The following is a 72,089-nucleotide window of genomic DNA, read 5'->3' as shown; positions in this document are numbered from 1 at the left end:
GTCACACAGTAGTACTCTAAAGTTAATATAGTCGTTAAAGTATATATATCAAGGGATGAATCACAAATCGCATTCCCATTTTCTGCAGGCATATGGCGACTTAGAGACCACTTTATTAAGTACACACAAATAATGCAGTTAGCATTATGCATACCATTAATACAGACATTCAGCAATTCGGCGAAGAAAATGACGTACGTGCATTTCTCTTCCGCGCTATTTTCCGTGTTGATTTCTTTAATTATGGGTTTCTGCTCTGGGTTCCTCACAGCCTCTGAATAGCAGTGACGTGCGTGCGGGACAAGATATGACATAAATAATAAACAATTAAAGCAGCAATATTAAAACTTATAATTGTTTAGAGACGAGGTATTCAAACATCAGAAATAATAAAAAAACATACACAACAGGTAAATTCCTGGTGCAGATATTCAGAGCACCCAAAATAAAGGGCAGCAGTAGAGTAGAGTGTCAATTAAAACACATCACGGTTCACTTTAACACACCGTTAAATGTCATCCAGTAACAAGAACACACAGAAAAACAAAAGACACTAAGACTTTTTTTAATGTTGAGGAACCTTCAAGGGTTAATTCATTTGGTACATATTATCATCATCGATATTAACAGTTTCAGGAGTGTTAAAAAGATTGTCATGTCCTAATGATGCACGAGGTTGATATCTGGCCTGGATACAGGCACACACAAAAATCAAAGCTCTGCAGTTCAGCTCATCTGCTCAGCAAAGGCAACAGTGGCTAGGTGGCCAGGCACAGGTGACTTATTGTTCACTTAATAACCTATGTTACTGCTACCCAATCTAGTCTTAGATGTTTTAACCAATTTAGATGACATACACTGTTCTCAATTGATTCAATGAATCTCGATTGTTTTAGGTAGGTCACAGATATATTTTTTCTTCCGCGGGAAACGCCACGAACGAGCAGCAGTCAGCCACTTCTACTGAAAGCACAATATCAAGGGCTGTGTCAAATATACACTCTTTTATGTGTGCAGGTGCAGCAGCCACGTCAGCAGTTATTATTGGCCTGCATATGAGGATGCAAGTGTTGGCTACGTTCAAGGGAAGAATATTTTAAATGCGTTTGTAGCTGGCACTGTGTGTCCTAATGAAGGTGGTGACGACCGGGATGGCTTCTTTTATGCAGTGCTATAGTACACCTGCCTTGCCTGAAAAATCGCTCACACTCAACAGCTACTGATGCAGTGACACCGCAGTGATGGTGAACAGCATCTTGCTTCTGAGAGCTCGAAGCAATACTCCGGCCCCTTCACAGGAGGCACAATCTATGTACATGCCTGGCATTCTGCACACGGGAATAGGCAATCATTTTGCTGCATAGGTGTTTTTTTGTGCAGGCAGCCGGATGGTGTCGGTCAGTTTCTGTAGCTGTTGATTCATCAATATTTCTCTACAATTTCCTGTTGAAAGCCACTTGCGGCTGAAACCTGCCGGACAATTTTTCGATTCCCAGTGTCGTCCAAGGTTCGAGCACAATTGGCAAGGCGAAGTAGAGCATGAACGTTGAATATCAGGAAGGCAATGCCATAGAGGCGCCTGCTCTAAACAAGAAAGTTCTGCAGAAGCAACTCTGAAAATAAAAACAAAGATAGTCGGAAAAGTTCCAAGCTGAAAGACTGCACCAACGCAGTTTGCTTGCCATTTTCTGTAAGTTCTTTGTTGAAAACAGTACGTATTTCACTGTATGAAGCGCTTTTTATTCAAGTAGAGTGATATTTTAAACGGTATAACAAATTAACGGCAACATAAAAGACATATTATTATATGACATAGAATTTCCAACTCACAACGACAGTGAAGCATAGCTTAATTGAGCCAATGGGAAGAAGTCTAGGGAAAGCGTAGGAGCACAATAGCACACAAAATTTATTAATCAACGGGTAAAGTTAAAAAAGCAGTGACACTTAAATGGAGTGGAAGAGGACTAAGAAATAAGTGGCTCAGCTTTCACGCTATCTGAGTGGATGCCAGTTCGTACTGCGCACTACATTCAATTAAGAGGTCACTTCATGAAGACATTCCCCCGACATCGGAAGCGGTGTGAAATAATGAAAAAATTTTGTGTGCACGGTAATATAGAGAAGAATAAAGAGCCACAACAAAAGATGAGGAATTTCCCATCGAACCCCACCCAAGAAAAACTAATCAATTTTAAAAAGGGCGAGTGCCAAAGCTCAACGTTTCGTCGTAATGCTCAAAAATCTTCATGGAAAGCTTAGGTATCTTCCATAAACAGTTCCTGTACATGGAAAATTATGTGGCAGCAAATTCACAAACTTGGTGACGATTTCTTCCTTTTTTAAGCTCGTTTCCTGACACCCCTTGATGCAGAAACGAATATTCAAGAAAAGACCGACATACTTAAGAGAATTCCAACGAGCGGTTACACTAACCAACCCTACGATAGTTTGATTATAATCCATGAACTTCATAGGGGGCTAACTAACGGTAAATAGACTGGAACCGGTCCTGACAAGGTACGATCGGGGACAAAAGTTGTATACACCATACGACGGAAGCCGGACCAACAGAAAACTGCGTTGCAACGACATTTAGAGGCGGCATCAAGGATCGAGACAGCAATGCGTACGTAACCTTTATTATCAGCAGGCATGTCGCTTGGGTTGTTTCAATGTTTCGTGCTTTAGCTCGCCAAAATGCCGAAGATGCATGAGGCTTAGAAAAAGGCCGTTATCGTAGCATTCCTGAAACCTGGAAAACTCCCAACTTCTCGTAAGGTTGATGCATTGCTTAGGGTAATAATTTTTGAACTGGACACTTGGCAGAAGTCAATCGCTCTGTTTCCCCAAGAAAAACTTATTATTTTTTCTGTCAATGACCGGTTCCTTGTAAGAAATGCAGAAGAAGTTGTTAATGCTGTGAAATCCTTTTGCGACAAAAGCTTTCGCGGCTTCTTTAATTATGTTAAATACTTATACTACTTCTTGCCTCATGTTAACCTACTTTCCATAGTTGAAGACTCGATCGATCATTACGGTGCGGTGGCATTTCAAAATGACTGAGGGCTGTCTGTTTATAGTTTTCCAGAATTGCTTCTGTTTTATCTGCGCTCCACTTACACAAATGGAGAAGACGCTCCATACGTTCAAAGGCAGGTAATATGCATTGGGTCCTGCCTGGCCCCCGCCCTTAGTAAACTCTAGCTTGCACACCTTGACAGGATCTTCCAAGAGCTGCTTGCAAACTCTTGAGTGGGTACAATCTTCAAATTTGATAACGATTTTCTCTTCTTTGTTAACTGCACACCGTCGAACCTCGAGGCCGTTACATAAAACATTTTGACCATTGTACAAGGGTGTTTTCACCCGCTACTATTGACTAGCGAAATAAGAGATAAGATTTCTTGATATTCGGCCTAAATTCAAGGTCAACCACATTTGCTGGTGTTATTCACCTCGCGCCAGCAACCTGCTTGTACCTTACAGATACGCTCGTTCTAAACTCGTAAAACGAGGAATTATTAACCTCCGTATGAAAAACGACTTTGAAAAGGCACGCCCCCCCCCCAATGCACATCTAGATTTCATGAACAACTCGCAGGGTTCCTGAGAGCAGGTTACCCTGATGATTTCGTGGGTTCAGTCGCCGAAACTTTCCTCGGAAAGAAACTCCGGTTAAAACGTGACACCACAGAAGGAACGAAGAGCAAGGTGGCTGTCATTACTCACATCCATTGTCTCGCGCTCAATCTCAAGAAAATAGGAAATAGGGCAAACGTTCGCGTGGTGTTTTCAGCTCCAGAGAAACTCCGCAGATCGCTCCCAAAGGATGCAGTGTTCTATCCGCGACGGAAAAAGATTTGTTAAATGCACTGAGGGCATTGTGTACAATATTCCGCTCTCTTGTGGCAAACAGTATATTGGAAAATATGGTAGGTGCCTGAACGATAGGCTTTGGGTGCACAATAACAACATGAAGACATATACCGCAGCAATCTAGCTTTGCATTGCGAAGATTGCAAGTGCGTACCCTTTTACGATACATGCTCTTTCGTTGCCACGATTAAAGATAAGCTGGCTCGCGAAATTGCGGCAGCTGCCCACATTCCTGCCTTACAAAATAACTTTGCTAATACACCGCCCGTTTCTTTGTCTAAACGATAGCTGGCCTTCTTGGGTTCAAAACATCCGAGATCTCACATTTTTATCGCATATTTTTTCGATTTAATTTTTTTCTCTCAGGTTAGCGCATGCTCTACTTTTCATCAGGTTTCGTTCGCTTGGTTAATTATCGCTTTCGTCGTCAGGCGGAAGTTAGCGCCTGTGTTGTGGGTGTGTGTTCTCTTCCCTTTTGTCCGTCGTCCTGGTTTTGCGCTACTCTTATATTATGGATCAGTACCGACTTGCCCAACTTTCCACCCTGGTGACTCTTGTACTAGTTGCAGGCTAATAGCTTTTAAATGTTTCCTTGCCAAATTCTTCGTAAGAATAGGAAATGTTAGTTTTATGTTTATACTTCTATCTCGAGAACAGCTTGACCTCCACCAGTGCGGCTTCAGATAAGCTTGTTCAACAGCGCACCTTCCTGTGCAGCTTGGAAGCAATGTTCCAGAAGCATTCATACATACGCAACACTGTCTGACAGTCTTCTTTGATACGGAAGATGCTTATGATACCACCTAGAGCTCTGGGATTAACCGCGACCTGGCAGATCTCGGCATCTGCGGCAGAATGTTAAACTGCCCGAAAGATTTTTTGCCGAACCTGACATTTCATGTACGCCTTGGTTCAACTCTCTCCGGAACATCAATAAGAAGAACGCTGTACCTCAGGGATGCATATTAAGCAGTACACTTGTCATCGTAAGAATGAATTACAAAGACAAAGCACCCCAAAGTCTATTATGTACTTAGTTGGTATCCATTACTTCCAAGTTGCATCCACATGATCCAGTTTATCAACATGTGAAAAACAGGTGCAACTCACATTACACACACCTGGTAATTTCGCAGCGAAACATAAATTCAGGTTTTCGCCACAAAAACAGCGGCCGTCCTTTTTTGTCTTGTTTTGAGCCTCACTAGCTCTAAACATACTTAAAATGCTCTCACGAAGAAAGTAGGACTATGATGGAATACGCCTTCTCCACATATATCGTGCACTAGTCGGCTCCTGCCTAGTTTATTGGTCTGTAGTCTATGGGTTAGCAAGCCCATCACACCTTAAACGACTGGATCCACTATATAATCTAGCTTTCCGACTTTTGATCGGGGCATAGAGGACCTCATCCGTGACCAGTCTCTCTGCAGAGACCAAATAACCGCCACTACCTGGCAGAATAACCGTGCTAACATGTTCATCGGTTCACTATTCGTATATATATATCTATAAGGGATGGGGAATTTCGGGTCTCGTTATAATTATTAAAGAAGCCAACAGCTACAGAAACCAAGGGACACAGGGGATTTATTATTTATATATTTATTTTGTGGTGTTGATCAATTTAGAATATTACTGAATATGATATCGCTTAAAGCTAATTGATTATAAAAGCGGAAGAAAAAACAACCACATGCCGCCGGTGGGATCCGAACCCACGAACTCGGAATTAAGTGTCCAGGGCTCTACCTCTGAGCTACGGCGACGGCTGTCAGATTTTCTGCTTTCGGGGGTATTTATGTTTAAAAGTAACCTAACCTTGAGAGTTCATTAGCGCCACCCACGTTCAAAAGTAGCGGATGTAGTACGTCCTGAGTTACCGCAGGTCAGACGTGGAACGTCTTGGAACGGCGAGGGTGGAAGCTGTGTGAGAACCCTCTTATCCTTCCTGTGGCGCCAAGGCTGACAGAACCGAGGCCCTCGCTAAGCAATTAAGGAAACAAGGGAAGGGGAATGAAGGGGTCGTTATAAATATGAGGCTTCTGTCCTATCATATCCTATCATAGTCCCACTTTCTTCGTGAGAGCATTTTAAGCATTTTTAGAGCTAGTGAGGCTAAAGACACGCTTAAAGAAGGACGGCCGCTGTTTTTGTGGCGAAAAAGGCAAGCTAAAAGGACAACGCCTGAAAGAAACTTTCGGTGAAGCCAAACCAGTGGTGATAACGTATATGCACAAGGTGTACCACAATTTAAAACGAGTTGGCAACAAGTACGGAGTCCCCATGGTCTTCTCCACCCCCTCAAAATTGGCCAAGATGTGTCCCAAGGTTAGCAGCTGTACTAAAGCATCATCTATTTGTGGGAAGAAGCACTCGAAGCCCTATGTAAGGTGTGCCACGGAAAGGGTCTACGAGATCTCCCTTACACGTGGCAAGGTGTGCGTCGGTGAGACTGGACGCTGCTCCAACGAGGGTGATTTGGAACATAGAAAGTCGTTCGGGAACGCATCAGATTCGTTCGAAAACCTGCCCGCCAATGCCGCTCTTGCATGAATGAAAATAAAAGAACTGTGTACCATGACTTGACGAGATTAAAATTCTAGCTAGAAGTAAAGATAGATTGGTTCGTGAACTGGCAGAAGCCTTTTTTATCAAAGAGAGGGCTGGCATGTGCGTCAGCACCACTTCTATCTCCCTACGAGAGAGTAAACATAGATTGCTAAAAAAACGCATGAGAAGTTTTCGTCCGTGTGTGTGTGCGTGTGTGCGTGCGTGCGTGCGCGAGTGTTTGTGTGTGTGTGTGTGTGTCTGTGTGTGTGATTGCGTGCGTGCGTGCGTGTGTGTGTGTGTCATGTAAGAACTGCGCACGCGTTCACCTTCTTCGGGCTGTATATATATATATATATATATATATATATATATATATATATATATATATATATGTATGTATATATGTATATATATATATATATATATATATATATATATATATATATATATATATATATATATATATATATATATATATATATGGGTTGCGCAAGCGTGAAGTACTTGACTGCTTATAAGAATATATAGCGAAGTATACGCTTCGTTAAAGGAAACACATTTATTCAACTCGACGTTTCGATCGGAAGACCGATCTTCTTCAGGAGTGATTTTACATTCTTAATGCATCCCCTTTTATAGGGGCGGGCACAGAACAGTTAAGTGGGAAACACAAAGCACATAGCAGAAAAATACGCGCATATACGCGTAATGCGTATTTTTCTGCGATGTGCTTTGTGTTTCCCACTTACCTGTTCTGTGCCCGCCCCTATAAAAGGGGATGCATTAACAATGTAAAATCACTCCTGAAGAAGATCGGTCTTCCGATCGAAACGTCGAGTTGAATAATTATGTTTCCTTTAACGAAGCGTATACTTCGCTATATATATATATATTGTAAGGCTAAAGAAGATGCGTCTGATGGTTTTGCAAAGACGAAGACGAGGTGACAGTGCTCTCGAGAGTCTTTGGCCAGCGCTACGCTTGTGTGCCTTTCGCCGACCTGATCCCGGACTGCTGCCGTTGCCATTCCCGTCGCCCCAGTACCTCATACTAAACCCCCCGTTACATTTGGTGGAGGAGTCGGGGTAAAAACATCGGCCCTGGAGCTCCGTAGTCGTGCTCTCCCGACGCGCAAGATGCCTGAGGACGTCCAACACCAGGCCGTACAAGTGGGCCAGGCTGTCATCTGTGCCGGCTCCCTTCGTCAACGGGACCCGACCATTTTCAGCGGCACCGACGAGAACGATGTTGAAGATTGGCTCACATCGTACGAGCGGGTGAGCGTATACAACAAATGGGACGATGTGACGAAGCTAAACAACGTCATCTTTTACCTCGCCGGTGTGGCTAACCTCTGGTATCGCAACCATGAGGCAGATATTCAAACCTGGTCCACCTTTAAGACTAAATTTTCCGAAGTATTTGGTCAGCCGGCTGTCAGGCAACTCCGAGCCGAACAGCGATTGCGCGAACGATCTCAGCAGGCTAGTGAAAGCTTCACTAGCTACATTGAGGATGTCGTCGACTTGTGCAAGCGGGTCAACGCTCGTATGTCGGAAGCCGACAAGATCCAACACATCTTGAAAGGCATCGATGACGACGCTTTTCAGATGCTTCTAGCGCGCGACTTGCGTACCGTTGCTGAAGTTGTCACGCTGTGTCAAAGCTTTGAGCAGTTGCGCAAGCAGAGGATTCTGACACGCCAGCGGCCACAGCAGGTTGAGTCGCTTGCTGGGCTCACGCCTGCTCCTGACCCATCGCTGCTACAGCAGATTAAAGACTTCGTGCGGGAAGAAGTGGCACGTCAACTTTCCTTTCTGCCGAGCGCTCACGACCGACCATCATATCTGGCTCCAGCCCTCCGACATACAATTCAAGAACAAATTGCTGATGCTCTTCCACCGGCCCATCCGTCACCACCTGTCACGGTTCCGCTGACATATGCTGACGTTGTCGCCAGACCACAACCTGTGGCGGCTCCGCTCACATATGCCGAAGCCGTCGCGAGACCGCCTCCTGTCGCGGCTCCAGTGACGTATGCCGATGTCGTCGCAAGACCGCAGCCGCAAATCTATAATGCGCCTCCGGCGCATTTGCGAGGGCCAGTGGCTTACCGTCGACCTACTCCAATGGTCAGCGATTATTGGCGCACAACGGACAATCGGCCGATTTGCTTCTTTTGTGGTCTCCCAGGTCATGTATCTCGGCATTGCCGCCGTCGTCTCGCGGACGCGGAAATTCCTCCCCAAGCTCCTGGGTACTGGCCTCCACCGAGTCAGTACTCTGTGCCAGCTGCGCCGCCGCAAAGTCGTACTTTCTCGCCGGACCGTTCTACCCTCTCCAGCCGCCGGCCCTCTTCTCCACGACGCCGGTCTATCTCGCCTATGCGACGTCGCCCCACCGCTAACCAGGAGGAAAACTAGGCGCCGCAGTTCCTGAGGCGAGAACTGCGTCCACAACGAACTTCGAAAGGCCTCATCCGTCAGCCGCTAACCTCATTGAAATTTCCGTCGACGGCGTTTCTGTCACGGCGCTTGTCGACACTGGTGCTGCGGTTTCCGTCATGGACGCAAAGCTGTGTAGTTCTTTAAGAAAAGTAAGGACGCCAATTGCTGGACTCTCACTGCGCACTGCCAGCGCTCAGAACATCCAGCCGTCAGCAGCGTGTACCGCTCGCGTTGTCATCCAGGGGACCATCTATGCCGTCGAATTCGTCGTATTGCCCTGCTGTTCTCATGCTGTTATCCTGGGCTGGGATTTCCTATCGCGCCATGCTGCAATCATCGATTGTGCTCGAGCCGAGGTCGAGTTCTCTCACCTGCCCGAAGCTGTCTTGGACGCTGCCCCTCCTGGTGCCTGTGTTAAGGCCCTCGTTGCCGAAGACATTGACCTGCCTCCCTGCTCTTCTGTCCTCGTACCCCTTTCTTGCGGCCCTCTTCGCGACGACACTGTCCTCTTCACTCCGTCCTCTATCTTTCTGCACCGCAAGTGCCTGCCTCTGCCATACGCCGTACTGACTATATCCGCTGGCCTCTCCGTACTGTTCGTGTCTAACCCATTCTCGTTCCCCAACGCCTTGCGCCTAGGTGAATGTCTCGGCACTGTACAGCCATTCGCGTCTCTGCTCATCCGCGAAGAGGCGGACGGCGCGCCGCACCTCTCAATAGCCGCACTCAGCCCACCTACTGCTGCGCCCGATCCCTCCTCAACCGAAGCATTCCTTCGCTCCATCGACGACAACCTTCCAGCGCCGCAAAGGGCACAGCTTCTCACTTTACTTGATCAGTTTCGCTCCTCATTTGACTCACATCTAAGTTCCTTGGGCCAAACTTCCACTGTCACCCATGCCATCGACACAGGTGACCACGCACCGCTGCGACAACCTCCCTATCGTGTGTCTGTCGCCGAGCGCCAAGTTATTGAAGACCAAGTCGACAAGATGCTCCAGAGCGGCGTCATTCAGCCCTCAAGCAGCCCATGGGCGTCGCCTGTGGTGCTCGTCAAAAAGAAGGATGGCTCCATACGCTTCTGTGTAGATTACCGCCGCCTTAATAAGATTACGCGCAAAGATGTCTATCCCCTCCCGCGCATAGACGACGCTCTGGACTGTTTGCAAGGGGCCGAACTCTTTTCCTCCCTCGATTTGCGTTCCGGGTACTGGCAAGTTCCTATGAAAGAAGCCGATCGCCCCAAAACCGCCTTTGTGACACCGGATGGCTTGTATGAATTTACGGTGATGCCCTTCGGGCTTTGTAACGCCCCCGCGACTTTTGAGAGGATGATGGACATCATTTTGCGCGGACTTGAGTGGAAGACATGCCTTTGCTACCTCGACGACATTGTGGTCTTTTCCCCGGACTTTGACACCCACCTCTCCCGTTTGAAGCACGTCTTGACCTGCCTCTCTGACGCCGGCCTGCAGCTGAACTTAAAAAAATGCCGTTTTGCCGCCCGTCAATTAACCATCTTAGGTCATGTTGTCTCTAAGCAGGGTGTCAGTCCCGACCCAACGAAACTTCGTGCTGTGGTTGACTTTCCCAAACCCACCTCCATCAAAGACCTGCGCAGCTTCCTGGGTTTGTGCTCGTATTTCCGCCGATTTATTCGCAACTTTGCGTCCATTGCTGCGCCTTTGACTCAACTGCTGTCTGGAAGTGCGGATTTATCACTGTGGTCTCCAGCGTGCGACGACGCATACAACACCTTGCGCCGTCTCCTCACGGCGCCGCCCATTCTGCGCCATTTCGACTCGGCCGCTCCTACCGAAGTGCACACGGACGCCAGCGGTGTTGGCCTCGGCGCTGTCCTCGCCCAACAAAAACCTGGCTTTGACGAATACGTCGTTGCTTATGCTAGACGCACACTCACACCAGCAGAACGCAATAACTCCGTAACTGAAAAGGAGTGTTTGGCGATTGTATGGGCCCTCGCGAAGTTTCGACCGTACATCTATGGGCGCCCTTTTGACGTTGTGACCGACCACCATGCGCTCTGTTGGCTTTGCAACCTGAAAGACCCCTCCGGCCGCCTCGCTAGGTGGGTCCTTCGCTTGCAAGAATATGATATCCGCGTCGTGTATCGCACCGGCCGCAAGCATCAAGACGCCGATGCACTGTCACGCTGCCCCCTTCCAGCCGAGATCGCCAGCCTTTCCACCTTTTCCACCTCTGGCGCTTCTCTGCCCTTGCTTCGTCTCAGCGACATGCCTTCAGCGCAACGCATGGATCCGTGGATCGCTTCCCTACTCGACTTTCTCGCCAACCCGACGGCTGCTTTCCCGTCACGTGCGCTCCGCCGCCAAGCTGCCCATTTTGCGATTCGTGACAACCTACTTTATCGCCGTAACTACAGCTCCGAAGGTCGCAAGTGGCTGCTCGTTATTCCACGCCACTTACGCTCGGAGATATGCGCATATTTCCATGCTGCCCCCCACAGTGGTCACGCGGGCGTTTTCAAGACCTATACCCGCATACGGCTGCGCTACTACTGGCGCGGAATGTACACCTTCATCATGAAGTACGTACGCTCATTCATTCCCTGCCAACGTCGCAAGACACCTCCCCATCGTTTTGCTGCTGAGCTGCAGCCGTTACCATGCCCTCCACGCCCATTCGACCGCGTTGGCATTGATTTATACGGTCCGCTTCCCTACACTGCAGCCGGCAACCGTTGGGCTATTGTAGCGGTGGATCACCTTACACGATATGCCGAAACTGCTGCCCTTCCGGCTGCCACAGCGACGGACGTTGCCTCCTTCATTTTGCACCGATTCATCCTTCGTCACGGTGCACCTCGTGAACTGCTCAGTGACCGAGGCCGCGTGTTCTTATCTGAGGTGGTGAAGGCGCTTCTCAAAAAGTGCAACACGATTCACCGAACGACCACCGCCTATCATCCGCAGACCAATGGCCTCACTGAACGATTTAACCGAACCCTCGGAGACATGCTCTCCAAGTACGTCGCTTCTGATCACACGAATTTGGATCTAGTTCTTCCGTACGTTACTTATGCGTACAATACCGCTACGCAGTCCACCACCGGCTTCTCTCCTTTCTTCCTACTTTACGGCCGCCAACCCTCTGCTACTATCGACACAATTCTCCCTTACCACCCTGATGAATCTGAATATCGGCCTGTTTCCCAAGCCGCGCAACACGCCGAAGCCTGCCGCCAAATCGCCCGCTCACTCAGGACTGACACCCAGTATCGCCAGCGCTCCCGTATCGACCAAGAACAAACCTCACCGAACTATTCTTCTGGAGCACTTGTGTGGCTCTGGATCCCTTCAGGCACTCCCGGTCTCTCCTCAAAATTTCTGGCAAAGTACCATGGTCCCTACCGTGTACTGGAGCGCACCTCTCCGGTTAATTATGTCGTGGAACCCCTCACGCCGTCTCCTGATCTCCGCCGCCGAGGACGGGAGACCGTTCATGTCCAGCGCCTCAAGCCCTACTACGACCCCGCCGTCTTGCCATCATCCTAAGTCGCCAGGATGGCTCCTCTTGTCCCCGGGGCGATTGTAAGGCTAAAGAAGATGCGTCTGATGGTTTTGCAAAGACGAAGACGAGGTGACAGTGCTCTCGAGAGTCTTTGGCCAGCGCTATGCTTGTGTGCCTTTCGCCGACCTGATCCCGGACTGCTGCCGTTGCCATTCCCGCCGCCCCAGTACCTCGTACTAAACCCCCCGTTACAATATATATATATATATATATATATTGTGACGCCCATGAAAAGGCAATACCCATTCTGCGTGGTCGGCGCTGCTGGGTAAGCCGAAGATGAGGAGAACGAAGTTGGTGGCGTCTCGTGCTCGGCAAGCGGACCCAGCTGGTTTTTCGATCCTCCGTCCCAGTCTTAATAAACCACTGGGCGTAACATCTTGGTGGAGGTGCTGGGTAATCAGGTTCCTCCGAAGACGGATCCCCAGATTCACATTCACCGCAGTCGTCGCATTGTTGGTCTGCCGCCTTCTGTGCCAATGATGTCCCTGGACGGCGACGCTTCGAGGTCTGTGCCCAGCAGTTCGTGGCAGCATTACCGGGAGCCACGGTCATTCGCGGGTTCATCTAGCGACGACGTCGATGAATGGCTCACCCACTACCTACGGGTGAGTCGCTACAACAAGTGGAACTCCTCCGCCCGGCTCGCGAACGTCGTGTTTTCACTAACCGACACAGCCCTAACATGGTTTGACAACCACGAGGATTCCCTCACGACTTGGGACCGCTTTGTAGAGAAGCTGAAGAAGTGTTTCGGTGATTCAGTCGTAAAGAAGAAGCGGGCTGAACAAACACTTGCGCAAAGGGCTCAGCTCCCCGGTGAAACATGCACAAAGTATATTGAGGAAATCGTGAAGCTATGCAAGGTCGTCTCTCCTGCCATGACAGAGGAAGACAAAGTTGGCCATTTGCTCAAAGGATTCGCCGAAGACGTCTACAATTTTTTGATCGGAAAAGAAAGTCTCGAGTCCGTGTCTGACGTCATCAAGCACTGCCGGACGTTCGAGACGTTGAAAATGCGTCGCATCACACCGAAATTTGGACGTTTGGCCGGGGTGACGACGGTGGCAGCTGTAGACACACCATCGTCATGCGATCTGGCTTCCACAATCCGCCAGATCGTTCGCGAAGAGTTAACCAGGTCACTGGAACTCACTCGAAATTCATCAGAGCTCCCTCCTGTGTATCTCACGCGTCCTACTCCGCCATCCGACGTTAACACAGCGGACTTTGAGGATCACCGGATACCCCGAGGGCTGCGGCCGAACAACACACCGCGATTGCCCCCGGAGCAACGGTCCGGCTTTTACCAGCCTGTGCCGGCCACATACGACGACAACTTTCGGCCCAGTCCTTCGTATGGTGACTACTTGCCGGCGCAGCCTGCTCCCGTTCCCTCTCTTGTGTGTTACCGCTGTCGTCAACCCGGACACATCTCCCGATTTTGTCCCCGCCGACAACCATCCCGTTACGGCTCCTCGACCTATCCTCGGCGTCCGGATTACCAACGCGGTCCTTCTCGATACCCGTCCTGCCCGCCTGATTCCGGCAATTCATGGCCTGCACAAATGCGGAATAACTCGCCGGTATCTGATAGAAGTGTGACGCCGCCTCCAGCCTTCCGTAGACGTCGATCTCCATCACCCCGACGCCGCTCCTCCTCGCCTCCGCCGGAAAACTAGCCACCGCGACCGATGGGGGTGAGGTCGCTGGAAGTCTGCCGTAGGAAGTGATACCCCTGCCTGTAGTTATGTTAAAGAACAAAGTACATGTGCTAGTGGATGGTGTACCTGTGATGGCTTTAGTGGATACCGGTGCTACTGTTTCGGTTATGAGTGCTGCGTTTAAGTGTCTCCTAGGAAGGAAAGTTTTGTTTCGATGGGACAAAAATGTCCAGTTTTGTGGCGTGAGTCGTGAACCGTTGCCAGCAGTTGGAGTGTGTAATGTTAAGGTTTCTTTGAGTGGTGAAGTCTTCAGCACGGAAATGGTGGCGCTCAGCCGGTCGACGCACGACGTTATTCTTGGCCTAGACTTTTTGCAAATGTGTGGCGCTAAAGTCGACTGTCACACAGGTGAGCTCAACGTCGGCAAATGTTCCACCACTGATCTTCTAGAAGGCTCGTGCAGGGGAAAGTGAGTGTTTTGTGTTGCCCGAGATACTGTCGTGCCTCCTTCTTCGGCTGTGTGTGTACCGGTTTCCTGCCCCGATACCGCTCTCGACGTGTTTGATGCGGCTGTGAAACCGAACCACTTGAACTGCATGAAGAAGAACATCTTGGTTCCTCATGCCATGGTTTCCGTCATCAACGGAAGAACTGAACTGTGGACAGTGAACAGTTCGACGGAATCTGTTGTTCTGCCTGAAGGCCTGAAGCTTGCGTCATGCAGCCAATACACGCCGGTATCCGTTGCCTTGGTTACCGACGCCTTGGGCGCAGCAGCACCAGAGTTTTACGACGAGTCGCAGTTGCTCCGAATGATCAACAACTCGCTTTCCACGCATGAGCGCCGTGCACTGTTGACCATCCTCCAGCGATACTCCACTGTGTTTGACTTTTTGCAGCCCGGCGGCCCATCTTCCATCCCCTCGTCTCGAACCCTGCACAGGGTTGACACTGGTACGTCACATCCGATCCGCCAAAAGCCCTACCGAGTGTCACCGTCTGAACGCAAGGTAATCAATGACCAAGTGCAGGAGATGCTAACCAAAGGCGTTATACAAGAGTCCTGAAGTCCCTGTGCTGCTCCAGTAATTCTTGTTCGGAAGAAAGATGGATCATGGCGTTTTTGCGTGGATTACCGTCGTCTGAATGCCGTCACGAGAAAAGATGTATACCCCCTACCTCGAATCGACGATGCCATCGACTGTCTTTTTTCAGCGTCCTACTTCTCTTCTATTGATCTTCGGTCGGGTTATTGGCAAATCCCCATGCATCCCGCAGACAAAGAAAAAACAGCTTTTATTACGCCTGATGGCATTTATGAGTTTAATGTGATGCCATTTGGCCTTTGCAATGCGCCCGCCACCTTCGAGAGATTTATGGACACTATACTCCGCGGTTTGAAATGGGAAATCTGCATGTGCTACCTCGACGACGTTGTCATTTTCGGAAAGACGTTCAGTGAGCACAACGACCGTTTAGCTCTCGTCCTCGACTGTATGCGCCAAGCTGGCCTTGTGCTTAACTCTAAAAAGTGCCACTTTGGTGCACGTCAAGCGTTAGTGCTTGGACACCTCGTTGATAAAGACGGCGTCAGGCCTGATCCAGCCAAGACTACAGCTGTCGAGTCGTTCAAGCCACCACAGTCTGTTAAAGAGCTGCGAAGTTTCTTGGGCTTATGCTCTTACTTTCGCCGCTTTATTCATCGCTTTGCGGATGTAGCTTACCCTCTGACAGGTCTACTTCAGAAAGATGTGGCTTTCGAGTGGACACCTGAGTGCGACTCCGCCTTTCGCCAACTAAAATTCCTTTTGACGTCTCACCCTGTACTTCGTCATTTCGATCCCTCCGCTCCCACAGAGATTCACACCGACGCCAGCGGTGTTGGCCTCGGCGCTGTTCTCGTCCAGCGGTGCGACAACAAAGAGCACGTTGTTGCGTATGCGAGTCGCTCGCTCAGCAAGCCGGAGCGCAATTATACAGTCACTGAGCAAGAATGCTTAGCCGTCGTCTTCGCCACGCAGCGTTTCCGTTCCTATCTGTACGGAAGACCGTTCACCATCGTCACCGACCATCTTGCCCTCTGCTGGCTCGTTAACCTTCGCGACCCGTGCGGACGCCTTGCACGGTGGGCTCTCCGGCTACAAGAGTTCGACTACACAGTCCTCTACAAGAGTGGTCGCCGTCACGCTGACGCGGACTGTCTTTCGAGGCTGCCCCTTCCTGAGTCGGAGTCTAACATCGATACGTTGGACCACTGCGTCGCGTCAGTGTCACCTGTTTTTCCTGATGTCGCAACGTTCAAAGCGGAACAGCAGGAAGAATTAACCCTACAGTCTCTCCTTGCGGAGGCTGAAGACCCTTCCAACGTCAGCCACTTTTGTATCGTATGCGTGAGGGACAGCATGCGCAGTGCGGCCTCGAAATGTACAACTGATACGCAACAGCCGATACGCTGCTGTCCAAGCCATTTGTATAAATACGCGTTGCTCAAATAAAGCTGCGCTCTTTTCCCCCTGGCATTCGGTGTACCATGACGTCGATACATGGTGTCAGAAGTGGCTAACGCCGACGAGCAGACCGAAGGAATAAGCCACGAAATGGATTTCTTAAGGCCACCGGACGCACTTCACCTGAAAGGGGACATCGCAAAGAATTGGCAGCTGTTCAAGCAGAAGTTCCAGCTTTTCCTGACGGCGACAGAAACAGCAAAGCCTCGACCAGAGCCAACGAAAACAGCGCTACTGCTGACTACCGCAGGTGAAGAAGCAATTGAGGTATTTAACACCTTCACTTTTTTGGAAGATGAAAGCAGCAGTGACTACGCGACGGTAATCAAAAAGTTTGACGAGTATTGCGCAGCCCAGAGCAATGAAGTATATGAGCGCTACTTATTCAGGAGGCGAGTGCAGGAACCCGGCGAGCCATTCGAGCACTTTTTGAGGGATTTGAAGACTCAAGCACGACTTTGTAACTTTGCCGGGTCACTCGATTCAGTGATCAGAGACCAAATTGTTTTTGGTATAACTGACGACAAGATACGCGAGAAGTTATTGAGAGATAACAAGCTCACCCTCCAGAAAGCAGAACAGATCTGCAAGGCTGCCGAAGCAGCCGCGGCGCATCAGGAAATATGGGAACGAGACCATCGTCAGGTCGACCCAGTCCAGAAAACGAGCTCTACCCATCGTAAAAGGCAGCACGCCTATATCTGCCAAAGCTGCGCACGAACGCACGCACCGCGAAGCTGCCCTGCTTTTGGTCGTACTTGTTATAAATGCCAGCGGAAAAACCACTTTGCGGTCTGCTGTAAAGCAAAGCAGCAAATAAGTGAGCTCACTGGTTCCGAGGAAGAGTTCGATGTACTCAACGTGGCTGTCAGAAACACTGTTCGTGAGCGCGATTGGCTTGCTCAAGCACAAGTTGGCAACTTGTCGGTGTCCATGAAAGTTGACACCGGTTCACAAGCCAATATTCTTCCCCTCAGTGTCCTAAACAAGATGCTGCCAAAGCCACCGCTGAAGCCCAGTTGCGCGACATTGCGGTCCTTCGGCGGAAGCGAAATTCAACACTTTGGCACGATCACTACGGAAGTGAAGCTTAATGGTCACAACGCCGTTCTACAGTTTTTCATTGTGCGCAAAGGGCAAGCGATACTAGGCCTTCAAGCCTGCGAACGCCTTAGACTCCTTTCGCGGCAAGTGCACGCCAACTGTGCATTTGGTCGGGTTGAAAGTCAAGCCAGCTCGTTCTGCCGCTTCTAACGCTAGTCTCAGCCGGTCATCGTGCTCTTTCATCGATTTGCCCCAGACTAATACGTCGTCAACGTACACTCTAACACCTTGTAGTCCATCGAAGATTTCATTCAGAATCTTTTGGAAAACCTCTGAAGCAGATGAAATCCCAAAAGGTAACCTAAGAAAACGGTACCGCCCGAAAGGCGTTGCAAATGTGCACAGTTTTGACGTTTCCTCGTCCAGGGGTATCTGGTGGAACCCGGCGTTCGCATCGAGGCGCGAAAAAACAGTTGCCCCGGTCAGCTCCGCCTCTATGTCTTCTCGCGTTGGCATCTGGTAATGTTCTCTTTTAATACATTCATTAATCTTCCTGGGGTCCATGCATACCCGAAGTTTTCCATCCTTTTTTCGTACTATCACAAGAGGGCTTACCCAGTCAGTGGGCTCCGACACCTTGGAAATGATTCCACCCTGTTCCATGCGTTGCAGCTCTTCCCGTAGTGGCTCCCGCAAGGCTAGTGGCACTCGTCGCGCTTCCGGGCTTCACTCAATTGTGACAAGACCGACATCGACAGCCAAGATGCAGAAGTACACGCCGTGAGTGTAGTTTCGTCTCGCGTGAGCCATAGAACTTTAACTCGACTGGTCGCCGAGACAAACAAAGATGAATATCTGTGCAGTGTACGCAAAAGTCTGAGAGAAGGTGCACCGGTTGAAGGCCAACTGAAGCCATTTACTGGCGAGCTCTCGCAAGTTCAGGGCGTTTTGTTAAAGGGTTCCAAAGTGGTGATTCCCACTAGCATGAAGCACGAAATTCTGGAAAAAATTCACCAAGGCCACTTGGGTATAAGCAAATGCAAATCCAGAGCCCGGGAAGCGATATTCTGGCCAGGCATGAATAGTGACATTGAAGCCTTTGTCCAGAAATGCGCAGTCTGCCGGAAATATGCATACAGTATATGCATACAGCCACTTTTGTGTGCGAGATGGTCTTTTGTGGAAGAAAAACTATTCTCCTACGGGCCAGCGCTTTCTGCTGGTAGTTCCGAAGAGCCTGTACTCCTCTGTCTTGCAGGCCATGCACGATGACCCTACATCTGGACATCTTGGTTCGGCACGGACGCTGCATCGTACCCAGGCGCGCTTCTATTGGCCGAAAATGCGGGCCACGACTGAGCGGTACGTCGCCAGCTGCACTCAGTGTCAACGATACAAGCGACCTACTAGCCTTGCATCTGGTCAGCTTCACCCTGTGACACCGTCTGCAGCACCGTTTGAGCAAGTGGGCATAGATCTGCTGGGCCCGTTTCCAAAGTCCTATCATGGGAACCGCTGGATAGTGGTTTGCGTCGATTACCTTACCCGGTATTGTGAAACGGCAGATCTACCCTCGGCTACAGCGTATCATGTGTCCTCTTTTCTGCTCCGATTCATAGTTCTCCGTCATGGACCTCCAAAAGTTATCATTAGTGACCGTGGTCGGCAGTTCACCGCTGACGTCGTGGAGCAGCTTCTCCGTTCCTGCGCATCACATTTTCGCCATTCCTCGCCTTACCATCCCCAGACGAATGGGCTCACTGAGCGCACGAACCGCACGCTCACTAACACGCTGTCAATGTATGTTGATTCAAGGCACAAGAACTGGGATAGCGTCCTGCCGTTCATCACGTATGCGTTCAATACCGCGCGCCATGAGACTACTGGCTACAGCCCCTTCTTTTTACTGTATGCACGCCCCCCACGCTACACCCTGGACACCATACTACCATTTTCTGACGAGCTCCATGAAGATCCCTCTATCGCTGAGACACTCTGTCTCGCCGAAGAAGCCCGGCGCCTTGCTCGCCTTCGTGTTCTCGCCTCCCAAGATCGGCCAAAAGCGCGCTACGATGCCCACCGCCGTCGCATTACTTACAGTGCCGGTGATTTAGTCTTGTTGTGGCAGCCTATCAGAAAGCGAGGATTGTCTCAGAAGCTTCTGTGCCACTACGATGGACCCTACGTCATTATTGACCAAATTAGCGAACTCAATTACCGCATAGCTCGTCTCACGGCAAGCGGCCGTCGTTCAGCGCGAACCGAAGTCACTCACGTTGCCCGGCTGAAGCCCTACCATTCGCGCGGCGCTGCTTAACTCGCCCAGCGGGCTTCGGCTGCGTAGGGGGAAGTGTGACGCCCATGAAAAGGCAATACCCATTCTGCGTGGTCGGCGCTGCTGGATAAGCCGAAGATGAAGAGAACGAAGTTGGTGGCGTCTCGTGCTCGGCAAGCGGACCCAGCTGGTTTTTCGATCCTCCGTCCCAGTCTTAATAAACCACTGGGCGTAACAATATATATATATACATACATGGTCTGTTCTGAAAGTAGTAGGACTGGTTTTTTCCTGGGCGAACGGGCGGAAGAGAGCTGGTCTGCGCGTGCAGGATCGTTGAAGGGGGATATTGGGAATGCTGGGGAAAATCGGCAGTAGGCTCTCGGCCGCTGAAGAGAGGAGGTCGCTTGTACTCTGAACCCCTGTCGAAACGTCTCGTCACGCAGAATAGTCGAGCGTTTGTTCGATCAACGATACGCGATCAAATTTTGAGCAAATCTTAGTAAAACGGGCAAAGAGACTCACACGTAACAATCAAGTACTTCAATTAACAGTAAATGCTAAAACACTAGAAGCGAAGGACCTAGCGGACGAGTTTAACAAATACTTTACAAATCTTTCCTCGGGAACACTTATACAAGACAGCGCTGAAATTAAAAAAATATTTAGGTGCAGCCAATCCTAAATCTGCCTTTTTTGAACCGACTACTGATGAAGAAATTTACTCTACCTTTATGTCCTTAAAGAATAGTAAAGCCCGGGACATTGATGATCTTGAAATTAAACCCGTTAAATACGTCTTAGACCTGCTGACTCCAGCTCTTTGTCACATTTACAATACGTGTTTACATACTGGTACCTTTCCAGATATTATGCAGTGTGCAAGAGTAGGAGTGATATATAAATCAGGCGATCAAAATAACTTTTCAAATTATCGACCGATCTCAGTGTTACCCGTTTTTTCCAAAGGTGTAGAAAAAATAATATGCAAGCGAATCCTCGGTTTCTGTGATAAGCACAAGCTTTTATCTCCACAGCAATTCGGGTTCCGTCGAGGTATGTCCACTGAATTAGCTTTGTTGACGCAGAAGGAATTAATACTTAGAGGGTTTGAAAATAACAAAATGACCCTAGGTATTCTGATCGATTTCTCGAAAGCATTCGACAGAATTGACCACAAAATCTTATCTACAAAGTTAGAGCATTATGGATTTCGAGGAGTTTCTGGTAACCTTCTCAAGTCATATTTAAACCACCGTAAACAATGCGTCGTGATTAACAAAGCTCACTCTTCCCTATTAAATGTCACTTCAGGTGTGCCGCAAGGCAGTATACTCGGACCGGTTTTATTTAATATTTACATAAATGATATAGTAAACACCAGCACACTTGCATCTTACATCATTTATGCAGACGACACAAGCATTTTTTTCCAGTCAGCCAGTATTGAAGAACTCACTGATTTCGCAAATGTTACACTTGAAAAATTCTCTCAATGGACTCAAATAAACAGTTTACAAATTAACGTTGCTAAAACAAGAGCCATATTATTTACTCCTGTACAGAAGGTTATCAGTCGGGATATCGACATAAAACTCGGTTCCGAACAAATAAAAGTCGTTAAAGAAATAAAAACATTGGGTGTGACGTTCAATCAACATCTAAACTGGAATGCCCACGTGGAACGCGTGGCGGGAAACCTGGCAAGAGCTTGTGGCGTACTGTGTAAGTTTAGAACGATGCTTCCGATTAAAATTAAGTTAATCCTTTATAATTCAATTTTCGCTCCCCATATTAACTACTGCAGTCTTGTATCGACGGACACAACTCAATCCAACCTTACCAAATTGATGCTATTACAAAAGAAAGCAATTCGTCATGTAGCAAATGCCTCATATGACGCCCATACAAAAGAACTTTTTGCTTCGCTTAATGTACTCCCTATACACCACATACATAAACTGAACCTCGTTATGAAGTACAAACACAGTATTCAAACTAACAACGAAGGTTTCCTCAACTTATGTAATTTACATCGACCTTTGGAAGTGCCCTACATATTCAGAAACAGAGAACACTGGTCTATACCTTCTTCCCGCACTAATCAGGGTCGGCACATGCTGCAGTACCACATGCCTACATATTTGAATTTCCTACAAAATAAAAATATAGATATACATAACCTTAGCAAATACAAGTGGCAGAAATACCTTATTGTTGAAGACATATGAGTTTAATTATGTTTTTCCGACACAAACTGCTTTTGTACTGCGGATGTATTGTATCTTTTTATCATCGTCTATTTTCCTGCTTCTATTATGTGAACTTGTGTACGCCCGATTATATTTGACCCTTTGGAGCTGCTGACGCGATTTTTTTTTGTTTTCCTGCTAGATATGTTTCTTTCATTTTCTGTGCGTTGAATTGTAATCTTAATATGTATAAATAGTCTGCGACGAGTTAACACAGATACATGTTCATTTCTCACATCAAAACTATTTCAGATATAGCACCTGTCTTACTGCACATCCCATTGCCTACTTTTTTTCTCGCTGGTTGTAAGTCCTACATGTATATATATATATATATATATATATATATATATATATATATATATATATATATATATATATATATATATATATATATATATATATATGTGTGTGTGTGTGTGTGTGTGTGTGTGTGTGTGTGTGTGTGTGTGTGTGTGTGTGTGTGTGTGTGTGTATATGTATGTAATAACGTGACAGTCTGTTGGCCTTGTCAGTTAGGGGTGGGAGCCTCGTCAAGCTACTGAGTTTGTGGCTTTTTGCTCCTACCCCAGCATTTCTTTCCTGTTGTTCAGGACAAAATGCTGAATAAGGTTGATTGATTGATTGAAGGAGGTCTACGGTGACGCTTCAATGGGTAGATCAGGTGTTTTTTGAGTTGCACAAGCTGTTCCGAGAAGGTAAGGAAAGAGTGGAGGAAGACAACCGCTCCAGACGCCCTTCGACCAGCAAGACCAACGAAAATGTGTAGCGAGTGAAACATTTACTTAACAGTGATCGTAAAATGAGTATCAGAGATTTGCTGATGACTTCAGCATTCCTCAAACACAAGTTTTTGAGATCGTGACAGAAAACTTATCCATGAGGAAAGCGTGCGCGAAGTTGGTGCCGAGAGTGTTGTCAGAGGAGGAAAAGGCCAACCGGTAGGATCTTCTTCATCATGTTGATGAGGACCCCGATTTTTTGCCCAGCACAAGGTGGCAACGCTGCCTCAGCCTCCCTACAGCCTCGACTTGGCCCCGCCAGACTTTTTTCTATTCCCAAGAATAAAATCGACGCTCGAGGGGAAACATCAGGGATGGGTAGAGATGGTTCAACAGGCCGTGACGAGGGAGCTAAACAGCATTCCGGTCCAGGCGTTCCTGGAGGAGTACAAAAAATGTAAAACTCATAGGCAGCAGCGTGTAGGTGCGGAAGGGTGCTACCTTGAAAAATGGTAATCGTTTGTAGTATTAACATGAATAAATTTTGTTTAAAAAATCAGTCCTACTACTTTCAGAACAGACCATGTGTGTGTATATATATATATATATATATATATATATATATATAGCACAGTAAGGTAAACGTACTTGGTTGCTAGTTTAAAATAAGATGCGAAATTGAGAAACGCTTCGTTTATTGGGAGTCGACGTTTCGGACAGAGCCTGCCCTTTTGAAAAAGGACAGGCTCTGTCCGAAATGTCGACTCCCAATAAACGAAGCGTTTCTCAATTTCGCATCTTATATATATATATATATATATATATATATATATATATATATATATATATATATATATATATATATATGCGTGGACACCGGTCCACGCAGAATGTTCACCGCACTCCTGACGTTTCAGGCGCTGACGTACTGGTCACCTGCTGGTACGTGGTTCCTGCTGACATCCGACAACTGTACCGCACCGGCCCTGAACTTTGGACCCGAGAATGCCCATCCTCCCCTCGGAACGCCAGTCTCGGCGACAGTCAGCAATCCCATCTGGCAACTACCCCTGTTCGTTACGTCACCAACCACGAGACGTGACGCTGCCCTACTTAAACAGCGGACCCACTTGGCCGACACGGGGCACGACACCGGTCCACGCAGAATGTTCACCGCACTCCTGACGTTTCAGGCGCTGACGTACTGGTCACCTGCTGGTACGTGGTTCCTGCTGCCATCCGACAACTGTACCGCACCGGCCCTGAACTTTGGACCCGACAATGCCCATCCTCCCCTGTGAACGCCAGTCTCGGCGACAGTCAGCAATCCCATCTGGCAACTACCCCTGTTCGTTACGTCACCAACCACGAGACGTGACGCTGCCCTACTTAAACAGCGGACCCACTTGGCCGACACGGGGCACGACACCGGTCCACGCAGAATGTTCACCGCACTCCTGACGTTTCAGGCGCTGACGTACTGGTCACCTGCTGGCACGTGGTTCCTGCTGCCATCCGACAACTGTACCGCACCGGCCCTGAACTTTGGACCCGACAATGCCCATCCTCCCCTCGAAACGCCAGTCTCGGCGACAGTCAGCAATCCCATCTGGCAACTACCCCTGTTCGTTACGTCACCAACCACGAGACGTGACGCTGCCCTACTTAAACAGCGGACCCACTTGGCCGACACGGGGCACGACACCGGTCCACGCAGAGTGTTCACCGCACTCCTGACGTTTCAGGCGCTGACGTACTGGTCACCTGCTGGTACGTGGTTCCTGCTGCCATCCGACAACTGTACCGCACCGGCCCTGAACTTTGGACCCGACAATGCCCATCCTCCCCTCGGAACGCCAGTCTCGGCGACAGTCAGCAATCCCATCTGGCAACTACCCCTGTTCGTTACGTCACCAACCACGAGACGTGACGCTGCCCTACTTAAACAGCGGACCCACTTGGCCGACACGGGGCACGACACCGGTCCACGCAGAATGTTCACCGCACTCCTGACGTTTCAGGCGCTGACGTACTGGTCACCTGCTGGTACGTGGTTCCTGCTGCCATCCGACAACTGTACCGCATCGGCCCTGTACTTTGGACCCGACAATGCCCATCCTCCCCTCGGAACGCCAGTCTCGGCGACAGTCAGCAATCCCATCTGGCAACTACTCCTGTTCGTTACGTCACCAACCACGGGACGTGACGCTGCCCTACTTAATCAGCGGAACCACTTGGCCGACACGGGGCACGACACCGGTCCACGCAGAATGTTCACCGCACTCCTGACAATTCAGGCGCTGACGTACTGGTCACCTGCTGGTACGTGGTTCCTGCTGCCATCCGACAACTGTACCGCACCGGCCCGGAACTTTGGACCCGACAATGCCCATCCTCCCCTCGGAACTCCAGTCTCGGCGACAGTCAGCAATCCCATCTGGCAACTACCCCTGTTCGTTACGTCACAAACCACGGGACGTGACGCTGCCCTACTTAAACAGCGGACCCACTTGGCCGACACGGGGCATGACACCGGTCCACGCAGGATGTTCACCGCACTCCTGACGTTTCAGGTTGGTTACCTAAACCGTTGTAAAGCATATCAAAGTAGCAACCGTTTTTTGGTATTGGTGTCGTGCCGCTACGACTCGAAGTGGCGCAGTGTTTTTCGCATATTCAGTGACGCTCTAGCCTTCATTTGCCTGTCGCAATTGATGCTGTTACTATCCGGTGACGTCGAACTAAACCCCGGTCCTGGCTCAAATAACGACCCCTTATCCGTTGACACTCGCATGCAACAGCTAGAAGAAAGTTTTGAAGCAATCCGCTGTGTAGTTGATCACCTCAAGGTCACTCTAACCTTGCACGAAAAACAAATAGTCTCTTTAAGTGACCGTCTAGAGAAACTTGGATCATCAGACCATCATCCGAACCCTGGCAAACCCTCAAACGAAACAGACAAAATACACCGCGAAATCGCTGTCTTGAAATCTGCTAACATTGACACCAAGAACGGAATGCGCCGCAACAACTTGCTTTTCTTAGGCCTCGATGACAAAAACAACGAATCATGGGCAGAATCGGAGAAAAAATTGTGACCCTGTGTGCTGATCACCTCGATCTTCATCTCGACAGCGACAGCATTGAACGTGCTCACCGAGTAGGAAGTCACTCCGATGACAAGAAACGCCCCATCGTTGTAAAATTCGCACAGTTCAAAACCAAAGAGACCATACTGTCCTGCGGGCGAAACCTTAAGGGGACAAACTACGCCATCAGAGAAGACTTTGAACTTCCTACTCACCAAGCACGTTCAAAGCTACTTCAGTTCATCCGACCACAGAAGTGCGCGTTTAAACTTGCTTTTGACAAGCTTTATGTTGGCAATAAATGTTATTTTTACGACCCTGCCACTGCTAGCGTATTGGAAACCCCTAACTCAGCAGCTAGCGCGCGACGTAACATACGACCACCCACCGAGAGCGCTTCAGGAACCACGACATGACCCACTAAAAAACAGGTACTATCATCCGTCCCCATCCGGCGTCCTTCGCTATGCCTTGATCTTAATATTGCATTCACGAATATCCTGAGCGTCATCCCAAAACGTGACGCACTTGAGAGCTTCATTACTGATATCGACGCTGATACTGTGCTCCTAACGGAAACCTGGCTCAAAGAGGATGTCAAAGACAGCGAAATCTTTTCCCCTAATCTTCACTACACAATATACCGGCACGATAGGAAAAACAGGAAAGGTGGTGGCGTCCTCATAGCTATTAAGAACATATTATCATCGTCTCACATCAGCACTGACGACACCCTCGAACTCATGTGGGTATGCCTGGACGATAAGGCAAGGAAAATTGTTCTCGGCATTTGCTACAGGCCACCGGATAGTGACTCATCCTTCTGTGACACCCTTGGCCCTGCCTTAAACAACATCGAAAATAAATTTCCTAACTCCCCTATCTTTTTATTTGGCGACTTCAACTTCCCGAACATTAGCTGGCCCTTACTCTCAGTGCTCTATAGGTCTTCTTCCAACGGTTCAAAACAACAATTCCTTGATTTAACACTTTACCTCAACCTACACCAAGTCATTACATGCCCAACAAGAGAAAACAACATTCTTGACATACTCCTGACAACTTCCCCCGACGACGTAAATGGTATAACCGTTCTACCAGGCATTAGCGATCACAATCTACTTCACATCCGTCTTTCTCTATCCATTATAAAACGGTCCTCATCAAAAAAAGTAACCACCGACTACAAAAGAGCTAATTTCGATGCCATAAATCATGCTTTATCTGAATTTTACAGCTTTTTCCAGACTGCTTATCAAACTCGCTCGGTTAATACCAACTGGGAACTTTTTAAGACCACTGTCATTTCGTTGAAAAATGAGCACATTCCGTCGTTTTGCGTAAAATCCGGTTCTAACAACGAATGGTTTAACAGAGAACTGAAAGGGTTTGTTAATAAGAAAAAACGGCTTTATAGAACTGCTAACTTGCGTAACCGGCCCGCAGCGTGGGGAAGGTACCACCAATGCGCGAATGAATATAAGGAAAAATTAGCCTCCGCCAAAAAGAAGTTTTTTCTACCGATCTACATTCTATCCTCAAATCCAACCCGAATAAATTCTGGCGCATTCTTTCCCCTAAATTACGAACGAACCGAATTGAACTTTTAGACGCTGATCGTGATCCAATAGACAGTAAAGAGTGCGCAACAATTCTAAATAAATATTTTTGTTCAGTCTTCTCCTCTGCTGCTTGCAGTCCGAATATTTCCCCTACCACCTCAACAATGCCCATGCCTCAAATCACAGTCACCGCGACGGGAATAGAAAATCTAATCATTTCTCTTAAGACTTCTTCATCATCTGGCTGTGACCACATAAACAGTAAACTCCTGAAAAACACTAGTCTAGTCTCAAGCCAGATGCTGCACCTAATATTTACACAATCATTAGAATCCGGAGAAATCCCCGACGACTGGAAGATAGCCGAAATCATGCCAATCTTTAAGAAAGGTGACCGCACAAATCCTTCTAACAATCGCCCTATTTCTTTAACGAGCATTCCTTCGAAATTACTTGAACATGTTATAGCGTCCAATCTAATGAACCATCTGGATTCAGTGAACTTCTTTTATCCTCACCAACACGGGTTCCGTAAACACTACTCCTGTGAAACGCAATTGGCTGAATTCACACATGACATCCTTCGCTTAATGGACGACAACCTTCAAATCGACGCCATCTTTTTAGATTTTTCAAAGGCCTTCGACCGTGTTCCGCACTCACACCTGCTCACTAAACTTTCTTCCCTAGGCATTCCTGACAATCTTATCACCTGGATTAAGACTTTTCTTAACGGACGCATGCAATTTACCTCAAGCAATGGTTACCACTCATCCTTCACTAATGTTACATCAGGCGTCCCCCAGGGCGCAGGCTTAACACCATTGCTATTCCTAATTTACATAAACGATCTTCCAGTTAACATAAACGCCAATCTACGACTATTTGCAGACGACTATGTCATATACAGCCCCATTCGTCATCCCACCGACAGTCACCTCCTGCAAAAAGACATTGATGCAATAGCTACATGGTGCAACCGATGGTTCATGCCCTTAAACCTTGAAAAATGTCAACTCTTGTCATCCTCTCGCAAGCGCACTGTAATCCAGCACACTTACAGCATTAACACGGTTCCGATTGCTCCAACAACATCCTACAAGTACCTTGGTTTGCATCTTACATCGACACTCTCTTGGGTAACTCACGTCCAAACGATATGTTCCGATGCCTCTCGTGTCCTAGGTTATCTCCGGCGAAACCTGAAGTCAGCCTCTATAGATGTTAAAAAACTGGCTTATCAAACATTCGTCCGCCCCAAACTTGAATTCGCATCATCTATTTGGCATCCATCTCAAGCATACCTTTCTGCCGAAATCGAGGCCATCCAAAATCGCGCCGTCAGGTTTATCACCTCTGAATATTCCAAAGAAGTTAGTATCACTGCACTCAAACGCTCTCTTTCCCTCCCATCACTTGAATCACGCCGCATAATTTCACGTCTTTGCCTGCTTCATCACTTCTTCCACCATCCAGCTTCAAGACACCCACTTCTAAAATCCCCGATAAGAACTTCAAGTCGCCTCAGCCATAGCCACCCCATAGCTGGTATGAAGACCCGTACATTAGCCATGAATAGTTCATTTTTCCCCAATGCAATAACACTCTGGAATTCCCTACTTAACGACATTGTTTTATGCAACGATTCAAAATCTTTTCGCACTGAACTGGCCCGTCATCTTCTGAATGAGTGAATTTCTTGTCATTTTTACCACGTTTTGATCACTGATTTTCATCTGTGCTGGCTGCCGGAAGCGGATTTTTTTTTCCTTGTGTGCTTTCAAATCACATGTAAACAATTTATCCTTTTTCTTTATTTTTTTAGCGTTCGAAGTTTGTTGTGTGTGTTCATTGTGCGCGTGTTTTTTATGCTTCTTTTATATGAATTGTAGCCCCCTCCTTATGTAATGCCCTCGGGCCTTTAAGGATGAAATAAATGAAATGAAAAAAACTTTCCCACGTTCCTCATAAACCTCCGCGCCCTTAAGCCATTCGATCAGATTTGCCTTAAGAGAGTACGCAAAATCTGGGAATGACTCAGAAGGCCGCTTCCCCGTGGTTCTGAACCGTCGACGGAAGGCGTCGGCTGACAGGCGGTACCTTTTCAGCAAGGTGGCCTTCACTTTATCGTAATCATCCGCCTCCGCCTTTGTCAGCCGAGCAAGCACGTCGGCAGCCTCACATGGCAGAACCGTCAAGAGGTGTTGCGGCCAAGTGGTGCAAAGAAATTTTTGGTTTTCGCACGTGCGCTCAAAGTTCACAATGAACAGCCCGATATCTTCGCCCATTTTGAAAGGCGACATAAGGTCTTTCATTTTGGGCGGCTTCGATGACTGACTGCTCACAACAGAGGTCGTGCCTTCTTTTGCTGCTTCTGCCTGTGCTTCAGCTAGCTTCACCTCTAGTCGCTTCTTTTCTAGCTCCACCTCATCTTTCCTCTTTTGTTCCTCTAACTCCAATTCCTCTTTTCTTGTGATTTCCTCCCAGTGCTCCACTATCTCCTCACCCTCAAAACCTAGGTCCTCTATCGCACTGACAACCTGCAATTTCTTCATAGTTTTCCCAAAATCAATGCCTATTTCCCCAGATAAGGAAATCAGGTACATCTTACGCAGCTTTCGCCAGTCCATGACTGTCCTTATGTGCTCGCTAATAATGTCATTGCTAGTCTCTCAAGGATGTTGGTGCAAAGCAAGGTTCAAATCCGAACAGGCTACTACAATCAACGTACACTACCAGGAAGAGCAGCACAAATGCTAAGCCTGGCAATACTCAAGCACAGAAGGCAATGCACTCACCAAAACCGGAGCCAGGACACCGCGCAGACGATCTCACCACTGCCAACCAGTTGTTGCGACCCGGGTAGCATGGCCGGACCGGGGATGGGACGAGGAGGATGGGAGATTGGGTTAAGAGGAAGGCAACGAAAACTTTATACACTTATTTACATTATTTACAAAGGGTGACTGAGAATGACTTTCAGTGGAAGGCAACTTCTTCGTCAACCGGAGTCGACAGGAGTTAGCAGGCTTCTCTCGGCCACACTCACAGCAGAGTTAAATAGGGTTCGGATTCCCCAGATCTATGGATGGGGAATAAAGTTCGAAGAGCACTTTCCAATCGGATGGACCGAAGTGGACGCTGGTGTTACCACCCACGGCAGGGGCGGCGCGGGCTGTTCCGCTCTCTCGTAGCTCGGTCGATGGAAAGGGGGAGATGCTGACTAATCCAACACGGCTGGTAAGGAATATCCCTGCAGTCTACCAGCAGGTGAACGAACGTGCTTCCCCGCCGGATGTCCAGAACACGAGACCTTTTTAAATGACACAGCCGTCTTCAATTAACAGCCAGCGTGACTGTGCGTAGCACCCCTCCGTCCTTCGACGACTTTCGGCCTGATGGCGCCGCCACGTCGCCTCCGCTTCCGCTGTGGTTGCCCCTGTCAAAGGCCCCTGCGCATCTCCGGCCTTCGCCGCCGCTGCCGTGGTCACCACCGCTCAAAGTCCGCTGCACTAATCCACTTAAGCTACGAGGGGGGGGGGGGGGGGGGGGCATCACAAGCACCACACTGCACCGCCGCCGTCTGGAGGTTGTCGACCCTGTAGACTGTTCACGGTTGCTGCTTGATCGGGTCCACGTGGCCAGAAGTACAATCACAACAGCGGCTCGGGGCACTCCGGATGGCCGAGAAAGAGCATAGCCTCCTTTATACTTTCTGTCGCTGTCAACGCGCCGCACGAACTATACAGCGGCGCCGTCGGGTAAAGTTGCGCGGCGCTGCCGCTCCTGCCCCTGAGGGCGCCACTGACGTAGGTGTCGAGGCGCACTGGTGCGACTGCCGGCGCGAGGATGGGAGCGCTGTTATTCGCTCGCGGGATAGCGGCTACTAAGCATGAATCGTAGAAACTCGTTATATTTGCTCGTAAAGCTGACATTCTCTAAGCATAACAAGTGATTACGTTAGTTGTTAGTAACACCAACGCTATGACATGTTATGTGAGGCAGTTCGAAGATACGTGGGCATAGCTCGAAAAACTGCATGACTGCTCCGCTAGCGTAAATGGTTATAGAACAGTTAAAATGCTAGTCTACGCTGCGCTAACGCAAAATTTAAGAAGAAAGGCGTCAACATTTATTTAAACATTTCACAACAGCAGCTGTGCTACAAGAGCAGCTACTTTTACAGCTTCATGACTTTTCGTGAGAGTTGCTACTGCCGAAACAGCGGCTTATACAAATCATTCTTGTCTGTTATCGAGGAGGCGTAGTTCACCAGCAGTGGTCTGATGAATCTACTTGCCACAAGTAGAGAAAAATGTTCTCGGTGACTGCCGTCACTGACAGGGCACTTCAGCAACCTTGGGTAACAGATGGCTGAAACAGCTGCATCGGTCAGGTTTTTCAATGGATTTTCAAGTCGGGGGTTTTCATTTAAGCTTGTCTTCACAAACAGCCGCAGCGTGTCTAAGACATAGAGTAGTTCGTCAGATGGGTAAAGCAGGCCACCACGGTCCTGTTCTCGAGTGAACGGCTCGAGTGGGTTCCAAGTGGGTGGCTTGGTAAACAGCACTGCTCACATTACGTTTGTTCACTTCTCACACGAGCGATGTAGCCACCTACATAGAACGTGACCGAAAGCTTCAATGTAGTTAGAGTAGCAGGGACATGCTGAACGTCTAAGCGTCCCAAGACTTCCAAAGCAGCCTCTGGAAGCTCATCGCTCCTCCCAAGTGCACATAGCCCTGAAGTCTTAGGTACAGTGCTGTGGTGACTCTCGTGATATAGCACGTTGCTGTATTCAGATGTCGCGGAAATTCCCGTCTTCAAAACTTTTTCTAGTCCTGAGAGTACGGACCGCACGTCAAGTTGGTCGTTGCATCCCGGTGACCGCCTCAGGGTTCCAAACAGCGCTTCAATTGGGTCACTGCTGAATTTCCGCGTTAGTACAAAACAGAACTTTTCCTCAGCTTACAGATAGCGAATGCAGCAAGCGGTTGAATATGTTGTGAGCAGAGGGGCCTCGTACGTTTCGGCTGTGAAAAAGGCACGAGGATTAGTTGCATCTTTCTTCAGTTGGTCGATATACGAGGTCTGTTAGAAAAGTATCCGACCTTTTGCCGAAGAAAAACAACTGGCATAACTGGAGCTTTGGAAACCTAATCATCTTCAAAGTAGGCTCCTTGGGACTCCACATAGTTCTTCCAGTGGTGCTGCCATTGTTGGAAGTATTCCGAAAAGGCCCTTTTCGGAATGGAGTTTAGCTCAGCTGTCGTTGCAGCCATAATGTCCTCTCTTGTCTGAAATCGCGCTCCTTCCAATGGCCTCTTGATTTTGGGAAACAGCCAGAAGTCACAGGAGGCCATATCAGGAGAGTAAGTAGTCTGTTGAACAACAGCAGTCAGGTTCTTCGCGAAAAAAGTGTGAATTTAGTGCGAGGAATGTGCAGGAGCATTGTCGTGATGGATGCGCCAATTTCCTGTTGACCTCAACTTTGGCCTCTTTCGCCGCATATCACCACGCAGGCGACGGAGGACATCCCAGAAGTATTCTTCTAGTCAATGTTTACTTTGTGGGGTGCGTACACATGGTGTGCCACACAGAAGGAGTCAAAGAAAGCAGTCAGCATCACTCTGACATTGCTGCGCACTTGGCGGGCCTTCTTTGGTCTTGGTGACGTGGAATGCTGCCATTGTGACGACTGGGATTTGGTTTCCGGATCGTACCTGTACACCCAAGACTCGTCGCCAGCGATTATGGTGTTGATGAAGTCGGGGTCACTGTTTGTGGAATCCAGCACATCCTGTGAGACTTCAACACGAAGCTGCTTTTGCTCCACCGTGAGCAGCTTCGCCGCATCTTTCTCCATGGCCAAAGTTTCAGTGATAATGGAACGTTCAGAAAAATTGGTGATGCCCACCCCTTCCACAAGTTCTCGGACAGCGACACGATGGTCCCGCGTCACTACAGCGTTCACTTCGGCAATGACCTGGTCATTTCGGCATGTTGACGGCCGACCGGAGCGTGGCTCTCTGTGCACCGATGTGCGGCCGTCTTTCAACCAATTTTACCACTGCTTAATCTGTGTCCTGCTCAAAGCATTGTCACCGAAAGCCGTCTGAATATTCCTAATGGTTTCCACTTGGCTGTTGCCTAGTTTCTGGCAAAATGTGATGCAGTAGCGCTGCTCCTGTCGCTGCGCCATTTTCCTTGCAATAAAAAACCGACGAGAGCACTGCGCACTGCCTCACTCAAACGCTGCGTGCCAGTGACTGACGCTATCGGCAGGCGAGAAAAAATTTGTGCATGCGCACGAAGGCTCAAGGTAGCCTGGTGCAAGCGTGATTGTTTCAAATCCATCTGGTGTTCGTAAAACAAATTAAAGTCGGATACTTTTCTAACAGACCTCGTATAGCGGAAATGTAACTTCCAACCATTCCAGCCTAGAATCATTTTTGTCGTCAAATTGCCTGACGTCAGGGAAATTTTGCTCAATATGTTCGTACTTGTTGCTGGTGTCGTGCAGTAGGAACCACCGATGGATGTTCTTCATAAACAGCATTGTTGGTCCCGCATAGGCAAATGATGTATGCAGCTCTGTCCTGCGTGCTCTTTCAAAAACTCCAGAGCAGATGTAACGCCTGGTAAAAAAACTTCGAAAGCTCGTTTGGCGTTCATTTTTTTCAATATTGCTCGGAAAAACATGTTTACTGGTTAGACTCCTCACAGGTTATAAATCCAATCTTTCGGCATCTCGTAGAGTTTCTTCAAGTGAGATGACGAAACCTCTCCTTTCTTTCCAAGGTCGCGTGCAAGGAACTGAGAGCGGATGTTTTAAGACGTGGCAATAATCAAAGTTTAAAAAAAGCAGCCGATTGGGATTACACGGATGCTGTATCCTGTACGTGGGGAATCCGCCGCAGAGGTCCTTCATGGCACTCACGTTTACATTATGGTTGTCGCTCACAAGGCACACCACCTTGAAGCCTGCCACTTCAACCTTAGTGAGAACATATCGCATCAATTTGGAAAGCTGTGCGCCATTCAGTCCTTTCGTAAAAAAGTACGATGCTGGTATTCTCTATGAAGTAGACAGGCCGTTAATTACAAAACAAAGCAAGGAATTTGCCAGTACCGGCAGACTGTCAAGATCGGTGGCCACATCCATGTCCACATGGCCTACGAAGCTATCTTGCTGCTTGTTGTACTGTAAACATGGCTTTATTCGCATCTCGTCGACGATGAGAGAACATACTCTGGACTGCGGAGATTCAAGCTTTTCAAGCTCTGATTTCAGCCGGGCTTGTACCAAGCGACTTAAACCTGTCTCTACGGAGGTACTTCCAATGAAGTTTTGTAGTGTGCTCCTGCTTGGAAGCTTCAACAACTTTTCCTTTCGCGCATGCTCATAGGCCTTTGTAGAAAGATGCCTAAGTACAATGCAGTGTCGCACTACATCTTCCGACCATGTTGGCATTTTTCTCTTGAAATTGACAACTTGGTTCAGCAGGAAAACTGCAGCAATGTTTTTTTTCTTCCGCTTGTTCCCGGATATAAGTTATATCCCCAAAATTAGTCTTCTTTAAGCCTATTCAGCTCCATTTTATATTTATCTACCATGGTGCAAAGCTTCTCTATTTGCTTTTTTAGGTCACTCTCCTTTCCCTTCCACTTTATTCTTTCCACTGCCAGCCAGTTGGAAGATGTGATGTAATCTTGCGTTGTTTTGTCGGCGCGGACGAGTTCTTGTTCTTGCTTTGTACACATGGCTCTTGATTGGTGTTGCGTCACTTCAAAATAGTTGACACCTGTAGTTGGAGCGGCTTCAGAGACCTCACTGTCAGCATCAGACGTCGGCATTTCCACGTTCGTGCTTTTGTCATGCTTCAGGAGTTTTTTCGCTGGCTCAACTTGGCTATGGTGGGCCTGAAAAGCTGCTCTTTTTCTTCCGCTTACACTGTGCCTCTCCTTCAATACTCGAAGTTGCAAGTACGACAGGTAGTCACTGAACACTGATGGTACAACTCACCTTTTCTGACGGCGCCTTTTGCCCTCTGCGAAGTCAGAGATTTTGAAATGTTGGCTGCATACCCTTGAATACTTGGAAGTGCAATTAGGTACCCTGTCATCTCTTCGAATTGCTTTCAGCCATTGCTCACGCTGCGCAGCTCGACGGGGATCTCATGAAAAGAAACGCCGGGCTCCCTTCTTTTTACTGTCCAACCGGCACGATGGTGCGCAGCAGTATGCCACTGGGATCCGTAAGGAGAACAATTTCGGTATCAGCTGTTGCATTCAATGATTCAGCGCGTCGTGCAAACAATTTTTTTTCTAACTTGAAAAACAAGGAAAACAAACATACGCGTTCTATCTTTCGGTTTTGCTCACCCCAAAGTAATGGTCACAATAGGTAAAGCTTGTCTTTTTATGTTATCAAAGAATTGCACAATTAGCCTACACACTGCAAAAAAAAATACTTCCCTGGAGCACATGTAACATAGCACACAGACAAGCTAACCAGGGAAGAAATTAGCACCCCAGACGAAAAATACACGCGCACATTTAATATTATTGCCTTAATGACGCGTAATAAACACAGTTTCTGGTGCTGTCGTTATTTTTCACAGGCCTCAATGCGGCTGAATAGGAGTTTTGCGGTTTCCGATGCAAGAGAGGGACACAACGATTGAGTTGACAACAATGGAAACTAATATAGGCTTTGTATCATTCGGTTTAGCTCTCTTTAAAGTAGCCATCATTCCAATAGGTAAAGCTTCTGTTTCTATTTTATCACAAAATTCCACAATTAGTGTGTGTTGTAAGAAAAAAATACTGCGCAGGAGCCAATCCAACGTACTACGCAGACGAGCTAGGCAGGGAAGCAATTAGTATTGGCGGTAGTGGTTTTCTTTTATTGAAAATAATACAAAAAGGAGCATTTGCAGTCCAGAAAGCACGCGTGCACATCTCATATTACTGTTGTAGTATTGACGCGTGGTAAGCGCAGTTTTTTGTGCCGTCGCTATATTTCGCAAGCCCCAATGCAGCTCAACACTACGCAGCGATCGCTGGAGGGATAAATCGAAGCTGTCACTTATTACTTCGTGCAATGCTGTATTCCTGCGGCATCCGAAAACACAGAAAAGCGCAAGGAACACCTTGCACACTGCAAAAAAGCCCACGTAACATCGACACAGCAACAGCACGTGACACGTTGCTATCCGGGCTGCTGCGGATGCCCCAACGTCGCTGTCGCCATCTCTCGGCAGCCAGCGGCGTAATTTCTCAGAGGAAGAGGAGCGGCGACGACGGCCGCGGAACGCAGAGTTGCCAGGTCAGAACTGTTTGGAAACCGGCTGCTGCGGCCGTCAAAGCAGGCGCCAACTTTGATAGCGATGTAGGTGCACCCGAGCGCGGATGAGATGCTTCTGGCTCCCTGAAAGATGGACGCCGCTTTAACCTAATTGTCCTGCCTGTACATCGGTGGGCCCACTCTCTTTGGCACGGCGGTTAACAACGCGGATCAAGTAACGCGTTTCCTTGTGTCACGTCCCTTCGTCGTCATTAGATAATTTTCTTTGAAACCAAAGACAGTCGCCAGAAAGTGCTGCAAAGGTGTCATTTCAAAACTCTCTGTCCCCTCTGTGTCGTTTTTGTTAGCGCCTGAGTTTTTCATAATGATCTTAAAAAATTACCGACGATTACGTTACTTCCTAATGCGAAATTTGAGCGCAGCAAATAAGCTGTTTCACCTTTTCGATAGATTGAGGCAAAGAAATCGAGCAACACATGTATGCGCTATCACAGATTTTTTTTTTTATTTTTCACACGTATTCCTTTAACAAAGACTCCACTAACAGTTCTTGACAGTCATGAAGGAAGCTTTGTGGTCGGAGAAATAGACTGATATATGTTCGACTTGGTACACCAATGCTTGATTAACAAAGACGAGATCTATACAAGTGCCTCGCGAGGTTGTCACAGCCGTGGGACGCGTTACGAGCGAGAGGAACGGGATGTTCTCCCGCATAAGTGTTAGGAAATTGCTGTTTGTCTTTATGTCAACATTAAAGTCCCCCACTACTAACATCGGTGTGGATCGATGGACGGTTAATGCGAGTTGCAGGAAGTGCACGACGTCTTTCGTGAGTGCGGTAGGGGCGAAGTAGGCAGCTACTACCAGCAAGCCGTTGGGCAACTTTGCGGCGCACAGTTCGGCAACTTCATGTGACGTGCCAAACATTTCGACTGGTATTGCAGAGAGACCTGTGCGCAAGTAGACAGCGACTCCCGCCGCTCTGTTGTGGTCTCTGCGAGCACCACAGCAGTATAGGAAATCTATGATTTCGAGAGGCTCTTCGGGATCCATCCAGGTTTCACCAAAGCAAAGTACAGAGGAATGACGCAGAATGTGATCGTGGTGTACGTCCTTGGCATGTGCGGCAAGGGAGCGTACGTTAAGAATGTGGTTGTGAATGATGAATCAAGTGCTGCCAGCGAATGACGCGTCCATTGGCTGTCTGCGTGTGTTACTGATGTGTGGTTAACATGTTAAGCTTCGCCTGTAAGAGTGGAACGCGACAGCGTCTTGCAACGCTGCCAGGGAGTCCACAGAACGCCATCGCCAATTCGGCTGTACGCCTTGCTGGACGGTAAATTTATTTTTTGAGGAAAGGAGATGTATCTCTCTCGCATATCTGGGTGGACACCTGCACCTCGCCGTAAGGGAAAGGGGGAAGATGGGAGTGAACGAAGACGCCGTATTAGCTAGACGCGCCTTTGTTCATTCCAAACCATTCAGCTGGCATTACGGAGTGGCTAGCGTGCTCGTATCGCACTCCGGAGACCCTGGTTCGATTCCCCAACTCGACCAATTTCGTTCTCGGTTTTATTGATTTATGCGGTCTAACTAGAAAGGTTAATTAGGCTATTTCATATTTATATTCTTGTATTTCTATCCATCGTGTTCTGTCAATAACCTGTCAATTGTTGGAACTGTCTAGGATGTTCGACACAACGTATATGAAACGAGCAACGTCTTACTGAGTGGGGAAGTGCGTGGTGGTGGAGGGAACGCGGCTTCGTACTTATCTGTTTTTTTTCAGCAGCGTCTCCTTCCGCGGACGGTGTTGTCGCTGCGGCGCGCGTCTTTCTTTTCTTTTCTTTTCTTCTGACCTCTTCATTCTCCTCTATATTAATTAGGCTAATTGATTAATTTAGCAATTAACTAAACTCAGTCCAACTTAGTTGCAGCATCACTATACGATCCCTTTGATTGGTTGCATGGTTACTAGCCAAAGTACAATTGGCCCCATTTGAAATTCGCGCACTGTGACGTCACGAGCATTTCGACCAATTGAAAAGCGTTATATTGGGGGCGGAGCTGGTTACGAGGCCGACGCCGACGCCGACGCCGACGACGACGCGAAACCCAGGAACGGACGCCAAAGAGCTGCGCTCTAAAACGCTGCTAGCAACTGTACTACTTCAATAATTTTATTAGGAAACAAGCGGAAGGGGAAGCTTTTTGCCAGGGCCACTCATTGATCATTTTTCGTTCATTTAGGCGTATGTACTGTCCCGCAAAAACACCAACTGCCTTTTGAAACTAGTAACAATAATATCAGTGCAATAATATTAGCTGACAGGTGGAGAGACATATGTATGTCGTAACATCAAAATGCCACATTCGTTAGTGTGTCGTTAATATCGAAAATTTAAACTGCAGCTGCTTGCTTGTGCACGCCAAAAAGCTAACCTGCGTTTTGATTACGTCGAAGAGAAAAAGCGTAGGGTATGCTTAGATTTAGCCGGACAAAACACACAAATACTTTGGAGAAATGATTTTTCTTGATGAATATCGCATAAATCGCTCAGGCCAACAACGTCCGAGGCTTGACGGTGCGCCATCTTCGAAACATTCAGCGTTCTGTGCAGAGGAGGACAGCGACGGGGAATAACAGAAGTGACACTTGCGGCACTCATTTAATACCGTCCCCCCTCCTTTCTATCTCTTGTCCCATTTCACCCAGAACGCTGAACAATTCAGTTTTGTATTTCTGTTACAAGTCAAATCTCTTGTATTTATTTTTTTTTTTCAATTCTTGTTTTTCACTCCAACTCCAGTCAGTTTTAGCCTATGGCTGACTCGTGGACCACCGCACTGTAATTATTCTGCTGTCTTCTCGCAAACGTGTCCAACGTCTCGACAACCGGCGGCATGTGACTGCATGCTCGCTGTTCTCAGCCAGCGCTTTCTCGGACCGGAGCTGCATACCGGCGGCATCATACAGTGATTTTTTGAGTGAATGATGAGCGCCGCAACTGGAGAAACAAAGCCAGGAACCGCTCATTAACTGAAGCGTGCAGAATGCTGGCTAAAAATGACTAGGAAGAAAATCAGCCTCTGCAGTCCCGACTGGAAGAGGCAAACACCGTGCTGAGCGTCCGAATGCAATGTAGCCTGCTGCTTTCCGTGCGTAGTATAGAAAGAGACATACCAGAGGCCAAAAAATTGATCAAAAAACCCGTTTTTCACTGCTCTGTTGCACACAGCCGCCCATACAGCGCTGGCTCAGCGGTTTTACTGGTGTGGTTTTTAGAGCGCTGGCGCGTCCACCGCCCAACCCTGTGCGAGGAGACACACAAATGTCATGGCGAATCACATCACGGCTGCGAGTTGCGACATCCTTTCGGGAATTTTGACAAACAGCTGGGCCTGTGGGTGCTTTTTACTTTCGAAATTAATCCGAACACAATAGGCCCTGAGGAACGCAGCATACTTAACGAACCCGATCTGAAAAGTATGTTGATGCTGAGCACTCCTCGTGAGTTCGCGATTGGCTAGAAATGTGCGCTCGCCAAAGCTTGAAGAAAAGAAAACCTATTATTGTTTCGGCGCTCATATCTCTTATATGGTCAGAATGAGATGCAAGAATGGGTCACTGCATTATATGGATACGATCATTCAGGACATGCTGTTGAGAGTTGAACCCAGATATATTGAACCCGGATTATTGGAATAATTTCCAATAATGCAATAATGTTAATGCACGATGACCTTGCAAATTCTTTGCAAATGTTCAGGCAAGGCACGCGCTACATTGATGCAATTGCCGCGGCCATTCGGCATAATGAACTTAGCAGCGCAAGTTTGCAAGTTGCGCTTTTCCTGACCGCGTCGCTCGCGTAACGTGTCGGCTGCGTGTCCTTGGCCGCCGGCAGTCATCGCTTGCGCTGTGAAATCATAATGCCATATGAACGTGGAGCAAGGTTGAGGGCGCCTTCGGTCAGTTCGGTCGGTTCGGTCAGGCCTTCCGGATGCCGTCCGATACGCCATCTTTCGCCCCACTGTGTGGAGTCATTCGGGACGAACTACGCCTGGCAGCACAACAGCACAAAATTTCTGAGGTTCGTCGCAGGCTTGATGCAAGACCCACGTATGCGTCCATGCGACGTGAGGCCTTTGGGTACGATGCCACCGCCGCGATGCCAGTAGTGATCCCACCCAGCTTCTTTCGCGGTCACGATATGCCAGCCTACCAGCAACCGCGAGAGAGTGTTGTGTGGTGCGCCCTGGATCGTCGGCCCCACTGCTATCACTACGGCGAGGCGGGCCACCTATACAGGGCATCCCCATACCGCCGCGTGGGCCTGCGTGGTTTCGCGCCGGACGACCAGTGCCCACAGGGCGGGGAACGACCACATGGGATAGCATCTCATCTCTCGTCACGCCAGAACCACGTCACTTCAGGCAACCGAGGGGCTCCATCCCCGTCGCTGAGGTGTAAGCGCTCCCCAAGCCCCTGTCAAGCTGCAAGCTACTCCGGGCGCCGTTCTCCCAGTCCATGCCAGACAAAACTGATTCCAGTGGCCTCTGGATTCGAGGATTTGGGAAGATCCTCCTACGCCACTACCATGCGACGATGTTTCTCAGGCAGCGAGTAGCGACAGCATCCAACGAGCTACCTCCGATTTGTGTGTTACAATTGACGGAGTCGACGGGACCGCTTTGATGGATACAGGTGCCGATTATTGCGTCATGTGCTTTGCCCTTGCCCTGTAACTGAAGAAATTTTGACGCAGTATTCGGGGCCTAGCATTCGCACTGCTCGGGGTCGCCTGACAATCCCCGCCGGCACGTGCATAGCTCGTGTCGATATCCGTGGTTTTGAGTACGTCGGCGAACTTGTAGTGCTCGGTGAGTGTTCCAGGGAGTTCATCCGCGGTCGCGACTTTCAGCAATGGAACGGCGCTGTCATTGGCCTGCACGAAGGGCGGATCATGTCCTCGAAGAAACGGGCCGTGGCGCGCACTGACCAGATGGTTCACGTTTCAGTGGTATCGTTACGTAGTGCGCCGCAGAAGAATGTTATAGGATGATTCGACAGAATACCAGGAAGCTACCGCAAGAAACTAAAGATCTCATTAAAAAACGCCAAATAATTTAATAAATAAGCGCATGCTTGCTGACATAAGGAAGTTTAACATGTATAAAATCGAGCATGATCTCAAGAACGGAGGTAGCTTAAAAGCAGTCAAGACAAAAATAGGCATAGGTAAAAACCAGATGTATGCGCTAAGAGACAAAGATGGCAATGGAGAATGTCATTTGCAACATGGATAAGATAGTTAAAGTAGCCGAAGAGTTCTACAAAAATCTATACAGTAACGGATATAATCAGAAAGTAACTGAGAGAGGCAGTCAAGCACAGCAATGGGACATCGCGCCTGTAACGAAGGGTGAAGTAAAGAAAGCCTTAGGAACAATGGAAAGGGGGAAAGCAGCTGGTGAGGATCAGGTAACAGCAGATTTGTTGAAAGACGGAGGAAAGATTGCACGAGAAAAAGTAGCCCCCTGTATACGCAATGCCTTGTGACCTCGAGCGTACCACGAGCTTGGAAGAACGCTAACATTATCTTAATTCATAACAAAGGAGACGTCAAAGACTTCAAGAATTACAGGCCGATCATCTTACTGTCCGTTGCTTGCAAGGTATTTATTAAGCTAATCGCTTAATAGAGTCAGGACAACCTTAGACTCCAATCAACAAAATTATCAGGCAGGCTTTCGTAAAGGATACACGCCATTAGACCATATTCACGCTATCAATCGGGCGATAGAAAAATGCGCAAAATATATCCAACCCCTAAATATAGCCTTAATTGATTGCGAAATGTGTTTGACTCAGTGGAAACCCCAGCTGTCATGCCGGTATTGCGGAATCAGGGTATAGAAGAAGAGTTATCTGAAAATATTGGTAAATATAACGATTGCAGATACTTATAACTGTAGTCCTCCATAAATTTAGCAATAACATTCTAATCAGAAAGGTATCGCGAATGCTATTCGCCGCCTTGTTACAGCAGGTATTTCGGGGCCTGAAACGGGAACAGTTGAGGATAAGAGTTAATGGAGCATTCCTAAGCAATTTGCGATTTGTATATGGGTTATGCCTAGCTAAGTCACCCAGGACATGAGCAGAGAAGCATGAAAAATGAGTTAGACAGGCAGAGAAGAACAGTGAAGCTAAAAATTAACATGCAGGAAACCAAACTAATGTTCAACCGCCTAGCAAGAGAATAGCAGTTCGCATTTGGTAGGGAGCTAGGCGCTGGAAGTATTAAGAGAATGTGTCTACTTAGGGCAGGTAGTGACCGCTGGTCGCGAGCATGACAGGGAAGTAATCAGAAGAATAAGACTGGGGCGGAACCTATAGTGCAGGTTCTCTCAGCTCATGAATGGCAGTTTACCAATATACCTCAAGAGAAAAGTATACAACATCTGTATTTTACCGGTACTCACCTACGGGGCAGAAACATACAGGCTAACAAAGGGGGTTCAGCTTAAGTTAAGGACAACGAAGCCAGCTGTGGAAAGAAAAATGATAGGTGTAACGTTAATAGATCAGAAGCGCGTGGAGTGGGTGAGGGAACAAACGCGGGTTAATGACATCCTAATTGAAATCAATAGGAAAAAATGGGCTTGGGCAGGGCATGTAGTGCGAAGGCAAGATAACCGCTGGTCCTCAAGGGTAACGGAGTGGATTTCAAGAGAAGGCAAACGTAGCAGGGGGCGGCAGGAAGTTAGGTAGACGGATGAGATTAAGTTTGCGGGGATACGGTGGCCGCCACTGGGAAAGGACAGGGTTTATTGGAGAGACTTGGGAGAGGTCTCTGCCCAACAGTGGGCGTAGTAAGGCTGATGATAATGCTCTGCGACTTGTTGACAACGATGCAACTGTGACACCCCGGTCCAGTGTCCTCGTTCTCGTGACGAATGATTGTTTCCACGGCTACGAGGGCAACGCTGCTAGCAACGTACACCTGCTACTCGAGAAGGGAGTAGCCGTCCCTCGCTAGCTCGTCCAACTACAAGACTGTTGTGGCAGTTTGCTCCTTGCAAATTTTGCTCGCGATTTACAGCATATCTCGCCAAGGGCATGGCTGCACCAGATGCTTCCTTACGTTACCTTTGCTTATAACAAAGTGATTGAGAGAACAACCCGCTTTATCCCGTTCCGTATTTTTACAGAAGAGCGCGTGACGTCGATCCGATGCTTCTGTGCGCTGGTGACGACATCACACACTACACGCGGGCAGCTTCGCCGAAAAAGCCATTAAGCCCGTCAGTTCGCTTGCTTGCGCACCAAGACAAAGGAAAACACGCGCTCCCGAAATTACAACCTCCGCCCTAGGTAAGTGCCCTATAAACAGGTGAGGGCGTGTGGGTGTGGGCCCCTGTAAGCCAAAAATGGTAGTCCGAATTACAGTTTCTCCGCTATTAAGGACCGTACAAAGTCTTCCGCCACGTCGGCAACGTGAATTATAAAGTCCTTCCTGATGGAAGTGCGCCCGTCGGCGACTACGAACTGATATTTTATTCCTTCGGGTGGTTTAAAATCGCAGCTCTCGCGTGACTGCAGTGCTCTTCACTCCGTATATTAAACTGCGCTCTCGAGCTCTGCATGCTATTGTCACGTTGTAGTGACGGCAGCCCAGTGGTCAGGAAGACACCAGCCAGTCTTGGAAACGAAGCTCTTTATTTGGGCTGACTTGCGCCCGCAGCAGAACTGAATCACTCGGCGGCGGCGTAAGCAACAAACGCGCTCGTCGGTCGTCGAACTACGAATACCCGCCGCTCGCGGCATCGCTCAATTTAAAGGCGGCAAGGAAACTTCCAGATAACAGGACAAGATCATCTACAGTAATCTAGAAAAACCTAGATGCAGCCTTTCATGGCTGCGATCAATCGAGATTAGTCTGGTCGCTTCTCGCGTCACGAACAAAAGTGATAACAAGCCTTTCCTGCAGCCTTGAGCGTGAACGAACAAACACTACAATGATACGTGGCATTACCCCCCTTCCAAAGAAGCATCGTCTCGATGCTTTAAAATGAAAATAAACACGGCAAATGAAACTTCGAGTCCTTTAGCGTTCCTAATAAGGTGTAAGGGCAGCGGTAAAAGCTTCAAGTCTGGCCGTGTCGTCGTCGTCGTCGTTGTTGTTGTCGGTGTTGTAGTTTTTGTCGTCGTATTTGTCGTCGTAGGGATCGTCGTCGTCGTAGGGATCGTCGTCGTCGTAGGGGTCGTCGTTGTCGTAGGGGTCGTCGTTGTCGTAGGGGTCGTCGTTGTCGTAGGGGGCATGGTCGTCTGTTTTCGTCGATGGAGAATCTTGGTTCTTGCGCTCAGAAGCAACCTAATTTCCAGAGGCTGCTTTATTCAGTTTTACCTTCGGGGGCTGGGGAAGCGTCCACGCACTGGGTAGCCTCGGCTAGGAGATACTTAGCGCGGTGACGATGGCGACGGAGAACGCGATAGGCGACTCGGCGATGAGTATCCTTCCCGACGCAAAACATCCTCGATTTCGGCTGGTCGCTGGCCGGGTCGGGGTCGTGGAGCGTCGTAAGAGAACCCTCGGATGCCCAGTCTTCTGTATGGGCAGTGCCGGAGGACGTGACCGGCTTCGCCACAATGGAAGCATAGTGGGCGGCGCTGGTCGGGAGTTCTCCACTCGTCGCATTTCCTCGGCTGCGCGCGTCGCTCTTAGGACGGGCGGGTTGGGGCGAGTGGGCGGCGGTCCAACGCAGCTGGCTGAGGGCGATAGGGGCTTGGGTCCCGTCGTCGAGGTGCAGGACGGCGCACAGCTGCGGCGTAAGTCATGGCTGGGAGCTGCAGAGGCTGCGTGGGTGTCGGCGTCACACCCAAGGCCTGTTGAACCTCGTCCCGGATGACGTCAGTGAGCGATGAAGGTTGCGGCTGCGTTCCCGTTGGCAGCAATCGTCGGAGCTCCTCTCGCACAACTTGACGTATAACCTCCCGAAGGTCATTGTTGTTAGCGGTTTCCAGGCAGCTTGCTGACAAAACGTGCTGCTGGCGGTCATACTGGCGGGCTCAGGCATCAAGAGTTTTTTCCATCGTGGATGCCTCTTCCACAAATTCCGCGACGGTTATTGGTGGGTTGCGGAGGAGGCCGGCAAAGAGTTGCTCTTTGACTCCTCGCATAAGAAGCTTTACTTTTTCTTCTTCTTTCATGCCAGCGTCGGCACGCCGGAAGAGACGCTTCATCTCCTCAGTGTACATTGCAACGGTCTCGTTTGGATGTTGTATGCGAGACTGTAGCAGCTGCTGGGCTCTCTCTTTTCGCACGACGTTCGTGAAGATCTTCAGAAGCTGCTCCTTGAAGGTTTCCCAGTTCGTGAGGTTAGCTTCCTCATTCTCAAACCAGACTTTTGCTGGTCCCTCCAAGGCGAAGAAGACGTACCTAAGTTTCGTGGCATCGTCCCAGTTGTTGAAGATAGCCACACGGTCGAACTGCTCCAGCCATTCTTCGAGGTCGGCGCCAGGCGAAGCGTCGAAGGTTGGTGGCACCCGGGGCTGGTGAAGAATGATTGGAGTCGTCGTCTGGGGCAAGCTCATGGCAGACTTTTGGGCTGGCTTCCGCTTCCGGGTAGGGTCCGGCAGATTCCCGAACTCTGGTGCGTCCCCTTGCAGGCGTCGGCTAGCGCGGTGGACTGGACTCAGGTCCTGCGGTTGATGACTCAGAGGGCTGGCGTCACGGCTTGTAGGGGGTGTCCGGTACATGGAAGGCTACCCCGCACCTCCACCAGATGTCACGTTGTAGTGACGGCAGTCCAGTGGTCAGGAAGACACCAGCCAGTCTTGGAAACGAAGCTCTTTATTTGGGCTGACTTGCGCCCGCAGAAGAACTGAATCAGTCGGCGGCGGCGTAGAAAGAGAAGTTTATTTTTTTCGAAAGGAACAAAAATACGAAACAAAACAGTTGAACTGAAGTCTGATCTTTCATTGCAGTGACGCAGCACTGAGCACGTCAGTATGGCAGTATGAAAGCCGACACTCGACCGCCGCGCAGGACGATAAAGTATGTCGACCATTTGCGAGAGAACTCAGCCTCGCTCATTGTCAGTGCGTCCACGCATGCTTGCTCAAAGAGGCGCCTGCGGAGGCGCTGCAACATTGGAAACATTGCTCTTTGCGGACGCCCATTTAAGGAAGCCGCTGCACGCTGCCGCCACAAAACGAACATGCCGACACACAAGAGCATATTTGTAAACAGTTCGCGTGAACTAGTGCGCGCTTTGCGGCGGGTTACGAACATTCGTCACACTAGTACCAAAAGGTGCGCGCCACTACACAGTCGAACATTGCGTGCCGCAATGTTTCTAAGAGACCGCACTGCGGGCATCGGGCGGAGGGCGCCACGCCCCACGCCGCAAGGCGGTCTCTTGTGGGCAGGACCCGCCAGCCTCGCAGCCAGCCGAAGTCCCTGACATCTGCAGGAAGCGCAGCTGAGGTCAGTTGGCGCCAGCGTGCCCGTCTCGTTTCCTGGAGTTGTTCGCGTGTCAGCTCAGCTACCGTTAGTGCTTCACACATCCTGGAGGGCGGGGTTTCATCAACATCCAGATCGGGCACGCTGGCAGACAACGACGCCAGTGTGCGACGCACGTTAACGAAAAATGCCGGCGGCCGCTCGGCTGTAGGGCCAACCACGCGTTGTGTAAAAACCACGTTACGCGCTGTACCCAGAAAGTATGTGAGGAGTGTTCTCCCGGGATAGTCTGGGTTGTGTACAAGATCTCGTACTCCTCGCAAGGAGAGTACATTGCACATGGTGCGGATACAAGGTATACCAAACCCACCCATGTACGACGGAAGGCGCATGAACATTCGTGACACAAGTTCGGTTTTGCCCGCCCAAACGAAACAGCCACAGGCCGAGGTTAGCCTGCGAGCAAACGTGCGCGGTGGGTTTGCGACGCGGGCGACAAAAAACATGCGGCTAGGATTGTGGACTTAACTAAATAGCAGCGCTCTGCCATTGAAAGGCGGAACGTTGACGCCACCGAGAGGCGTTTCCCAGCATTCGTGCGGAGGTTAGTCCAGGTTTCGCGGGTTACTTCTCCGCTGGCGAGGAATACTACTCCCAAGACTTTCACTCCCTGCACTCACTCCACCTCGCCCGCAAGTTTCGGTGTGAAGGTGCCAAACCTTAGTGCCTTGCTTTTCCCTGTTCAATAGGGCCCCTGATATCTCGCTGTACTCGAGAAACAGCCGCGAAAAAGCGGCGTAGCTATCCTCGTCCTTGAGGAAAAGCGACACGTCGTCGGCGTAGGCCGACACTTTGATTTGGCCCTGGCCAGGCAGAGGGAAGCCGCGTATGGATGGACTGTCTTTAATGCGCCGGATGAGTGGATCCAGGCATAACACGAAGAATGTTGAGGAGAGAGGGCATCCTTGCCTTATGCCCCGGGTGACTGAGAAGGGAGCGCTCTGGTGGCCGTTTACGGAGAGATGAGCGTTCAGGTCTGCGTAAAGTAGGCGCAGCCTGCTGACAATTTGCGGCGGGAATCCGAAGGCTTCGAGGACTCCGAACAAATACGAGTGTTCCACCCGATCGAATGCTTTCGCCTGATCGAGCGAAACAAAACACCCGGTGAAGCCCGTCCTGCTGGCAAATGTGAACAGGTCTCTTGTGAGTGCCAATGCAGAAAACACAGAGCGGTCAGGCACGCTGCTGGTTTGAGCACGGTGGATTAGGTGAGGCAGGATCGTCCGCATTCTTCTGTTTAGTAAAGATGCGACTATTTTGTAGTCTGTGTTTAAGAGGCTTATGGGCCGTCATGCTTGCGGGTCGGAGGGGTCACCGCCCGCTTTCGCAATGAGTATGATGCGACATTCGCGGATAGAGTTCGGACGTAACCCATCCGCGAGAAAGCCGTTGACCATTTTCAGCAGTGCTTCTTGGATCTCGTAAAAAAACGTTGAATAAAAGCTTGTTGGAATGCCGTCTGGACCGGGGGCAGAGGCTGCATTCATACTCTGCAGGATGGCGTGCAGCTCTTGGCTTGTGGCTGGTGCGCAAAGGTTTTCATGCAGCTCTTCAGCTACTCGTGGCAAGTTTCCAAAAAAGCTTTGTAGAAGCCCGTCATAACCATCTTGAAGATTTAGCCAACTGTCCGTAGAGAACAGGTTCTAAAAGTGACTTGCAAAGATCGTGCAGATATCCGACGCGGTTTTGCTTTGGGTGCCGTCTGGGAGTGTCACGAAAGGCACAGTAGCGGGAGCGAATTCCTCTGCCGTGCCTGCGCGTACGTGTCGTTGCACAGCCGGGTCTGATATAGGCCGCCCGAGCTGGTGTGCGCGACTAGCTGCCCGTGATGACTGGCAGAGCAACACGTGGTAACGTGCTTTAAGTAGGCTCAGGTAATCGCTCATGGCAAAGGTTAAGGGTGCTCCCCTCTGCACTATACGGATGCGCTTGAGGGTGTCATTCAGTGCATGAGTTACCCGGCGTCTGCGGTCTTGACTGGCCGCCACCAGAGCTGCCTGCCAACGAGTCTTGAGTGTTTCCCATGAATCAGTCGCAACGAAGCTTTTGCACGATGCGGCCAACGCCGTACGCAGCGACGCCACGCTTTCCGGGTCTGCCAGTAGGGTCGTGTCCATGCGCCACGTAAGAGTAGGTGGGGTGTCCTCACCAAAGTCGAGCCTGACTGACAAGGGGTGGTGATCGGAAATCACCGGAGTGCCTGCAGGGAACGGGAGAACCTCGCAGCTGACGACGAAAGAAGCGAGCTCTGGTGGAAAATAGAATTTGTCTATCCGACTGGCTGACTGCGCTCTCTCCCATGTCGCTCCAAAGGCATCCCCGTGAAGCTGCACCCACGCGTCAGACAAGCGGAACTGAGTCACGAGATCGCGGAGCGCGGGGGCACCGCAATAACGGCGACCATGACCCGGTCCGCGGACGTCACGGTCGATGTTAAGTACACAATTGAAGTCACCGACGATGAAAGTGGGGTAAGGATCAAGGAGGAAGGAGTCGAGGCGCTCAAAAAAATCTGCACTACTAGTCTGCCGGGCTGGCGCGTATACAACCAACGCACGTACCCGCCGCTGGTTTAGTTTGAAGTCGACCGCAAGAGTGCGGCCATCCAGCCCGAAAGTGCAATGAGCACCCGCGCGCAGGCAGGGGTTTACAAAAACGTCACCAACACCGCACATATGAAAATCAGTCAACGAAAAGTAAGCAAAAACAGAAAACCGGGTGGTGAAATTCAGCACATCAAGTGAAGTACGGAAGTTGCATTCCTGTAAAAACAGGATGTCGACGCCCCTAGCCCTGGCAAAGTGCATCACCTCTCTCTGTGTCTACGGATTGAAATCCCCGAACATTCAGGGAGAGGAGATGCACAACCGCCATGACTGCCAAGAGCACCGACGGCATAGCATACAACCTAAAGAGCGCTGCCATCGGCGGCGCTTGACGCGCGCGAAACTTTTTTACTAGAACGTTCGTTAACAGTCCCTTCGGATTCCGATGATTGGGGGTGGGCACGTTTGTAGTCGGCTCTTGAGAAGTCCATTTTTTCGGGGTCGTCGGCGCTTGTGGCCTCGCTCACCGGTTGCTGCGTGGTCTTGGCGACGCTCGCAGCTGAAGCCGATGCCGACGCCAGGGTCGCCGATGGTAGGGTGTGGCTGGCTGGTGACGGGAAGCGCGCGTCGTCCGCACCTCGAGGAGTCATCGGCCCTGACACCTGCCCGCACGTCAAGTCGCCTGTCAGGCGGATCGGCGTGACTTTGTCCGGTACGTCCACCAGGTCGCCCGACGCCACGCTCGACTCATCGCTGCTGCTCACGGTGTCGTAGTTGTCCGCGCTGGGAAGCGGCGCCAAGGGCTCGGCGAAAACTGCAGCGAACGGCTCCACTTCGTTTGAAGGTGACCCCTCGTGGTGCTGCTCCTTCCCGGGCACCTCCGTCGCGGGGGCGGATTCGGACTTCCTCGGGCGGATGGTCGTTGGGTGCTCGTCGGCAACCGACGTCCGGACGGCTGGTGTGCTCCGTGTTTCTGCGGCCACGTTGTCCTTACTCAGGTCCTTCCTCGAGGCGGCGGCCGCCGCATAGGACCGTGGCCGCAGGCAGTCCGCTGTGGCGTGGCTTCCACTGCAGCGCCTGCAAGCCGATCCGCATCCGGCCGTGTCGTGGCCGAACACCTCGCAGCGAGCGCACCGCGGCGTTCGACACGCCGCGCCGATGTGGCCGTCCTGCCCGCAGCGGGAACACACCTTCCGGACGCCTCGGTAGTCAAACATGACGCGGTGGCCCTGGACGGTCAAGAAGTTCGGCACCGCCTGCTTCATCTCGATCCGGACCACGCGCGTCCCGTTGCCGACGTGACGACGGCCCTTGAGGACGGGGTGGGTGATGTCAAGCACCTTTCCGTAGGAGCTCAGTGCCGCCGCCAGCGCCGCGTCTCCCACGAACAGCGGCACACGAAAAGCCGTCACGTGGAGCACGGCAGGACCCACGCAGGCTACTGGGACGGAAGTGCCGTTCACGTTGAAGGCGCCTTCCACGAGCATCTTCTCCGCCGCCGCAGCCGAGGCCATGGCGACGCAGAACTTCATGCCTCCATGGTGCTGGAGGCTCTCTAGCCCTTTCGGGCCGACAACCGACTCGATGCCGTCGACGATGTCGTCAGCCGTCGCGTCGGTAGTAACTGTAAACTGAAAACAGTGCGCCTTTGGGGGCGGCGCACGGAACACCGGAGGTGCAGCAGGTCCCGGGCCTCCCATGACGTCACGGGTGGCCGGCTGGGCTGCTGCTTGCACGAACTTCACGCTGTTTGCCCGAGCACCGGCAAAGTTTTTGCCGGGCAAACAGGCAAAGTTTTTGCCTGTTTGCCCGAGCACCAGCGAAGTTTTTTCGGCGCTGGCTTGCTGAGAAGTTTCGACAAGTGCAGGCGGGCCCCGGATCCACTGCGGCACGGAGGTTCCGCAACCAGCCTCCCCGCCCAGGCGCCGTGCCTGGGCGGGGAGGCTGGTTGCGGAACCTCCGTGCCGCAGTGGATCCGGGGCCCGCCTGCACTTGTCGAAACTTCTCAGCAAGCCAGCGCCGAAAAAACTTCGCTGGTTCTGGACGAGCTCGGGCGTAGAAAGAGAAGTTTATTTTTTTCTGTTTTAACATAGAAAATACAAAACAAAATTGATGAACTTAATGCACTGATGAGTCAAGCACATGCGCAGTGACGCAGCACTGAGCACGTCAGTAATGCAGTAAAAATAGCGATACTCGACCGCCTCGCAGGACGATAAATATGTCGACCATTTGCGCAAGAACTCAGCCTCGCTCATTGACAGAGCGTCCATGCATGCTTGTTCAAAGAGGCGCGTGCGCAGGCGCTGCAACATTGGGAACATTGTTCTTTGCGGACGCCCATTTAAGGATGCCACTCCACGCTGCCGCCACAAAACGAACATGCCGACACACAAGAGCATATTTTGAAACACTTCGGGAGAACTAGTGCGCGCTTCCAGGCGGGTTAAAAACATGCGTGACACTAATGTCCAAAAGGTGCGCGCAACTACCCACTCAAACATTGCGTGCTACAAGGTTTCAAGCAGACCGCACTGCGGGCATCGGGCGGAGGGCGCCACACCCCACGCCGCAAGGCGGTCTCTTGTGGGCAGAAACCGCCAGCCTCGCAGCCAGCCGAAGTCCCTGACATCTGCAGGAAGCGTAGCTGAGGTCAGTTGGCGCCAGCGTGCCCGTCTCGTTTTGTGGAGTTGTTCGCGGGTCAGCGCAGCGACCGTTAGTGCTTCACACATCCTGGAGGGCGGGGTTTCATCAACATCCAGATCGGGCACGCTGGCAGTCAACGACGTCAGTGTGCGACGCACATTAACGAAAAATGCCGGGGGCTGCTCGGCTGTAGGGCCAACCACGTGTTGTGAAAAAAACACGTTACGCGCTTTACCCGGAAAGTATGTGCGGAGTGTTCTCCCGGGATAGTCTGGGTTGCGTACAAGATCTCGTACTCCTCGCAAGGCGAGCACATTGCACATGGTGCGGATACAAGGTATGCCAAACCCACCCATGTACGATGGAAGGCGCATGAACATTCGTGACACAAGTTCGGTTTTGCCCGCCCAAACGAAAGAGCCACAGGCCGAGGTTAGCCTGCGCGCAAACGTGCGCGGTGGGTTTGCGACGCGGGCGACAAAAAAACATGCGGCTAGGATTGTGGACTTAACTATATAGCAGCGCTCTGCCATTGAAAGGCGGAAAGTTGACGCCACCGAGAGGCGTTTCTCAGCGTTCGTGCGGAGGTTAGTCCAGGTTTCGCGGGCTACTTCTCCGCTGGCGAGGAATACTACTCCCAGGACTTTCACTCCCTGCACCCACTCCACCTCGCCCGCAAAGTTCGGTGTGAAGGTGCCAAACCTTAGTGCCTTGCTTTTTCTCCTGTTCAATAGGGCCCCAGATATCTCGCTGTACTCGAGAAACAGCCGCGAAAAAGCGGCGTAGCTATCCTCGTCCTTGAGGAAAAGCGACACGTCATCGGCGTAGGCCGATACCTTGATTTGGCCCTGGCCAGGCAGAGGGAAGCCGCGTATGGATGGGCTGTTGTTAATGCGCCGGATGAGTGGATCCAGGCATAACACGAAGAACGTTGGGGAGAGAGGGCATCCTTGCCTTATGCCCCGCGTGACTGAGAAGGGAGCGCTCTGGTGGCCGTTTACGGAGAGGCGAGCATTCAGGTCTGCGTAAAATAGGCGCAGCCTGCTGACAATTTGCAGTGGGAATCCGAAGGCTTCGAGGACTCCGAACAGATACGAGTGTTCCACTCGATCGAATGCTTTCGCCTGGTCTAGTGAAACAAAGCACCCGCTGAAGCCCGTCCTGCTGGCAAATGTGAACAGGTCTCTAGTGAGTGCCAATGCATCAAACACAGAGCGGTCAGGGACGCTGCTGGTTTGAGCCCGGTGGATTAGGTGAGGTAGGATCGTCCGCATTCTTGTGTTCAGTAAAGATGTGACTATTTTGTAATCTGCGTTTAAGAGGCTTATGGGGCGCCATGCTTGCGAGTCGGAGGGGTCACCGCCCGCTTTCGGAATGAGTATGATGCGACATTCGCGGAAAGAGTTTGGACGTAACCCATCCGCGAGGAAGCCGTTGACCATCTTCAGGAGCGCTCCTTGGATCTCGTAAAAAAAGTTTGAATAAAAACTTGTTGGAATGCCGTCTGGACCGGGGGCAGAGGCTGCATTCATTCTCTGCAGGATGGCGTGCAGCTCTTGGCTTGTGGCTGGTGCGCAAAGGTTTTCATGCAGCTCTTCAGCTACTCGTGGCAAGTTTCCAAAAAAGCTTTGTAGAAGCCCGTCATAGCCATCTTGAAGATTTAGCCAACTGTCCGTAGAGAACAGGTTCGAGAAGAGACTTGCAAAGATCGTGCAGATATCGGACGCGGTTTTGCTTTGGGTGCCGTCTGGGAGTGTCACGAAAGGCACAGTAGCGGGAGCTAATTCCTCTGCCGTGCCTGCGCGTACGTGCCGTAGCACAGCCGGGTCTGATATAGGCCGCCCGAGCTGGTGTGCACGACTAGCTGCCCGTGATGACTGGCAGAGCAACACGTGGTAACGTGCTTTAAGTAGACTCAGGTAATCGCTCATGGCAAAGGTTAAGTAAAACACTAGTTTGGGCGAGTTGGTTCATGATGAAATAAAAACTGGTAACTGAAGATCATTCCTGAAGAACAGTCGTCTTAGCGTCTAAGAATCTAGAAATTGTAAAACACCGAAAGAAAGGACGAAATAAGAGCACAAAACCAAGGGAAATCTGCGAACTACAAAAAACCTTCTATAAAAGACGTCTCGGCGCTGCTAAGCATAATGGAAGGCCTGCTAACGCATTTGTTGCCAGCTTTTGCGATGAAATATGCCTCAACAATTTCTCTCTCTGTTTTATCTTTCCCACTCTTTAAAAATCTAGCTTTCTCGAATTCGGGACGGCAATTAGAACAGCTCTTGCAGTGGTCCACCAGGAAGCTTCTTTCGTTGTTGCGCAAGTTTCGGGAATGCTCACTTGCACGCTCATTAAAACAACGACCTGTTTGCCCGATGTAAACGAGGCGTAAACGAGGCGATGTAAAGTTGGCGTCAGTCCTGTGTTTTGTGTGCCTTCTGTGTCCCCGTTTCTTGCGCCATACCAGTTTTTATTGCAAAGGTTAAGGGTGCTCCCCTTTGTACTATACGGATGCGCTTGAGGGTGTCATTCAGTGCATGAGTTACCCGGCGTCTGCGGTCTTGACCGGCCGCCACCAGAGTTGCCTGCCAACGAGCCTTGAGTGTGTCCCATGAATCAGTCGCAACGAAGCTCTTGCACGATGCTGCCAACGCCGTACGCAGCGACGCCACGCTTTCCGGGTCCGCCAGTAGGCTCGTGTCCATGCGCCACGTAACAGTACGTGGGGTGTCCTCACCAAAGTCGAACCTTACTGACACGGGGTGGTGATCGGAAATCACCGGGGTGCCTGCAGGGAACGCGAGAACTTCGCAGCTAACGACAAAAGAAGCGAGCTCTGGTGGAAAATAGAATTTGTCTATCCGACTCGCTGACTGTGCTCTCTTAAACGTCGCTCCAAAGGCATCCCCGTGAAGCTGCACCCACGCGTCAGACAAGCGGAACTGAGTCACGAGATCGCGGAGCGCGGGGGCACCGCAATAACGGCGACCATGACCCGGTCCGCGGACGTCACGGTCGATGTTAAGTACACAATTGAAGTCACCGACGATGAAAGTGGGGTAAGGATCAAGGAGGAAGGAGTCGAGGCGCTCAAAAAAATCGGCACTACTAGTCTGCCGGGCTGGCGCATATACAACCAACGCAGGTAGCCGCCGCTGGTTTAATGTGAAGTCGACCGCAAGAGTGCGGCCGTCCAGCCCGAAAGTGCAATGAGCACCCGCGCGCAGGCAGGGGTTTACAAAAACGACACCAACACCGCACATATGAAAATCAGTCAACGAAAAATAAGCAAAAACAGAAAACCGGGTGGTGAAGTTCAGCACATCAAGTGAAGTACGGAAGTTGCATTCCTGTAAAAACAGGATGTCGACGCCCCTAGCCCTGGCAAAGTGCATCACCTCTCTCTGTCTGTCTACGGATTGAAATCCCCGAACATTCAGGGAGAGGAGATGCACAACCGCCATGACTGCCAAGAGCACCGACGGCATAGCATACAACCTAAAGAGCGCTGCCATGGGCGGCGCTTGGCGCGCGCGGCACTTTTTTGCTAGAACGTTCGTTAACAGTCCCTTCGGATTCCGATGATTGGGGGTGGGCACGTTTGAAGTCTGGTCGGGAAAAGTCCATGTTTTCGGGGCCGTCGGCGCTTGTGGCCTCGCTCACCGGTTGCTGCGTGATCTTTGCGACGCTCGCAGCTGAAGCCGATGCCGACGCCAGGGTCGCCGATGGGAGGGTGTGGCTGGCTGGTGACGGGAAGCGCGCGTCGTCCGCACCTCCAGGAGTCGTCGGTCCTGACACCTGGCCGCACGTCAAGTCGCCTGTCAGGCGAAGCGGCGTGACTTTGTCCGGTACGTCCACCAGGTCGCCCGACGACACGCTCGACTCATCGCCGCTGCTGCACTCGGTGTTGAAGGAAGCTGTGCGGGGTAGCGGCGGCAAGGGTTCCGCGAAAACAGCACGGAACGGCTCCACCTCGTTTGAAGGCGTCCCCTCGAGCTGCTCCTTCACGGGCACCTCCGTCGCGGGGGCGGGCTCGGGCTCCCTCGGTCTGCTGGCCGCAGGGACCACGTCGGCAACAGGCGTCCGGAGGGTTGGTGTCATCCGTGTTTCCGCGGCCACGTTGTCTTTGCTCGGGGCCTTCCTCGAGGCGGCGGCCGCCGCATACGACCGTGGCCGCAGGCAGTCCGCTGTGGCGTGGCTTCCACCGCAGCGCCTGCAAGCCGCTCCGCATCCGGTCGTGTCGTGGCCGATCACCTCGCAGCGAGCGCACCGCGGCGTTCGACACGCCGCGCCGATGTGGCCGTCCTGCCCGCAGCGGGAACACACCTTCCGGACGCCTCGGTAGTCAAACATGACGCGGTGGCCCTGGACGGTCAAGAAGTTCGGCACCGCCTGCTTCATCTCGATCCGGACCACGCGCGTCCCGTTGCCGACGTGGCGACGGCCCTTGAGGACGGGGTGGGTGATGTCAAGCACCTTTCCGTAGGAGCTCAGTGCCGCCGCCAGCGCCGCGCCTCCCACGACCAGCGGCACACGAAAAGCCGTCACGTGGACCACGGCAGGACCCACGCAGGCTACTGGGACGGAAGTGCCATTCACGTTGAAGGCGCCTTCCACTAGCATCTTCTCTGCCGCCGCAGCCGTGGCCATGGCGACGCAGAACTTCATGCCTCCATAGTGTTGGAGGCTCTCTAGCCCTTTCGGGCCGACAACCGACTCGATGCCGTCGATGATGTCGTCAGCCGTCGCGTCGGAAGTAACTTCGAACTGGAAACAGTGCGCCTTTGGGGGCGGCGCACGGAACACCGGGGGGGCAGCAGGTCCCGGGCCTCCCATGACGTCACGGGTGGCCGGCTGGGCTGCTGCTTGGACGAACTTCACGCAGTTTGCCCGAGCACCGGAAAAGGCACGGCGCCTGGGCTGGGAGGCTGGTTGCGGAACCTCGGGGTCGCAGTGGATCCGAGGCCCGCCTGCACTTGTCAAAACTTCTCAGCAAGCCAGCGCCGAAAATATTTCGCTCGGTCTGGACGAGCTCGGGCAGCAACAGGCGTGCTCGGCGGTCGTCGAACTACGAATACCCGCCGCTCGCGGCATCGCTTAATTTAAAGGCGGCAAGGAAACTTCCAGATAGCAGGACAAGATCATCTACAGATATCTAGAAAAACCTAGATGCAGCCTTTCACGGCTGCGATCAATCGAGATTAGTCTGGTCGCTTCTCGCGTCACGAACAAAAGTGATAACAAGCCTTTCCTGCAGGCTTGAGCGTGAACGAACAAACACTACAATGATACGTGGCACTATTCTTAACTTTTGTTTCCCGTCCTTATCGACGGTTTTGCAACTTTCCTCTGTGGTTTTCCTGTCGACATTTGTTGTTTTTTTTGCTTTTCTCTTTATTTGTAAATACTTTGCTTCTCATCAACAGGATGCTTTCCTTTTACGGAGGAGCGACTACTGCCATTCGCCTCACCACCTCTACCTTTGCGCTGATTCAAGACGACGACTAACAGGACACAGTCGCATTAGAAGCGGTTGGGCTGGGCTAGGTTTTTGGGAAGGAACTCGGCCGCTCAAAGGTTTCCGTCTACCTCTATGGCTGCCATTCTCCTGCTTCGTCACGATATTGATGACCACGCTTTCGCATTCGTGCCACAGATTGCTGTCTTCCACCCCCAAGCTTGCACGTTTCGAACATATGGGCTTCTATAAAACGCTCGCTACCAGTATATACCTGGGGAACCCGCGTTGAAGTGATACGCGTCCATTTCAGCGCCGTGAAAGAGAGCCAGCGAGAGAAGCAAGCAGATTTCGTTGCACTCGGTGAGGTATCTGAGCTGCGCCGAGAGAAGCTAGGCAATAAATGCTATCTGCCGAACGCGGGCCTCAAATCGTTAAGAGTGTGCTCGAGCGTTTGTAGCCGAGTAAGCGGCTGAAATCGCCAGTTTTTAGTCGCCAAATAAAACAACTCCAGTGCCGCATGTTCCACGCGGATTCTCTATACCTTTATCTCACCTTCCCCGAAAACAGCTACCAGAATGACTTGCTTAAGAGACTGAGACGTGTGCGTCAATCGATAAAGCCAGTAAGGCTCCCGTTTTGAAGAATGGCATTGTCCTCCAGCTGCCGTCGTGAACACGTGCCGTTTGTTTCTCTCAGCTAGACCACTCGACAAGATTATTTTTGCGCCCCCCCCCCCCCCCCCCCTCCCCGACTGAAAAATAATCCCATGAAAGGGCGGGTACTTAGCCAGCGAGCGTTAAAGAACGAAGAGTTATGAAGACAACCAGGCAGTAACTTGTTATAGAAGCGCTGGTAAGACCTTAACGCATATGATTCTGGAAAATGCGGCACCTGGTTTCATATTATCTTATATATTTTTTCTACGCATTTTTTTTTTCATTTTGGGAGCGCTTGACAGTGCTTCTTCTGAGATAAATACTTCCGCATCTTTCATAAAATCTATGCCGGGTGACAAAGCCTAGAATGATAGAGTGCCTCTGAGTGACGCCTTGAGTACATTGCGCCCGGCAGAGGGCGTGATGCCAGTAATTAGATCAAACCACCTATAAATACGGCCTTAATAGAACGAGATGTATCAGCAGCAGCACTCAGAAGTGCAATTTTAAGCCGCACATCTTGTGGGCAATGGAAACAGCTGTGCCGGGGAAGTGATTGCGTTTGTTAACTTATCGAGAGGGGTGTGCACTTCCTTACGCCGACGAACACCGACTAACCATCGCCGCATCAGTACCACAACTCGGCTCCTCAATGGCGGATATCCAGATGTCAAACCTGCAATTTCGGCTGCGTGGATTCCGTGCAGAGCAACTGTTGCGCTTGGACGAAGAGAACTTGCCGTGGTTGCCGCGACTTCGGGAACTGCCGCCCTCCGATGTTCACGGTGCGTTGTGCGAAGCTGTCCAAGCTGCTGAGAGCAACGAATTCCGTCTCCGGAGGATAGCATTCCTGCGCAGCTGGATGGTGCAGCGCCAGCGCTTACAGGTGTGGCGGGTCTTCCGTCTTACGGCTGCGCCTACTTTTGATGAGTGTCCCGCTCTGCTGAGGCGCATTGCGGCTGCCTTGGCTGCTTGCGGATGCGAAGCAACTATTGAGTGGACAGCGCACAGGGCTGTGTGCACCGCCTGCTTGTTGATCAAAGAGCCAGACTGCCCGATAGAGACGTACTGCGAAGTGTATGTAGCTCTGTGGCCGGGGCAGCCTTTGCTGGCCGCCGACTACCTGCCGGTCACCATTCAGCAGCGATTGCTGACAGCTCTACGCGCAGTGCTGGGATACTATCCACGGCTGCTGGTATGCGTGGATGACGACAACATTGACAACGTCTACCGCGACGGCTATTTTGCCCTGTGTGATGTGGCAGGCCTCCACCTGTGATTCCATGCAACATGTAATTCTACGGCGGGTACATCCGCTGGAACTTCTGTCACCTCGTCAATTGAAGGCAAGTGTACGACATAATTTGGATTGTTTTCTTCCCAAGAACCTTTCAGCTATGAAATAATGTTAATGTTTAGAAAATATACATTATGGTTTAATATAATGGTTGCATTATTTTAATGTTAATTATTAACGGACTCTTTAGGGACACGGTAGAACATGTTGATGTGGAATTTTAACAAATTCAGAAATGTACACAGTCGTCCACATCCAGCCTGAACATGACTTCATGCCGTCGCCATAACGCGGAACGCCTCTCGCTGATTCTTGTGGAACTATTGCGCAGATGCGATGAGAGCCGGTGGCAGGTCCTCTGGATTCGTCGTCGGCTTCAGCCTGCTCCTACAGCTGCTAGGGGCCGAGGCAAGCGCAGGGACCGACTGTAGCGGCCGACAACGCTGGTGCATCCGCCTTATGATTTCCCATGACCTCCTGGATTTGATGGCATTTTGGAATTCTTTTTAGCCACAGACACAGGTTGTTGTTGTTGTCTGTGTTTTGTTCTGCTTTAGCGTTTTCACTTGACTCTGGTTTCGCTTCGCAGTGTTGACTCTAATTTTGCTGTGAATTAAAGACGCATTCTGTCCTTATTAATTCCGTTACTCCCTTCAGCATCTGTCTGCACGACAGTGAGATTTTACTGGTAACTGGCCTTCAGTAATAAATTTGAGTGTTGCGTCGGTGCTGCTTGCACTTTCATGGTTGCTCATGCCACTGGCCTCTTGGCGTATTGGTTTGTATATAGTATGGCCCATTTGAAAGTGAAAATGTATTTGGTAGTTCAGCCCTTGTCCTGCGTTCTTCAGTCTCTCTTTCGTTCTTGTTGGTTCGCGCTGACGCTTTCCCCGATTGTGCTGAAGAAGGACACGGGCAGGGACAGCGCTGTCCCTGCCTGTGTCCTTCTTCTTGTCCTCCGGGCAGATGCATCAACGTGCGACTGCAGGAGCACAAGAACTCACTGGACTGCAGAAAACCGGTGTCTTCGAACTTTGTTTTGCACTGCCGTGAGTGCAAGGTTCTCGGGACCTGCAAGTGCTAGCCGGACCTTGACAATACTACAATTGTGTACAAGCATGACTACGTGTTGTGTAGGGAAATTTACGAGGCATATAGTATCGCCAAGGCTCATAACACGTGCGTGGCCAAACCGTCTGTTGCTATACGGGAAAAAGAGGTAGCATATTTGGACAGGTGCTTTGCGCCTTGATAGCAGGAGCTGGCGGTGACAGTTGTGTTTAGTTTTCTTCTTTTGGTTTTTGACGAACGATTTTATCGCACTTTGTTCCTTTATAATTCTACGTGTTTTCGCATAAGCTTCCTGTTGTTAGTTAGCGCTCGTGTCGTCTACTCTTTCTGTTCGTTTTTTCGCGCTAAAAAAGTTTGCAAAATGTATGTTAACCAACTCGCCCAATATGCAGTATTGTTAGAATACATCTACTTGCAGATACGGATCAGGAGAGTGAAAGAACTGGAAGAGTAAGATGGTTGGTTTATGGGGTTTAACGTCCCAAAGCGACTAAGGCTATGAGAGACGCCGTAGTGGAGGGCTCCGGAAATTTCGACCACCTGGGGTTCTTTAACGTGCACTGACATCGCACAGTACACGGGCCTCTAGAATTTCTCCTCCAAAGAAATTCTAGCCTCCGCGGCCGGGATCGAACCCGCGTCTTTTGGGTCAGCAGCCGAGCACCATAGCCGCTGAGCCACCGCGGCGGCTGGAAGAGTAATAATAGGGTGGAGCGCTATTGACAGGTTCTTTCAGATCCTCAATGGCAGTTTACCAATATTTCTCAAGAGAAAAGAATACAACAGCTGTATCTTACCGGTACTCACCGATAAGCGTCGAGGCTAACGAAAAGAGTTCAAATTAAGCGCAGCCCGCTATGGAAAGATAAGTGATTTTTGTAATGTTGAGAGAGGGAAAGGGTAGAGTGGGCTATGAATCAAGCACGTGTTATTTATTTATTTATTTATTTATAGAATACTGCTGACCCTAAGATGGGTCCAAGCAGGAGGGGCAAAAGTACATAAAAAGAAGTGCGGCAAATTACATAGCACAAAACTAACACGTGAGTAATAGAATATAGTAACGAACAAGGAAAACTCAATCCAGCAATTATCAATAAGTGGTTTGTTAATGGCACCGATGCTGTTTATAACCTCAGGCGGGAGTTCATTCCTTTGAGTTGTTGGGTGAGGAAAAAATGAGTATTTAAAAGCATTGATTCTAGCGATGTACGGTGTTAGTGATACCGTGTGACGATGTCGTGTTAGTCGCGTTGTGATTGGTTTAAGAAATAAATCAGGGTTCAGGGAGAGTGTTATTTTTGAGTAGGAACAGAAATTCCAATCGTTGAATTTTTAAGCATGAAATGCTTTTAGCCCCCGTTGTCGGCAGTGTGGTGACGTCACGCCGAGACCGAGAGCCATCATCCGGGCACTGAAATGGAGTCATCCGGGCACTGAAATCGAGTCATCCGGGCACTGAAATCGAGTCATCCGGGCACTGAATTCCAGTCATCCGGGCTCTGAAACGAGAACATCCGGGCACCGTACGAGACTTAACGAGATTTAACGAGACTCTGTAAGCCCTCCTACGCGACCGGCATGCAAGCGCCGGTTGGTCTCCAAAGGAGTCACAAAAAATAACTGCTGCCAGTGCCTTCTCAATGGTTATCAAGATATCAGTCGCTGTGCGTTTGATAATGCACGGAATTATAATTTTCGATTTCTCATAACGCGTGCAAAAGGCACATAAATGCCACGATACACTTCTTTGTCACACGTGATCTCTTAGGGGCTTCGCGCATCGAAGCAAAGCCGCGCAGGCGCACAGGGGCCCGGGGGAGAAGCGCTGCGTTCAAAGGGCAAGGCATCACGCCGAACGGGTGGTGGCGTTCCTCCCTTCCATTACGGTGCGGTTCGGGTGTCCACCGAGATGGCAGAGAATTACTGCGCCATTTCCTTTCCTCAAAAAACCTTGTGTTCAAATGGCAAGGCATCGCGCTGAACGGGTGGTGGCGTTCCTCCCTTCCTGTACGGTTCGGTTCGGGTGTCCACCGAGATGACATTAGGCCCGTAAACATTTCATGCTTACTCTACTCTCGGTTACGGGAGAGGAAGAGACTTTTTTTTCGTGTTTGCAATGTCTGTATGTTGTTTGGTGCCATAAGCGTGGTTGGAGAGTCAGTAGAAGGATATTTATTAAAGATCAATCTAACACACTTTCGATGGATCATTTCCAGTGCCTCAGCGTTATGTTTTGTGTAAGGGTCCCAGGCGGTGCATGCGTACTCATGTTTCGGTCTGATGATGGATGTGTGGGCTAGAAGCTTTGCACTAGAAGAGGCACCTTTTAATCTATGCCTAAGAAAGCAGAGTTTCCGAAAGGATCACGTAGATATGTTGGTTATATGTTTAATCCAGCTAAGTTTAGTGGTTATAGTAGCACCTAAGTAACACCAACTAAGACATCCTAGTCGAAATCAGGAGGAAGAACTGGGCTTGGGCAGGGCATGTAATCCGAAGGCACGATGAACGATGGTCCCTAAGGGTAAAAGACTGGATTCCGAGGGAAAGGAAGCCTAGTAGGGATTGGTAGTTTAATTAAGTGGGGAAATGAGACTAAGAAGTTTGCGAGGATCGGGTGGCCGCAGCTCACACCGGAGAGGTCTGTTTGGACAGGTACGGAAGAGGCCTTTTTCCTTCGTGTGCGGTTTTGCACACGGCATTATTTTTTTCCATTTGATATACGATGTGGCGCATTATGAGGGTTAAGTGCAACGAGCAATGATCAGCAAACCTTATTTGGTGAAGTAAATATGAGCCTTAAGCAATCCATATGGCGGTGTTATGCTGCCTTAGTGACACACGGATCACACAGGGAATGCAAGCTGAACCCAACTGACTGATCTCAAGGCACTTCATGCAAGAGATGTGGACTGCCCTCGTTAGTTCCTCGGGTGGCTAAATAATAAATATTTTAATACAATCCCCGGTTGCCAGTAATACGTACATGATGGTGGGGAGCTGCAGTAAAAGCTTCCTTTAGGCAGCTTGAGGGGGCCCGAAGTCTCCACGGTGGCAACGGGAGCATTCCGAGGAAATCTCGAGAAAATCTCGCCCATTCTAATGCGCTGGCTTCTGTGCTGACTGATGCTAACGAACACACCTATATAGGACGCGAATGTCTTACTTCTGTTAACGAAGGGCCCGCCAACGCATTGCTACTTGATGGATCTTTCAGGAAAGATAACCAGCATTTCAAGAAAACTATCAAGCTAAACAGTCCCCGTATGAACTAAGACAGAGCGAAATAGTTAGGGCCAGATCACGTACAAACTATGGCTTACAGAGGTTATCGTCGCAAATGCCACAACTTTTCAACAAATACCCTGACATATTGAACTTAATAAGTTCTGTTGTGTCTCCTGTTCAATTGAAAAAGCAAGTTAAAGCAATATTTTTATCTGAGCAGGAGGTGCATGGGTTAAACTCCTGAGCCAACTCTTGGTGCTATTAATCTGTATTATGTTGTATTACCATTGTGCACTATAGATCATATTCCATTACTTTACACTGGATTGAATTTCACATCATTATTTTTTATTTGGTGAAACATTTTTGTTTACTGATAAACTTGATGCAGTACGTAAGAAATGGTTTTTGTATTACTACAGTTCAAATAAGTTACTTTTCTTTTCATTTTTCAGAGAGATTAGAGTGTAACCTAAGACGGTGTATATCTTTCTGTATTCTGTATTGATGTGTTCTGCTTCTTCGGTGTTCTGCTTATGATGTATAATCATATGTACACTTGTGCTGCCTGTGCTGTCAGGGGGGCATAGCCTAGTCAGGCCCCATCCGCGCCTTTTGCTATTGCCTCCTGAGCCAATTTGTAGCAAATTGTCTCAAATAAATAAAGAAAGAAAGAAAGAAAGAAAGAAAGAAAGAAAGAAAGGAAGAAAGAAAGAAAGAAAGAAAGAAAGAAAGAAAGAAAGAAAGAAAGAAAGAAAGAAAGAAAGAAAGAAAGAAAGAAAGAAAGAAAGAAAGAAAGAAAGAAAAAAGATTCTCCCACCTTGGAGTAAAATCCCCTACCTTGGGGGATTCCCCTAAACATTTGACTAACACTGTTCCCACTTCGAGTTACTGATCTATTCGCTCTCGCCCTACCATAAGCTTGCCGCCCCTGTTTGCTCAGTTGGGAGAGCGACTGCTCCGGTGAAGCGGTGGTCCCGGGTTCGAACCCCGCCCAGGACGAATTTTTCTTTAACTACGAAGAGTCTGAGAAAGCTGTATAGCTTTCCTTTGTAGCCGTATGGCTGCGCTTGGGTGGACGTCAATGAGTAATTACTCCCTTATTACATTCTGAAATGGCAGTGTAAACGATAAACCTCCGCGCCATATGGAGGGTAGTCTGCTTCCTCTATGGAAGAACGGCTCACTGGAGGCTTAGAATACAATTTTATCGAAAACAACCAAACTAAAGGTTAATCAGAACAATTAAATGTGCAGGAAACACAAAGTTCCTGTCTCATTATCCTGCTGGTGACTTATATCAATAGGTGACGAGCTAAGATGGGAATGAAAGTTGTTCTGCTGTTTTGAAAAGGAACAAATCCTTAAGTCATCGTGCTCGTAGGTCATTTTTTTAAAGTTGTCGCTTTTTCGAAAACTTCTTTTGAAGAATAAAGAATCAGTCGAAAACTTTAAGGATCCTAAACACACCCTTTTTTTCCTGATAATTCAAGAATAGGCTGAAAAACACCTAGGGAAAGTTTCTGTGCCCATTGCACCCGATCTTTCTCCCATGAGTACTCTTTCAAGCGGCTTTTGTAGAACGTATCGCTTTTCAGCAATGTCTCCGAATTTTCCGTTTAAAACTTGAACTTGGAGCAAAGTCTTAACGATGAGGCTAGCAGCATTAGCTTCGATATAATTCCTGAAAAAACGGTGAATATCGAGAAAAGTTCGATGTTTTCTGCCACGTGCATCGGTGTAGGCCATTTTAGGAGAGAAAAAAAGTTACGCTCTTCATACCTTATGACATAAGTTTTCAGAGAATATGAAGATTTTTCTGAAAAACAGCTGTGTATCCGTTTCCAGGGCGAAGTAGCCTTAGAACGTTTTCAAAAGCGACGTCGGGGGTATCACGCAGCAAAACGTTTTGCACCGGTAAATGCATTCTCAGGATCGCAGGCCGCGGCCTCACTTGGCTACAGTGATACAGTTGTTTAGTACAAAGAAAATTAAAAATCAGCCTGAAAAAGATAAATCTCCCAGGACCTCAATTGTACTGCTCATATAAGCACGCCCGTAACGCTCACATTGACGCTCTCATACTGAAACAAAATCAGCGGAGTATAATGGCACGAAGTGTCAGGTAATTAAAACTTTATTTCGAATTAGCAAAAAATAACTGAAAACTCTTCTGCAACACTAGCAAATCTAAAAAGCGTAAAGTATAAAACGGTAGCTTTAATTGAACAGGGTCATTGCGACATGAACAAGCGTTTTTAGATCATCATTACATACTACGAATGGTTTAGTATGTTTAACTTTGGTAACCTGCCGTTGCGACAGTGACATCACTTTTCAAACGAACAATGATAAAAATGGCAAGGATAAAATAGTATAGCCATCATAACCGCCACCAACGTATCCAGAAACTGTCAAAGTGCTACACAGCGGCTACGGGCATCGTGTTCATCATCCGCTGCAGCCTCCTCTCCGGCATAACTATGACTTGTCATCAGGAGCGCCAAGTGAGGCCGCGGCCTGCGATCCTGAGAATGCATTTACCGGTGCAAAACGTTTTGCTCCGTGATACCCCCGACGTCGCTTTTGAAAACGTTCTAAGGCTACTTCGCTCTGGAATTTAGTTACCTATTTCGCAAAACATAGGCAAACATACACTGTGGCCGCAGTCATGAAACATTTATTTCTGTTAGGAACGCCGAGGTGCTCAGAGAAAATGCTTAAAAGGGTGGCCCAGTATACCAACAGATAGCTGCGCGCGATGTTTCACTCAACGCACGAACGCATGAACGCACTGAACGCTGTTTCGCTGAGGCTTTTTGAAGCAGTTTGATACACTTCGCTTTTTACATTACCCCAAAGAAGAAAGCCCAAAGGGGTACAATCTGGTGACATCGGTGGCCAAGAAACGGGGCCGCGGCGCACAATCTATTGCGAACGAAAATTAATGTCATGAAAACGCAAAGCACAAGAAGACGAATGTGGTGGCGCTCCATCGTGTTGGTACCACATCGAACGCACAACGCTGAGTGGAAGTTCCGATATGAAGTCCACCACCCCATCCTTTTGAATGCAGTCTGTGTAACGCTTGGCTGTCATGTTTCCTTCAGCAAAGTATGGCCCAAAGATGCGGCGGCGAAAAATTACTTGCCATACATTTATAGAGAAATGCAACTGATGCGTGTGTTCTCTCAGCCAGTGGGGGTCTCCTACTGACCAGTAGTGCGCGTTGTGTAGGTAAATGCAGCTTTAGCCGATGCTAAAGCGCTCCAAAAGAGTTTGCTATTGGCGGCTGCTAGACTACACATGCACGTTAAAGAACCCCAGGTGGTCGATATTTCCGGAGCTCTCCACTACGGCGTCTCTCATAGCCTTAGTCGCTTTGGGACGTTAAACCCCATAAACCAAACCAAATTTTATTTTTTTTTTCAGGCGTCATGGCGCACGAGCTGGGCTCCAGTAATTACCAGTCCCATGTGGTGGGCGACGAGGCTGCACGCAGACGGCGGCCACTGCGAGCCACTTTCCGTTCGAGCCACAGATAAAGCGCGGTGTGCGTGTGACGTGTCCAGCTGTGAGTGATGTCAGCATGGGGGCTTGACTTCGCTAAAGTCACTGGAACTCTGAGAGTACCGCAGCTGCTTTCTCTTTGCAGCCGTGCCGCCCATTGGCCAGTTGCGATCACGTGATTAGGCGCCGCCATAGATGGTCCACTCACTCTAGGAGCCGACGGGGCGCAGTGCTTCCGAGGTGGTTGGATGGCGTGTTTTACGAAGTAGCACGTTCAGTGTCGCGTCTGTGTGCGTGCGTGTGCGTGTCTGTGCGCGCGCGTGTGGGTCTGTGCGCGCGTCTGTCTCTGTGTGCGCGCGTGTCTGTGTGCGTTCACGTGTCTGTATATGCGTGTCTCTGTCAGTGCGTGTGTGCGTGCGTATCTGTATGCACGCGTCTTTGTGCACCGCGTGTGCCTGTGTGCGTGCGTGTGCGTGTCTCTGTGCGTCGTGTGTCTGTGTTTGTGTGCGTGTGACAGCTATAAATGTCTTCGGAGACGTTGCTTTACGAGATTTTTTTTCAGTGCTGGTCATCGATATTGCCTAATCAGACTTAAATAAAAAATAATAAATTGCGGAGTTTAACGTCCCGAAGTGACACGTCAGCTATGAGGGGTGCCGAAGTGAAGCGCAGTGGGGGAATTTATGCCACTTGGAGTTATTAACGCGTACTTACAACGCACTGCGCACGGGAGTTTTTGTATTTCGCCTCCATCGAAATACAGCCACAGCGCGTCCGCATGCTATCTGGCTATCTGGCCACACAGTTAGAACGTTGGTGCCCTCGTCGACCTTGGGGTCGCCCAACTACCTCCCCCAAGCCTCCGACCGGCGACTGACCACACGGAGGGAAGAACAGGCGGCAGGAAACAGTAAGCGTAAAGAAACGTTTTATACACAGCAGACTTCCAAGTCAACTAATTTACAAAATGTTTTGCTATATCCCGCTGGTATGTACGCAGCCTGCCGGGTTTACAGTTTTCCAGGTGCCGAAAACATGCATTTGCGAACCTCTCACGGAAGCGATAGGACAAGCCTGCTTCTTGCGTTGTTAGCTCACACCCGTGGGCTCAAGAATACGAGAGGCTGCGCAGCTGTCGTGCGACGCTTTCAAGGTTTTCGCCGCCGCGGTGGCTCAGTGGCTATGGTGCTCGGCTGCTGGCCCGAAAGACGCGGGTTCGAACCCGGCCGCGGCGGCTGAATTTCTTTTGAGGAGAAATTCGACGCCCGGGTACTGTGCGATGTCAGTGCACGTTAAAGAACCCCGGGTGGTCGAAATTTCCGGAGCCCTCCACTACGGCGTCTCTCATAGCCTTAGTCGCTTTGGGACGTTAAACCCCATAAACCAGCTTTCAAGGTTTTCGAATTCCTCACCTCACCTGAGCAAGAATACTTTCACTGATTAATTTTTGTGCAAAACCGATGAACAAGGCGGCCGCAAGGGAGACTTTCTTCGCCTAGCAGACGACGCGCTCGCCGCGCTGGACCACCTCTGGCAACAACACTCCAATGTTGCCTGCGCGCCGCCCGCTGGTTGCGGTACTTTCAGAGTTCCAGTGACTTTAGACTTCGCGGCACCCAGCTGCCGCACGGAGCCCGTTGCGGGCGTGTGCAGCGCGGAGATTCTCAGCGCTATAGTTCAGCGCGCAATTACATTTTCGTAAACATAACGACTGATATCGGGTTGACTAATCATCCTCTACAATTTTCGAATGACAGACATCTAACTGCAGTAACTGAAATTTTGTTAACAAATTTTAGCTGGTTATCTACCTAAAAACCACTTGGAACCCCTTTTATAGCGCCTGATACGACCCCTGATCAGGTCGCGCGAAAAAAACAATTTGACCTCGAAAGCTTATTTTTTTTTAATTACTTAGTCTTCCTTCTAACACCGTGTAACTACCCCCCACAGCGTCAAGTGAGCAGCCAGCTAGAAAAATAGCTTCATATTAACAGACAGACAAGCAAGTGCTACGCACTGAAAACAAAGGCAGCTACTCTAAGTGCTTTAAACATATCTGCTGCAGCGACTGGCCTTTGGCATTAAGCCGCTGAAAGCACGCAACGCATTCGCTGAAGAAATGACTGCATTGGTACACGGAATAAATCTTCCATTGTTAATTATGGGGGTCAATCTTGGGAATGTTAGACGAAAAATACGAATGGTTCACTCGCATCACTTTCAGTAGACACATGCACTGCTCAGCAAGCGTATCAATCGCCAATGGTGGTGGTGAAAACGTTTATTTGCTCTATTTTAGAGTGGTTTTTGCGGCTTCAGATCGCGTCTTCCATCTTCTATGCAGGGTCGGTTCCCCTAGTCCAGGGATCCGTTGAGGGTAGCTGCCTTGCGTGTACGCCTTACTAGTCCTTGTTGGACTTTCAGGATGTCCCTGGATAGCATCCTCTCCCACTGTTCCGCAGGGGGGGTTTCTATTATGGCTAGCTCGTCTATTTTCTGGCAGGCCAATGTGGCAAGGTGTAGGGTTGGTTTGTCTCCACACCACGGGCAGTCGCTCTCGTACTGCATGGAAAGGTGAGTGGCAGAACGTAACCGCAGACAACACGCCCACATCAGGGGCTGCGTGTTTGTGCAGCGAACTCCACAACGCCGTCCCAGGTCGTTCTTGTATAATATTAGTCCCACACTTTCCTTAAACTGCGGGAATAAACAGTATACCATGAAAACGGGGAAAGGTACGTAAAAAAGAAGTTTAAAAAGCGGAGCACACAGCGCACGCTCCGTTCCCTATCACATGCTCAGGATGCTGCAGCAGGTTTTTACAGGCGCATCTTAGCAAGTTTCTGTATTGGCATCAAGAGCAAAAATGATTTCGACACATAAGGCGATGCTTCGATTAATAAGCATTTTTTAGGCAGATAAGCGCGTGGTGGCCGAGTTACCTCCGCTGTGTAAACCTCATCCCATAGACTAGTTCAAGCCAAGTCAAGACAAGTTTATTGAACAAAAAGAATACAAGCAAAATTATTAATTGAAGTTAGTAGTTCCAAGTTTTACATAAGTTTTGAGTGAATTAGTAAATGACGACCTCAACTCAAGACGTTATGTAGCAACACCGCATTATAAGCGGTGCGTTACAGATCAACTCATTTGATTGTTCGTTATTTAGAAGAAATTCTTCCCGACTGATAGCTATAGTAGTATCACCCAAAAATATTTCTATGCTCTACCGCTGTCCTCAGTAATATTTTTTTAATGTTATTGCTGCTCGTATGTGCCGGAAACATCGATGTGTCGAAATCAATAAACAGCCCATTAACACCTAAAGCTTGAACTTAACCGTTCGTTTATGTGATAAAAGAGGAAAGAGTAACCAACGACGTTAAATGTGCGTCAAAACGAGTCTAGCGTGCACGGTGAATTCCGTTAGGGCGTGTTGGTGTTGTCCTCTAACAACTTCAACGGAAATAATAATTCCATTGCAGGGGAAAATCTCGGCACTGAAAGCAATGAAAAAACACGAAAATAGTTTTTCTTTGTGAGTGACACAGGTTCTCCTGCATAAATGGGGACGGCACCAGTGCAAAACGTACGCAGTAGTGGCGAAAAGACAAGTACAGCCACCCTGATTTTTAATAATATAGCGCGAGCGTCGACCGAACTGCTGGTCAGCGCCTTATAACGGCGATAAGCGTGCAACAAGGCGAGAGTTCGCGCACGCGCACGAAGGCAGAGCGTCGTCTGCTACGCTGTTCCGAGCACGAGGACACACGCCCTACCACAATATCAGTTCGCAAGATCCCGACAAGTCGTACAGCGCATGCGCATGATTAATATGTGACACTGCATGAGACGTGATTTTCTTCTCTCTTTTTTTTGCCTATTACGGGAGGCCAGCCTGGCGATGGAAAGTTATTACCGTCGAGACACTTCAAGGCTGATTAAAGAGCTGGTTGGAACTGCGTTTATCGCGTTCCAGGCAATGGTTTCAATGTGCTGCTATATTTCTTTCCTTTTATTTTTTTCTTATCATAACCTTGCATCGCCAGGCTGGCCTCCAGTAATAGGCAAAAAAAAGAGAGAGATAGAAGTCACGTCTCATGAAGTCTCACATATTAATCATACGCATGCGCTCTACGACTTGGCGTGGTCTTGCGAACTGATATTGTGGCAGGGCGTGTGTCCTCTTGCTCGGAACAGCGTAGCAGACGACGCTCTGCCTTCGTGCGCGGGCGCGAACTCTCGCCTTGTTGCACGCTTATCGCCGTTATAAG

At 49.7% G+C, this 72,089-nt stretch overlaps 1 protein-coding gene and 1 pseudogene across 1 annotated transcript; one reads left to right on the top strand and one right to left on the bottom strand.

Annotated features, from left to right (window-relative positions):
- The first annotated feature begins 12,901 nt into the window (after positions 1 to 12,901).
- On the top strand, positions 12,902 to 14,113 carry LOC149326954 (uncharacterized). Its single transcript, XM_089563582.1, has one exon. The coding sequence runs from the start codon at positions 12,911 to 12,913 to the stop codon at positions 14,111 to 14,113; it is 1,203 nt and encodes a 400-aa protein (XP_089419708.1). The 5' UTR covers positions 12,902 to 12,910.
- Positions 14,114 to 31,726: 17,613 nt separating this feature from the next.
- Positions 31,727 to 34,774, bottom strand: LOC149326953 (uncharacterized; annotated as a pseudogene).
- Positions 34,775 to 72,089: the final 37,315 nt, after the last annotated feature.

This window comes from Amblyomma mixtum, chromosome 10 (genome assembly GCF_055824585.1).
Source record: "Amblyomma mixtum isolate Tamu chromosome 10, ASM5582458v1, whole genome shotgun sequence".
In the NCBI taxonomy this organism is placed as follows: Eukaryota; Metazoa; Arthropoda; class Arachnida; order Ixodida; family Ixodidae; genus Amblyomma; species Amblyomma mixtum.
The sequence above is the reverse complement of the archived record's forward strand: the minus strand, read 5'-3'. Positions and strand labels throughout refer to the sequence as shown.

Excerpts from the sequence above, each read along its gene's own strand:
- LOC149326954 (XM_089563582.1), top strand. The coding sequence starts at position 12,911 with ATGATGTCCCTGGACGGCGACGCTTCGAGGTCTGTGCCCAGCAGTTCG.